Here is a 72089-nt window from a genome sequence, read left to right on the forward strand (position 1 = left end):
CTAGTCCTCCTTTCTTGCAGAATCTTAAGGTCCTAGCTCATGTCCAAGGCACCAAAGCCAGCTAAAAAGTCAATAATGAGTACCTAAAACTTGAATTGTACTACTTCTTACTGGCTATTACATCAACTTAGAAGCTTCATCTGTGTTCTACTAGGGTGCTTTTAGTATCTCCGCATACCGCAGCACGCGACATAGCTTTGCAGACTATAAGTACAACCGTTTCAGAGAGAAGAGCGGCCAAGTGACGATCTGGCTTTAAGTCGATTCGATAACAAATGACGAAAACGGACGGATTTCTCAGGTTTTTACTACATATGAAGAGTTTTCACATTCTCCCGTGCAACTCGGCTGCTAGTCCTCCTTTCATGCAGAATCTTAAGGTCCTAGCTCATGTCCAAGGCACTAAAGCCAGGTAAGAAGTCAATAATCGATACCTAAAACTTGAATTGTACTACTTCTTACTGGCTATTACATCAACTAAGAAGCTTCATCTGTGTTCTACTATGGTGCTTTTAGTGTCTCCGCATACCGCAGCACGCGACATAGCTTTGCAGACGATAAGTACAACCGTTTCAGAGAGAAGGGCGGCCAATGTGACGATCTGGCTTTAAGTCGATTCGATAACAAATGACGAAAACGGACGGATTTCTCAGGTTTTTACTACATATGAACACTTTTCACATTCTCCCATGCAACTCGGCTGCTAGTCCTCCTGTCATGCAGAATCTTAAGGTCTTAGCTCATGTCCAAGGCACAAAAGCCAGCTAGAAAGTCAATAATCGATACCTAAAACTTGAATTGTACTACTTCTTACTGGCTATCACATCATCTTAGAAGCTTCATCTGTGTTCTACTATGGTGCTTTTAGTGTCTCCGCATACCGCAGCACGCGACATAGCTTTCCAGACGATAAGTACAACCGTTTCAGAGAGAAGAGCGGCCAATGTGACGATCAGGCTTTAAGTCGATTCGATAACAAATAACGAAAACGGACGGATTTCTCAGGTTTTTACTACATATGAGCACTTTTCACATTCTCCCGTGCAACTCGGCTGCTAGTCCTCCTTTCATGCAGAATCTTAAGGTCCTAGCTCATGTCCAAGGCACCAAAGCCAGCTAAAAAGTCAATAATCGATACCTAAAACTTGAATTGTACTACTTCTTACTGGCTATTACATCAACTTAGAAGCTTCATCTGTGTTCTACTATGGTGCTTTTAGTGTCTCCGCATACCGCAGCACGCGACATAGCTTTGAAGACGATACGTACAACTGTTTCAGAGAGAAGAGCGGCCAATGTGACGATCTGGCTTTAAGTCGATTCGATAACAAATGTCGAAAACGGACGGATTTCTCAGGTTTTTACTACATATGAACACTTTTCACATTCTCCCGTGCAACTCGGCTGGTAGTCCTCCTTTCATGCAGTATCTTAAGGTCCTAGCTCATGTCCAAGGCACGAAAGCCAGCTAAAAAGTCAATAATCGATACCTAAAACTTGAATTGTACTACTTCTTACTGGCTATTGCATCAACTTAGAAGCTTCATCTGTGTTCTACTAGGGTGCTTTTAGTATCTCCGCATACCGCAGCACGCGACATAGCTTTGCAGACTATAAGTACAACCGTTTCAGAGAGAAGAGCGGCCAAGTGACGATCTGGCTTTAAGTCGATTCGATAACAAATGACGAAAACGGACGGATTTCTCAGGTTTTTACTACATATGAGCACTTTTCACATTCTCCCGTGCAACTCGGCTGCTAGTCCTCCTTTCATGCAGAATCTTAAGGTCCTAGCTCATGTCCAAGGCACCAAAGCCAGCTAAAAAGTCAATAATCGATACCTAAAACTTGAATTGTACTACTTCTTACTGGCTATTTCATCAACTTAGAAGCTTCATCTGTGTTCTACTAGGGTGCTTTTAGTATCTCCGCATACCGCAGCACGCGACATAGCTTTGCAGACTATAAGTACAACCGTTTCAGAGAGAAGAGCGGCCAAGTGACGATCTGGCTTTAAGTCGATTCGATAACAAATGACGAAAACGGACGGATTTCTCAGGTTTTTACTACATATGAGCACTTTTCACATTCTCCCGTGCAACTCGGCTGCTAGTCCTCCTTTCATGCAGAATCTTAAGGTCCTAGCTCATGTCCAAGGCACCAAAGCCAGCTAAAAAGTCAATAATCGATACCTAAAACTTGAATTGTACAACTTCTTACCGGCTATTACATCAACATAGAAGCTTCATCCTTGTTCTACTATGGTGCTTTTAGTGTCTCCGCATACCGCAGCAAAGCGACATAGCTTTGCAGACGATAAGTACAACCGTTTCAGGGAGAAGAGCGGCCAATGTGACGATCTGGCTTTAAGTCGATTCGATAACAAATGCGAAGACGGACGGATTTCTCAGGATTTTACTACATATGAACACTTTTCACATTGTCCCGTGCAACTCGGCTGCTAGTTCTCCTTTCATGCAGAATCTTAAGGTCCTAGCTCATGTCCAAGGCACCAAAGCCAGCTAAGAAGTCAAAAATCGATACCTAAAACTTGAATTGTACTACTTCTTACTGGCTATTACATCATCTTAGAAGCTTCATCTGTGTTCTACTACGGTGCTTTTAGTGTCTCCGCATACCGCAGCACGCGACAAAGCTTTCCAGACGATAAGTACAACCGTTTCAGAGAGAAGAGCAGCCAATGTGACGATCTGGCTTTAAGACGATTCGATAACAAATGACGAAAACGGACGGATTTCTCAGGTTTTTACTACATATGAACACATTTCACATTCTCCCGTACAACGCGGCTGCTAGTCCTCCTTTCATGCAGAATCTTAAGGTCCTAGCTCATGTCCAAGTCACCAAAGCCAGCTAAAAAGTCAATAATCAATACCTAAAACTTGAATTGTACTACTTCTTACTGGCCATCACATGAGCTTAGAAGCTTCATCTGTGTTCTACTATGGTGCTTTTAGTGTCTCCGCATACCGCAGCACGCGACATAGCTTTGCAGACGATAAGTACAACCGTTTCAGAGAGAAGAGCGGCCAATGTGACGATCTGGCTTTAAGTCGATTCGATAACAAATTACGAAAAGGGACGGATTTCTCTGGTTTTTACTACGTATGAACACTTTTCACATTGTCCCGTGCAACTCGGCTGCTAGTCCTCCTTTTGATGCAGAATCTTAAGGTCCTAGCTCATGTCCAAGGCACCAAGACCAGCTAAAAAATCAATAATCGATACCTAAAACTTGAATTGTACTACATCTTACTGGGTATTACATCAACTTAGAAGCTTCATCTGTGTTCTGCTATGGTGCTTTTAGAGTCTCCGCATACCGCAGCACGCGACATAGCTTTGCAGACGATAAGTACAACCGTTTCAGAGAGAAGAGCGGCCAATGTGACGATCTGGCTTTAAGTCGATTCGATAACAAATGACGAAAACGGACTAATTACTCAGGTTTTTACTACATATGAACACTTTTCACATTCTCCCGTGCAACTCGGCTGCTAGTCCTCCTTTCATGCAGATTCTTAAGGTCCTAGCTCATGTCCAAGGCATCAAAGCCAGCTAAAAAGTCAATAATCAATACCTAAAACTTGAATTGTACTACTTCTTACTGGCTATCACAACAAATTAGAAGCTTCATCTGTATTCTACTGTGGTGGTTTTAGTGTCTCCGCCTACCGCAGCATACGACATAGCTTTGCAGACGATAAGTACAACCGTTTCAGAGAGAAGAGCTGCCAATGTGACGATCTGGCTTTAAGTCGATTCGATAACAAATGACGAAAACGGACTAATTTCTCAGGTTTTTACTACATATGAACACTTTTCACATTCTCCCGTGCAACTCGGCTGCTAGTCCTCCTTTCATGCAGATTCTTAAGGTCCTAGCTCATGTCCAAGGCATCAAAGCCAGCTAAAAAGTCAATAATCAATACCTAAAACTTGAATTGTACTACTTCTTACTGGCTATTACATCAAATTAGAAGCTTCATCTGTGTTCTACTATGGTGCTTTTAGTGTCTCCGCCTACCGCAGCATACGACATAGCTTTGCAGACGATAAGTACAACCGTTTCAGAGAGAAGAGCGGCCAATGTGACGATCTGGCTTTAAGTCGATTCGATAACAAATGACGAAAACGGACGGATTTCTCAGGTTTTTACTACATATGAACACTTTTCACATTCTCCCGTGCCACTCGGCTGCTAGTCCTCCTTTCATGCAGAATCTTAAGGTTATAGCTCATGTCCAAGGCACCAAAGCCAGCTAAGAAGTCAATAATCGATACCTACAACTTGAATTGTACTACTTCTTACTGTGTATTACATCATCATAGAAGCTTCATATGTGTTCTACTATGGTGCTTTTAGTGTCTCCGCATACCGCAGCACGCGACATAGCTTTGCAGACGATAAGTACAACCGTTTCAGAGAGAAGAGCGGCCAATGTGACGATCTGGCTTTAAGTCGATTCGATAACAAACGACGAAAACGGACGGATTTCTCAGGTTTTTACTACATATGAACACTTTTCACATGCTCCCGTACAACTCGTCTGCTAGTCCTCCTTTCATGCAGAATCTTAAGGTCCTAGCTCATGTCCAAGGCACCAAATCGATCTAAGAAGTCAATAATCGATACCTTAAACTTGAATTGTACTACTTCTTACTGGCTATTACATCAACTTAGAAGCTTCATCTGTGTTCTACTATGGTGCTTTTAGTGTCTCCGCACACCGCTGCACGCGACATAGCTTTGCAGACGATAAGTACAACCGTTTCAGAGAAAAGAGGGGCCAATGTGACGATCTGGCTTTAAGTCGATTCGATAACAAATGACGAAAACGGACGGATTTCTCACGTTTTTACTACATACGAACATTTTTCACATTCTCCCGTGCAACTCGGCTGCGAGTCCTCCTTTCATGCAGAATCTTAAGGTCCTAGCTCATGTCCAAGGCACCAAAGCCAGCTAAAATGTCAATAATGAGTACCTAAAACTTGAATTGTACTACTTCTTACTGGCTATTACATCAACTTAGAAGCTTCATCTGTGTTCTACTATGCTGCTTTTAGTATCTCCGCATACCGCAGTACGCGACATAGCTTTGCAGACGATAAGTACAACCGTTTCAGAGAGAAGAGCGGCCAAGTGACGATCTGGCTTTAAGTCGATTCGATAACAAATGACGAAAACGGACGGATTTCTCAGGTTTTTACTACATATGAAGAGTTTTCACATTCTCCCGTGCAACTCGGCTGCTAGTCCTCCTTTCATGCAGAATCTTAAGGTCCGAGCTCATGTCCAAGGCACCAAAGCCAGCTAAGAAGTCAATAATCGATACCTAAAACTTGAATTGTACTACTTCTTACTGGCTGTTACATCAACTTAGAAGCTTCATCTGTGTTCTACTATGGTATTTTTACTGTCTCCGCATACCGCAGCACGCGACATAGCTTTGCAGACGATAAGTACAACCGTTTCAGAGAGAAGAGCGGCCAAGTGACGATCTGGCTTTAAGTCGATTCGATAACAAATGACGAAAACGGACGGATTTCTCATGTTTTTACTACACATGAACACTTTTCACATTCTCCCGTGCAACTCGGCCCTATTCCTCCTTTCATGCAGATTCTTAAGGTCCTAGCTCATGTCCAAGGCATCAAAGCCAGCTAAAAATCAATAATCAATACCTAAAACTTGAATTGTACTACTTCTTACTGGCTATTACATCAAATTAGAAGCTTCATCTGTGTTCTACTGTGGTGCTTTTAGTGTCTCCGCATACCGCAGCACGCGACATAGCTTTGCAGACGATAAGTACAACCGTTTCAGAGAAAAGAGGGGCCAATGTGACGACCTGGCTTTAAGTCGATTCGATAACAAATGACGAAAACGGACGGATTTCTCAGGTTTTTACTACATATGAACATTTTTCACATTCTCCCGTGCAACTCGGCTGCTAGTCCTCCTTTCATGCAGAATCTTAAGGTCCTAGCTCATGGCCAAGGCACCAAAGCCAGCTAAAGAGTAAATAATGAGTACCTAAAACTTGAATTGTACTACTTCTTACTGGCTATTACATCAACTTAGAAGCTTCATCTGTGTTCTACTATGGTGCTTTTAGTGTCTCCGCATACCGCAGCACGCGACATAGCTTTGCAGACGATAAGTAGAACCGTTTCAGAGAGAAGAGCGGCCAAGTGACGATCTGGCTTTAAGTCGATTCGATAACAAATGACGAAAACGGACGGATTTCTCAGGTTTTTACTACATATGAACACTTTTCACATTCTCCCGTGCAACTCGGCTGCTAGTCCTCCTTTCACGCAGAATCTTAAGGTCCTAGCTCATGTCCAAGGCACCAAAGCCAGCTAAAAAGTCAATAATCGATACCTAAAACTTGAATTGTACTACTTCTTACTGGCTATTACATCATCTTAGAAGCTTCATCTGTGTTCTACTATGGTGCTTTTAGTGTCTCCGCATACCGCAGCACGCGACAAAGCTTTCCAGACGATAAGTACAACCGTTTCAGAGAGAAAAGCAGCCAATGTGACGATCTGACTTTAAGTCGATTCGATAACAAATGACGAAAACGGACGGATTTCTCAGGTTTTTACTACATATGAACACATTTCACATTCTCCCGTACAACGCGGCTGCTAGTCCTCCTTTCATGCAGAATCTTAAGGTCCTAGCTCATGTCCAAGGCACCAGAGCCAGCTAAAAAGTCAATAATAGATACCTAAAACTTGAATTGTACTACTTCTTACTGGCCATAACATCAACTTAGAAGCTTCATCTGTGTTCTACTATGGTGCTTTTAGTGTCTCCGCATACCGCAGCACGCGACATAGCTTTGCAGACGATAAGTGCAAACCGTTTCAGAGAGAAGAGCGGCCAATGTGACGATCTGGCTTTAAGTCGATTCGATAACAAATTACGAAAAGGGACGGATTTCTCTGGTTTTTACTACGTATGAACACTTTTCACATTCTCCCGTGCAACTCGGCTGCTAGTCCTCCTTTCATGCAGATTCTTAAGGTCCTAGCTCATGTCCAAGGCATCAAAGCCAGCTAAAAAGTCAATAATCAATACCTAAAACTTGAATTGTACTACTTCTTACTGGCTATCACATCAAATTAGAAGCTTCATCTGTGTTCTACTGTGGTGGTTTTAGTGTCTCCGCCTACCGCAGCATACGACATAGCTTTGCAGACGATAAGTACAACCGTTTCAGAGAGAAGAGCGGCCAATGTGACGATCTGGCTTTAAGTCGATTCGATAACAAACGACGAAAACGGACGGATTTCTCAGGTTTTTACTACATATGAACACTTTTCACATGCTCCCGTACAACTCGGCTGCTAGTCCTCCTTTCATGCAGATTCTTAAGGTCCTAGCTCATGTCCAAGGCATCAAAGCCAGCTAAAAAGTCAATAACCAATACCTAAAACTTGAATTGTACTACTTCTTACTGGCTATCACATCAAATTAGAAGCTTCATCAGTGTTCTACTATGGTGCTTTTAGTGTCTCCGCCTACCGCAGCATACGACATAGCTTTGCAGACGATAAGTACAACCGTTTCAGAGAGTAGAGGGGCCAATGTGACGATCTGGCTTTAAGTCGATTCGATAACAAATGACGAAAACGGACGGATTTCTCAGGTTTTTACTACATATGAACACTTTTCACATTCTCCCGTGCAACTCGGCTGCTAGTCCTCCTTTCATGCAGATTCTTAAGGTCCTAGCTCATGTCCAAGGCATCAAAGCCAGCTAAAAAGTCAATAATCAATACCTAAAACTTGAATTGTACTACTTCTTACTGGCTATCACATCAAATTAGAAGCTTCATCTGTGTTCTACTGTGGTGGTTTTAGTGTCTCCGCCTACCGCAGCATACGACATAGCTTTGCAGACGATAAGTACAACCGTTTCAGAGAGAAGAGCTGCCAATGTGACGATCTGGCCTTAAGTCGATTCGATAACAAATGACGAAAACGGACTAATTTCTCAGGTTTTTACTACATATGAACACTTTTCACATTCTCCCGTGCAACTCGGCTGCTAGTCCTCCTTTCATGCAGATTCTTAAGGTCCTAGCTCATGTCCAAGGCATCAAAGCCAGCTAAAAAGTCAATAATCAATACCTAAAACTTGAATTGTACTACTTCTTACTGGCTATCACATCAAATTAGAAGCTTCATCTGTGTTCTACTATGGTGCTTTTAGTGTCTCCGCCTACCGCAGCATACGACATAGCTTTGCAGACGATAAGTACAACCGTTTCAGAGAGAAGAGCGGCCAATGTGACGATCTGGCTTTAAGTCGATTCGATAACAAATGACGAAAACGGACGGATTTCTCAGGTTTTTACAACATATGAACACTTTTCACATTCTCCCGTGCCACTCGGCTGCTAGTCATCCTTTCATGCAGAATCTTAAGGTAATAGCTCATGTCCAAGGCACCAAAGCCAGACTAATTTCTCAGGTTTTTACTACATATGAACACTTTTCACATTCTCCCGTGCAACTCGGCTGCTAGTCCTCCTTTCATGCAGATTCTTAAGGTCCTAGCTCATGTCCAAGGCATCAAAGAAGTCAATAATCGATACCTAAAACTTGAATTGTACTACTTGTTACTGGGTATTACATCATCATAGGAGCTTCATATGTGTTCTACTATGGTGCTTTTAGTGTCTCCGCATACCGCAGCACGCGACATAGCTTTGCAGACGATAAGTACAACCGTTTCAGAGAGAAGAGCGGCCAATGTGACGATCTGGCTTTAAGTCGATTCGATAACAAATGACGAAAACGGACGGATTTCTCAGGGTTTTACTACATATGAACACTTTTCACATTCTCCCGTACAACTCGGCTGCTAGTCCTCCTTTCATGCAGAATCTTAGGGTCCTAGCTCATGTCCAAGGCACCAAATCGATTTAAGAAGTCAATAATCGATACCTTAAACTTGAATTGTACTACTTCTTACTGGCTATTACATCAACTTAGAAGCTTCATCTGTGTTCTACTATGGTGCTTTTAGTGTCTCCGCACACCGCTGCACGCGACATAGCTTTGCAGACGATAAGTACAACCGTTTCAGAGAAAAGAGGGGCCAATGTGACGATCTGGCTTTAAGTCGATTCGATAACAAATGACGAAAACGGACGGATTTCTCACGTTTTTACTATATATGAACATTTTTCACATTCTCCCGTTCAACTCGGCTGCGAGTCCTCCTTTCATGCAGAATCTTAAGGTCCTAGCTCATGTCCAAGGCACCAAAGCCAGCTAAAATGTCAATAATGAGTACCTAAAACTTGAATTGTACTACTTCTTACTGGCTATTACATCAACTTAGAAGCTTCATCTGTGTTCTACTATGGTGCTTTTAGTATCTCCGCATACCGCAGTACGCGACATAGCTTTGCAGACGATAAGTACAACCGTTTCAGAGAGAAGAGCGGCCAAGTGACGATCTGGCTTTAAGTCGATTCGATAACAAATGACGAAAACGGACGGATTTCACAGGTTTTTACTACATATGAAGAGTTTTCACATTCTCCCGTGCAACTCGGCTGCTAGTCCTCCTTTCATGCAGAATCTTAAGGTCCTAGCTCATGTCCAAGGCACCAAAGCCAGCTAAGAAGTCAATAATCGATACCTAAAACTTGAATTGTACTACTTCTTACTGGCTGTTACATCAACTTAGAAGCTTCATCTGTGTTCTACTATGGTATTTTTAGTGTCTCCGCATACCGCAGCACGCGACATAGCTTTGCAGACGATAAGTACAACCGTTTCAGAGAAAAGAGCGGCCAATGTGACGATCTGGCTTTAAGTCGATTCGATAACAAATGACGAAAACGGACGGATTTCTCATGTTTTTACTACACATGAACACTTTTCACATTCTCCCGTGCAACTCGGCCCTATTCCTCCTTTCATGCAGATTCTTAAGGTCTTAGCTCATGTCCAAGGCATCAAAGCCAGCTAAAAAGTCAATAATCAATACCTAAAACTTGAATTGTACTACTTCTTACTGGCTATTACATCAAATTAGAAGCTTCATCTGTGTTCTACTGTGGTGCTTTTAGTGTCTCCGCATACCGCAGCACGCGACATAGCTTTGCAGACGATAAGTACAACCGTTTCAGAGAAAAGAGGGGCCAATGTGACGATCTGGCTTTAAGTCGATTCGATAACAAATGACGAAAACGGACGGATTTCTCAGGTTTTTACTATATATGAACATTTTTCACATTCTCCCGTGCAACTCGGCTGCTAGTCCTCCTTTCATGCAGAATCTTAAGGTCCTAGCCCATGGCCAAGGCACCAAAGCCAGCTAAAAAGTAAATAATGAGTACCTAAAACTTGAATTGTACTACTTCTTACTGGCTATTACATCAACTTAGAAGCTTCATCTCTGTTCTACTATGGTGCTTTTAGTGTCTCCGCATACCGCAGCACGCGACATAGCTTTGCAGACGATAAGTAGAACCGTTTCAGAGAGAAGAGCGGCCAAGTGACGATCTGGCTTTAAGTCGATTCGATAACAAATGACGAAAACGGACGGATTTCTCAGGTTTTTACTACATATGAACACTTTTCACATTCTCTCGTGCAACTCGGCTGCTAGTCCTCCTTTCACGCAGAATCTTAAGGTCCTAGCTCATGTCCAAGGCACCAAAGCCAGCTAAAATGTCAATAATGAGTACCTAAAACTTGAATTGTACTACTTCTTACTGGCTATTACATCATCTTAGAAGCTTCATCTGTGTTCTACTATGGTGCTTTTAGTGTCTCCGCATACCGCAGCACGCGACAAAGCTTTCCAGACGATAAGTACAACCGTTTTAGAGAGAATTGCAGCCAATGTGACGATCTGGCTTTAATTCGATTCGATAACAAATGACGAAAACGGACGGATTTCTCAGGTTTTTACTACATATGAACACATTTCACATTCTCCCGTACAACGCGGCTACTAGTCCTCCTTTCATGCAGAATCTTAAGGTCCTAGCTCATGTCCAAGGCACCAAAGCCAGCTAAAAAGTCAATAATCAATATCTAAAACTTGAATTGTACTACTTCTAACTGGCTATCACATCAACTTAGAAGCTTCATCTGTATTCTACTATGGTGCTTTTAGTGTCTCCGCATACCGCAGCACGCGACATAGCTTTGCAGACGATAAGTACAACCGTTTCAGAGAGAAGAGCGGCCAATGTGACGATCTGGCTTTAAGTCTATTCGATAACAAATTACGAAAAGGGACGGATTTCTCAGGTTTTTAATACGTATGAACACTTTTCACATTGTCCCGTGCAACTCGGCTGCTAGTCCTCCTTTCATGCAGATTCTTAAGGTCCTAGCTCATGTCCAAGGCATCAAAGCCAGCTAAAAAGTCAATAATCAATACCTAAAACTTGAATTGTACTACTTCTTACTGGCTATCACATCAAATTAGAAGCTTCATCTGTGTTCTACTGTGGTGGTTTTAGTGTCTCCGCCTACCGCAGCATACGACATAGCTTTGCAGACGATAAGTACAACCGTTTCAGAGAGAAGAGCTGCCAATGTGACGATCTGGCTTTAAGTCGATTCGATAACAAATGACGAAAACGGACGGATTTCTCAGGTTTTTACTACATATGAACACTTTTCACATTCTCCCGTGCAACTCGGCTGCTAGTCATCCTTTCATGCAGAATCTTAAGGTAATAGCTCATGTCCAAGGCACCAAAGCCAGACTAATTTCTCAGGTTTTTACTACATATGAACACTTTTCACATTCTCCCGTGCAACTCGGCTGCTAGTCCTCCTTTCATGCAGATTCTTAAGGTCCTAGCTCATGTCCAAGGCATCAAAGAAGTCAATAATCGATACCTAAAACTTGAATTGTACTACTTGTTACTGGGTATTACATCATCATAGGAGCTTCATATGTGTTCTACTATGGTGCTTTTAGTGTCTCCGCATACCGCAGCACGCGACATAGCTTTGCAGACGATAAGTACAACCGTTTCAGAGAGAAGAGCGGCCAATGTGACGATCTGGCTTTAAGTCGATTCGATAACAAATGACGAAAACGGACGGATTTCTCAGGGTTTTACTACATATGAACACTTTTCACATTCTCCCGTACAACTCGGCTGCTAGTCCTCCTTTCATGCAGAATCTTAGGGTCCTAGCTCATGTCCAAGGCACCAAATCGATTTAAGAAGTCAATAATCGATACCTTAAACTTGAATTGTACTACTTCTTACTGGCTATTACATCAACTTAGAAGCTTCATCTGTGTTCTACTATGGTGCTTTTAGTGTCTCCGCACACCGCTGCACGCGACATAGCTTTGCAGACGATAAGTACAACCGTTTCAGAGAAAAGAGGGGCCAATGTGACGATCTGGCTTTAAGTCGATTCGATAACAAATGACGAAAACGGACGGATTTCTCACGTTTTTACTATATATGAACATTTTTCACATTCTCCCGTTCAACTCGGCTGCGAGTCCTCCTTTCATGCAGAATCTTAAGGTCCTAGCTCATGTCCAAGGCACCAAAGCCAGCTAAAATGTCAATAATGAGTACCTAAAACTTGAATTGTACTACTTCTTACTGGCTATTACATCAACTTAGAAGCTTCATCTGTGTTCTACTATGGTGCTTTTAGTATCTCCGCATACCGCAGTACGCGACATAGCTTTGCAGACGATAAGTACAACCGTTTCAGAGAGAAGAGCGGCCAAGTGACGATCTGGCTTTAAGTCGATTCGATAACAAATGACGAAAACGGACGGATTTCACAGGTTTTTACTACATATGAAGAGTTTTCACATTCTCCCGTGCAACTCGGCTGCTAGTCCTCCTTTCATGCAGAATCTTAAGGTCCTAGCTCATGTCCAAGGCACCAAAGCCAGCTAAGAAGTCAATAATCGATACCTAAAACTTGAATTGTACTACTTCTTACTGGCTGTTACATCAACTTAGAAGCTTCATCTGTGTTCTACTATGGTATTTTTAGTGTCTCCGCATACCGCAGCACGCGACATAGCTTTGCAGACGATAAGTACAACCGTTTCAGAGAAAAGAGCGGCCAATGTGACGATCTGGCTTTAAGTCGATTCGATAACAAATGACGAAAACGGACGGATTTCTCATGTTTTTACTACACATGAACACTTTTCACATTCTCCCGTGCAACTCGGCCCTATTCCTCCTTTCATGCAGATTCTTAAGGTCTTAGCTCATGTCCAAGGCATCAAAGCCAGCTAAAAAGTCAATAATCAATACCTAAAACTTGAATTGTACTACTTCTTACTGGCTATTACATCAAATTAGAAGCTTCATCTGTGTTCTACTGTGGTGGTTTTAGTGTCTCCGCATACCGCAGCACGCGACATAGCTTTGCAGACGATAAGTACAACCGTTTCAGAGAAAAGAGGGGCCAATGTGACGATCTGGCTTTAAGTCGATTCGATAACAAATGACGAAAACGGACGGATTTCTCAGGTTTTTACTATATATGAACATTTTTCACATTCTCCCGTACAACGCGGCTACTAGTCCTCCTTTCATGCAGAATCTTAAGGTCCTAGCTCATGTCCAAGGCATCAAAGCCAGCTAAAAAGTCAATAATCAATACCTAAAACTTGAATTGTACTACTTCTTACTGGCTATCACATCAAATTAGAAGCTTCATCTGTATTCTACTATGGTGCTTTTAGTGTCTCCGCATACCGCAGCACGCGACATAGCTTTGCAGACGATAAGTACAACCGTTTCAGAGAGAAGAGCGGCCAATGTGACGATCTGGCTTTAAGTCTATTCGATAACAAATTACGAAAAGGGACGGATTTCTCAGGTTTTTAATACGTATGAACACTTTTCACATTGTCCCGTGCAACTCGGCTGCTAGTCCTCCTTTCATGCAGATTCTTAAGGTCCTAGCTCATGTCCAAGGCATCAAAGCCAGCTAAAAAGTCAATAATCAATACCTAAAACTTGAATTGTACTACTTCTTACTGGCTATCACATCAAATTAGAAGCTTCATCTGTGTTCTACTGTGGTGGTTTTAGTGTCTCCGCCTACCGCATCATACGACATAGCTTTGCAGACGATAAGTACAACCGTTTCAGAGAGAAGAGCGGCCAATGTGACGATCTGGCTTTAAGTCGATTCGATAACAAATGACGAAAACGGACGGATTTCTCAGGTTTTTACTACATATGAACACTTTTCACATTCTCCCGTGCCACTCGGCTGCTAGTCCTCCTTTCATGCAGAATCTTAAGGTAATAGCTCATGTCCAAGGCACCAAAGCCAGCTAAAAAGTCAATAATCGATACCTAAAACTTGAATTGTACTACTTCTTACTGGGTATTACATCATCATAGAAGCTTCATATGTGTTCTACTATGGTGCTTTTAGTGTCTCCGCATACCGCAGCACGCGACATAGCTTTGCAGACGATAAGTACAACCGTTTCAGAGAGAAGAGCGGCCAATGTGACGATCTGGCTTTAAGTCGATTCGATAACAAATGACGAAAACGGACGGATTTCTCAGGTTTTTACTACATATGAACACTTTTCACATTCTCCCGTGCAACTCGGCTGCTAGTCCTCCTTTCATGCAGAATCTTAAGGTCCTAGATCATGTCCAAGGCACCAAAGCCAGCTAAAGAGTCAATAATCGATACCTAAAACTTGAATTGTACTACTTCTTACTGGCTATCACATAAACTTAGAAGCTTCATCTGTGTTCTACTATGGTGCTTTTAGTGTCTCCGCATACCGCAGCACGCGACATAGCTTTGCAGACGATAAGTACAACCGTTTCAGAGGGAAGAGCGGCCAATGTGACGATCTGGCTTTAAGGCGATTCGATAACAAATGACGAAAAGGGACGGATTTCTCAGATTTTTACTACGTATGAACACTTTTCATATTGTCCCGTGCAACTCAGCTGCTAGTCCTCCTTTCATGCAGAATCTTAAGGTCCTAGCTCATGTCCAAGGCACCAAATCGATCTAAGAAGTCAATAATCGATACCTTAAACATGAATTGTACTACTTCTTACTGGCTATTACATCAACTTAGAAGCTTCATCTGTGTTCTACTATGGTGCTTTTTGTGTCTCCGCACACCGCAGCACGCGACATAGCTTTGCAGACGATAAGTACATCCGTTTCAGAGAGAAGAGCGGCCAATGTGACGATCTGGCTTTAAGTCGATTCGATAACAAATGACGAAAACGGACGGATTTCTCAGATTTTTACTACATATGAACACTTTTCACATTCTCCCGTGCAACTCGGCTGCTAGTCCTCCTTTCATGCAGATTCTTAACGTCCTAGCTCATGTCCAAGGCATCAAAGCCAGCTAAAAAGTCAATAATCAATACCTAAAACTTGAATTGTACTACTTCTTACTGGCTATTACATCAAATTAGAAGCTTCATCTGTGTTCTACTGTGGTGGTTTTAGTGTCTCCGCCTACCGCAGCATACGACATAGCTTTGCAGACGATAAGTACAACCGTTTCAGAGAGAAGAGCGGCCAATGTGACGATCTGGCATTAAGTCGATTCGATAACAAATGACGAAAACAGACGGATTTCTCAGGTTTTTACTACATATGAACACTTTTCACATTCTCCCATGCAACTCGGCTGCTAGTCCTCCTTTCATGCAGAATCTTAAGGTCCTAGCTCATGTCCAAGGCACCAAAGCCAGCTAAAAAGTCAATAATCGATACCTAAAACTTGAATTGTACTACTTCTTATTGGCTATTACATCAACTTAGAAGCTTCATCTGTGTTCTACTATGGTGCTTTTAGTGTCTCCGCATACCGCATCACGCGACATAGCTTTGCAGACGATAAGTACAACCGTTTCAGAGAGAAGAGCGGCCAATGTGACGATCTGGCTTTAAGTCGATTCGATAACAAATGACGAAAACGGACGGATTTCTCAGGTTTTTACTACATATGAACACTTTTCACATTCTCCCGTGCCACTCGGCTGCTAGTCCTCCTTTCATGCAGAATCTTAAGGTATAGCTCATGTCCAAGGCACCAATGCCAGCTAAAAAGTCAATAATCGATACCTAAAACTCGAATACTTCTTCTTACTGGGTATTACATCATCATAGAAGCTTCATCTGTGTTCTACTATGGTGCTTTTAGTGTCTCCGCATACCGCAGCACGCGACATAGCTTTGCAGACGATAAGTACAACCGTTTCAGAGAGAAGAGCGGCCAATGTGACGATCTGGCTTTAAGTCGATTCGATATCAAATGACGAAAACGGACGGATTACTCAGGTTTTTACTACATATGAACACTTTTCACATTCTCCCGTGCAACTCGGCTGCTAGTCCTCCTTTCATGCAGAATCTTAAGGTCCTAGCTCATGTCCAAGGTACCAAAGCCAGCTAAAAAGTCAATAATCGATACCTAAAACGTGAATTGTACTACTTCTTACTGGCTATTACATCACCTTAGAAGCTTCATCTGTGTTCTACTATGGTGCTTTTAGTGTCTCCGCATACCGCAGCAGGCGACATAGCTTTGCAGACGATAAGTACAACCGTTTCAGAGAGAAGAGCGGCCAATGTGACGATCTGGCTTTAAGTCGATTCGATAACAAATGACGAAAAGGGACGGATTTCTCAGGTTTTTACTACATATGAACACTTTTCACATTCTCCCGTGCAACTCGGCTGCTAGTCCTCCTTTCATGTAGAATCTTAAGGTCCTAGCTCATGTCCAAGGCACCAAAGCCAGCTAGAAAGTCAATAATCGATACCTAAAACTTGAATTGTACTACTTCTTACTGGCTATTACATCAACTTAGAAGCTTCATCTGTGTTCTACTATGGTGCTTTTAGTGTCTCCTCATACCGCATCACGCGACATAGCTTTGCAGACGATAAGTACAACCGTTTCAGAGAGAAGAGCGGCCAATGTGACGATCTGGCTTTAAGTCGATTCGATAACAAATGACGAAAACGGACGGATTTCTCAGGTTTTTACTACATATGAACACTTTTCACATTCTCCCGTGCAACTCGGCTGCTAGTCCTCCTTTCATGCAGAATCTTAAGGTCCTAGCCCATGTCCAAGGCACCAAAGCCAGCTAAAAAGTCAATAATCAGTACCTAAAACTTGAATTGTACTACTTCTTACTGGCTATTACATCAACTTAGAAGCTTAATCTGTGTTCTACTATGGTGCTTTTAGTGTCTCCGCATACCGCAGCACGCGACATAGCTTTGCAGACGATAAGTACAACCGTTTCAGAGAGAAGAGCGGCCAAGTGACGATCTGGCTTTAAGGCGATTCGATAAAAATGTCGAAAACGGACGGATTTCTCACGTTTTTACTACATATGAACACCTTTCATATTGTCCTGTGCAACTCGGATGCTAGTTCTCCTTTCATGCAGAATGGTAAGGTCCTAGCTCATGTCCAAGGCACCAAATCGATCTAAGAAGTCAATAATCGATACCTTAAACTTGAATTGTACTACTTCTTACAGGCTATTAGATCAACTTAGAAGCTTCATCTGTGTTCTACTATGGTGCTTTTAGTGTCTCCGCATACCGCAGCACGCGACATAGCTTTTCAGACGATAAGTACAACCGTTTCAGAGAGAAGAGCGGCCAAGTGACGATCAGGGTTTAAGGCGATTCGATAACAAATGACGAAAACGGACCTATTTCTCAGGTTTTTACTACATATGAACACTTTTCATATTGTCCCGTGCAACTCGGCTGCTAGTCCTCCTTTCATGCAGAATCTTAAGGTCCTAGCCTATGTCCAAGGCACCAAATTTATCTAAGAAGTCAATAATCGATACCTTAAACTTGAATTGTACTACTTCTTACTGGCTATTACATCAACTTAGAAGCTTCATCTGTGTTCTACTATGGTGCTTTTAGTGTCTCCGCACACCGCAGCACGAGACATAGCTTTGCAGACGATAAGTACAACCGTTTCAGAGAGAAGAGCGGCCAATGTGACGATCTGGCTTTAAGTAGATTGGATAACAAATGACGAAAACGGACGGATTTCTCAGGTTTTTACTACATATGAACACTTTTCACATTCTCCTGTGCAACTCGGCTGCTAGTCCTCCTTTTGATGCAGAATCTTTAGGTCCTAGCTCATGTCCAAGGCACCAAAGCCAGCTAAAAAATCAATAATCGATACCTAAAACTTGAATTGTACTACTTCTTACTGGCTATTACATCAACTTAGAAGCTTCATCTGTGTTCTACTATGGTGCTTTTAGTGTCTCCGCATACCGCAGCACGCGACATAGCTTTGAAGACGATACGTACAACCGTTTCAGAGAGAAGAGCGGCCAATGTGACGATCTGGCTTTAAGTCGATTCGATAACAAATGACGAAAACGGACTAATTACTCAGGGTTTTACTACATATGAACACTTTTCACATTCTCCCGTGCAACTCGGCTGCTAGTCCTCCTTTCATGCAGATTCTTAAGGTCCTAGCTCATGTCCAAGGCATCAAAGCCAGCTAAAAAGTCAATAATCAATACCTAAAACTTGAATTGTACTACTTCTTACTGGCTGTCACATCAAATTAGAAGCTTCATCTGTGTTCTACTATGGTGCTTTTAGTGTCTCCGCCTACCGCAGCATACGACATAGCTTTGCAGACGATAAGTACAACCGTTTCAGAGAGAAGAGCGGCCAATGTGACGATCTGGCTTTAAGTCGATTCGATAACAAATGACGAAAACGGACTAATTTCTCAGGTTTTTACTACATATGAACACTTTTCACATTCTCCCGTGCAACTCGGCCCTATTCCTCCTTTCATGCAGATTCTTAAGGTCCTAGCTCATGTCCAAGGCATCAAAGCCAGGTAAAAAGTCAATAATCAATACCTAAAACTTGAATTGTACTACTTCTTACTGGCTATCACATCAAATTAGAAGCTTCATCTGTGTTCAACTATGGTGCTTTTAGTGTCTCCGCACACCGCAACACGCGACATAGCTTTGCAGACGATAAGTACAACCGTTTCAGAGAGAAGAGCGGCCAATGTGACGATCTGGCTTTAAGTCGATTCGATAACAAATGACGAAAACGGACGGATTTCTCAGGTTTTTACTACATATGAACACTTTTCACATTCTCCCGTGCAACTCGGCTGCTAGTCCTCCTTTCATGCAGATTCTTAACGTCCTAGCTCATGTCCAAGGCATCAAAGCCAGCTAAAAAGTCAATAATCGATACCTAAAACTTGAACTGTACTACTTCTTACTGGCTATTACATCAAATTAGAAGCTTCATCTGTGTTCTACTGTGGTGGTTTTAGTGTCTCCGCCTACCGCAGCATACGACATAGCTTTGCAGACGATAAGTAGAACCGTTTCAGAGAGAAGAGCGGCCAAGTGACGATCTGGCATTAAGTCGATTCGATAACAAATGACGAAAACGGACGGATTTCTCAGGTTTTTACTACATATGAACATTTTTCACATTCTCCCATGCAACTCGGCTGCTAGTCCTCCTTTCATGCAGAATCTTAAGGTCCTAGCTCATGTCCAAGGCACCAAAGCCAGCTAAAAAGTCAATAATCGATACCTAAAACTTGAATTGTACTACTTCTTACTGGCTATCACATCAACTTAGAAGCTTCATCTGTGTTCTACTATGGTGCTTTTAGTGTCTCCGCATACCGCAGCACGCGACATAGCTTTGCAGACGATAAGTACAACCGTTTCAGAGAGAAGAGCGGCCAATGTGACGATCTGGCTTTAAGGCGATTCGATAACAAATGACGAAAAGGGACGGATTTCTCAGATTTTTACTACGTATGAACACTTTTCATATTATCCCGTGCAACTCGGCTGCTAGTCCTCCTTTCATGCAGAATCTTAAGGTCCTAGCTCATGTCCAAGGCACCAAAGCCAGCTAAAAAGTCAATAATCGATACCTAAAAATTGAATGGTACTACTTCTTACTGGCTATTACATCAACTTAGAAGCTTCATCTGTGTTCTACTATGGTGCTTTTAGTATCTCCGCATACCGCATCACGCGACATAGCTTTGCAGACGATAAGTACAACCGTTTCAGAGAGAAGAGCGGCCAATGTGACGATCTGGCTTTAAGTCGATTCGATAACAAATGACGAAAACGGACGGATTTCTCAGGTTTTTACTACATATGAACACTTTTCACATTCTCCCGTGCCACTCGGCTGCTAGTCCTCCTTTCATGCAGAATCTTAAGGTAATAGCTCATGTCCAAGGCACCAAAGCCAGCTAAAAAGTCAATAATCGATACGTAAAACTCGAATACTTCTTCTTACTGGGTATTACATCATCATAGAAGCTTCATCTGTGTTCTACTATGGTGCTTTTAGTGTCTCCGCATACCGCAGCACGCGACATAGCTTTGCAGACGATAAGTACAACCGTTTCAGAGAGAATAGCGGCCAATGTGACGATCTGGCTTTAAGTCGATTCGATAAAAAATGACGAAAACGGACGGATTTCTCAGGTTTTTACTACATATGAACACTTTTCACATTCTCCCGTGCAACTCGGCTGCTAGTCCTCCTTTCATGCAGAATCTTAAGGTCCTAGCTCATGTCCAAGGCACCTAAGCCAGCTAAAAAGTCAATAATCGATACCTAAAACTTGAATTGTACTACTTCTTACTGGCTATTACATCAACTTAGAAGCATCATCTGTGTTCTACTATGGTGCTTTTAGTGTCTCCGCATACCGCAGCACGCGACATGTCTTTGCAGACGATAAGTACAACCGTTTCAGAGGGAAGAGCGGCCAATGTGACGATCTGGCTTTAAGTCTATTCGATAACAAATGACGAAAACGGACGGATTTCTCAGGTTTTTACTACATATGAACACTTTTCACATTGTCCCGTGCAACTGGGCTGCTAGTCCTCCTTTCATGCAGAATCTTAAGGTCCTAGCTCATGTCCAAGGCACCAAAGCCAGCTAAAAAGTCAATAAACGATACCTAAAACTTGAATTGCACTACTTCTTACTGGCTATCACATCAGCTTAGAAGCTTCATCTGTGTTCTACTATGGTGCTTTCAGTGTCTCCGCATACCGCAGCACGCGACATAGCTTAGCAGACGATAAGTACAACCGTTTCAGAGAGAAGAGCGGCCAATGTGACGATCTGGCTTTAAGTCGATTCGATAACAAATGACGAAAACGGACGGATTTCTCAGGTTTTTACCTCATATGAACACTTTTCACATTGTCCCGTGCAACTCGACTGCTAGTCCTCCTTTCATGCAGAATCTTAAGGTCCTAGCTCATGTCCTAGGCACCAAAGCCAGCTAGAAAGTGAATAATCGATACCTAAAACTTGAATTGTACTACTTCTTACTGGCTATTACATCAACTTAGAAGCTTCATCTGTGTTCTACTATGGTGCTTTTAGTGTCTCCGCATACCGCATCACGCGACATAGCTTTGCAGACGATAAGTACAACCGTTTCAGAGAGAAGAGCGGCCAATGTGACGATCTGGCTTTAAGTCGATTCGATAACAAATGACGAAAACGGACGGATTTCTCATGTTTTTACTACATATGAACACTTTTCATATTGTCCTGTGCAACTCGGATTCTAGTCCTCCTTTCATGCAGAATCGTAAGGTCCTAGCTCATGTCCAAGGCACCAAATCGATCGAAGAAGTTAATAATCGATACCTTAAACTTGAATTGTACTACTTCTTACTGGCTATTACATCAACTTAGAAGCTTCATCTGTGTTCTACTATGGTGCTTTTAGTGTCTCCGCACACCGCAGCACGCGACATTGCTTTGCAGACGATAAGTACAACCGTTTCAGAGAGAAGAGCGGCCAATGTGACGATCTGGCTTTAAGTCGATTCGATAACAAATGACGAAAATGGACGGATTTCTCAGGTTTTTATTACGTATGAACTCTTTTCACATTCTCCCGTGCAACTCCGCTGCTAGTCCTCCTTTCATGCAGTATCTTAAGGTCCTAGCTCATGTCAAGGCACGAAGGCCAGCTAAAAAGTCAATAATCGATACCTAAAACTTGTATTGTACTACTTCTTACCGGCTATTACATCAACTTAGAAGCTTCACCCGTGTTCTACTATGGTGCTTTTAGTGTCTCCGCATACCGCAGCAAGCGACATAGCTTTGCAGACGATAGGTACAACCGTTTCAGAGAGAAGAGCGGCCAAAGTGACGATCTGGCTCTAAGTCGATTCGATAACAAATGACGAAAACGGACGGATTTCTCATGTTTTTACTACATATGAACACTTTTCACATTGTCCCGTGCAACTCAGCTTCTAGTCCTCCTTTCATGCAGAATCTTAAGGTCCTAGCTCATGTCCAAGGCACCAAAGCCAGCTAAAATGTCAATAATCAGTACCTAAAACTTGAATTGTACTACTTCTTACTGGCTATTACATCAACTTAGAAGCTTAATCTGTGTTCTACTATGGTGCTTTTAGTGTCTCCGCATACCGCAGCACGCGACATAGCTTTGCAGACGATAAGTACAACCGTTTCAGAGAGAAGAGCGGCCAAGTGACGATCTGGGTTTAAGGCGATTCGATAACAAATGACGAAAACGGACCTATTTCTCAGGTTTTTACTACATATGAACACTTTTCATATTGTCCCGTGCAATTCGGCTGCTAGTCCTCCTTTCATGCAGAATCTTAAGGTCCTAGCTCATGTCCAAGGCACCAAATTTATCTAAGAAGTCAATAATCGATACCTTAAACTTGAATTGTACTACTTCTTACTGGCTATTACATCAACTTAGAAGCTTCATCTGTGTTCTACTATGGTGCTTTTAGTGTCTCCGCCCACCGCAGCACGCGACATAGCTTTGAAGACGATACGTACAACCGTTTCAGAGAGAAGAGCGGCAAGTGTGACGATCTGGCTTCAAGTCGATTCGATAACAAATGACGAAAACGGACGGATTTCTCAGGTTTTTACTACATATGAACACTTTTCACATTCTCCCGTGCAACTCGGCTGCTAGTCCTCCTTTCATGCAGTATCTTAAGGTCCTAGCTCACGTCCAAGGCACGAAAGCCAGCTAAAAAGTCAATAAGCGGTACCTAAAACTTGTATTGTACTACTTCTTACCGGCTATTACATCAACTTAGAAGCTTCATCTGTGTTCTACTATGGTGCTTTTAGTGTCTCCGCATACCGCAGCAAGCGACATAGCTTTGCAGACGATAAGAACAACCGTTTCAGAGAGAAGAGCGGCCAATGTGACGATCTGGCTTTAAGTCGATTCGATAACAAATGACGAAAACGGACGGATTTCTCAGGTTTCTACTACATATGAACACATTTCACATTCTCCCGTGCAACGCGGCTGCTAGTCCTCCTTTCATGCAGAATCTTATGGTCCTAGCTCATGTCCAAGGCACCAAAGCCAGCTAAAAAGTCAATAATCGATACCTAAAACTTGAATTGTACTACTTCTTACTGGCTATTACATCAACTTAGAACCTTCATCTGTGTTCTACTATGGTGTTTTTAGTGTCTCCGCACACCGCAACACGCGACATAGCTTTTCAGACGATAAGTACAACCGCTTCAGAGAGAAGAGCGGCCAATGTGGCGATCTGGCTTTAAGTTGATTCGATAACAAATGACGAAAACGGACGGATTTCTCAGGTTTTTACTACATATGAACACTTTTCACATTCTCCCGTGCAACTCGGCTGCTAGTCCTCCTTTCATGCAGAATCTTAAGGTCCTAGCTCATGTCCAAGGCATCAAAGCCAGCTAAAAAGTCAATAATCAATACCTAAAACTTAAATTGTACTACTTCTTAGTGGCAATTACATCAAATTAGAAGCTTCATCTGTGTTCTACTGTGGTGGTTCTAGTGTCTCCGCCTACCGCAGCATACGACATAGCTTTGCAGACGATAAGTACAACCGTTTCAGAGAGAAGAGCGGCCAATGTGACGATCTGGCTTTAAGTCGATTCGATAACAAATGTCGAAAACGGACGGATTTCTCAGGTTTTTACTACATATGAACACTTTTCACATTGTCCCGTGCAACTCGGCTGCTAGTCCTCCTTTCATGCAGAATCTTAAGGTCCTAGCTCATGTCCAAGGCACCAAAGCCAGCTAAAAAGTCAATAATCGATACCTAAAACTTGAATTGTACTACTTCTTACTGGCTATTACATCAACTGGGAAGCTTCATCTGTGTTCTACTATGGTGCTTTTAGTGTCTCCGCATACCGCATCACGCGACATAGCTTTGCAGACAATAAGTACAACCGTTTCAGAGAGAAGAGCGGCCACTGTGACGATCTGGCTTTAAGTCGATTCGATAACAAATGACGAAAACGAACGGATTTCTCAGGTTTTTACTACATATGAACACTTTTCACATTCTCCCGTGCAACTCGGCTGCTAGTCCTCCTTTCATGCAGAATCTTAAGGTAATAGCTCATGTCCAAGGCACCAAAGCCAGCTAAAAAGTCAATAATCGATACCTAAAACTTGAATTCTACTACTTCTTACTGGCTATTACATCATCATAGAAGCTTCATCTGTGTTATACTATGGTGCTTTTAGTGTCTCCGCATACCGCAGCACGCGACATAGCTTTGCAGACGATAAGTACAACCGTTTCAGAGAGAAGAGCGACCAATGTGACGATCTGGCTTTAAGTCGATTCGATAACAAATGACGAAAACGGACGGATTTCTCAGGTTTTTACTACATATGAACACTTTTCACATTGTCCCGTGCAACTCGGCTGCTAGTCCTCCTTCCATGCAGAATCTTAAGGTCCTAGCTCATGTCCAAGGCACCAAAGCCAGCTAAAAAGTCAATAATCAGTACCTAAAACTTGAATTGTACTACTTCTTACTGGCTATTACATCAACTTAGAAGCTTAATCTGTGTTCCACTATGGTGCTTTTAGTGTCTCCGCAAACCGCAGGCCGCGACATAGCTTTGCAGACGATAAGTACAACCGTTTCAGAGAGAAGATCGGCCAAGTGTCGATCTGGCTTTAAGTCGATTCGATAACAAATGACGAAAACGGACGGATTTCTCAGGTTTTTACTACATATGAACACTTTTCACATTCTCCCGTACAACTCGGCTGCTAGTCCTCCTTTCATGCAGAATCTTAAGGTCCAAGCTCATGTCCAAGGCACCAAAGCCAGCCAAAAAGTCAATAATCGATACCTAAAATTTGAATTGTACTACTTCTTACTGGCTATTACATCATCTTAGAAGCTTCATATGTGTTCTACTATGGTGCTTTTAGTGTCTCCGCATACCGCAGCACGCGACATAGCTTTGCAGACGATAAGTACAACCGTTTCAGAGAGAAAAGCGGCCAATGTGACGATCTGGCTTTAAGTCGATTCGATAACAAATGACGAAAACGTACGGATTTCTCAGGTTTTTACTACATATCAACACTTTTCACATTGTCCCGTGCAACTCGGCTGCTAGTCCTCCTTTCATGCAGAATCTTAAGGTCCTAGCTCATGTCCAAGGCACCAAAGCCAGCTAAAAAGTCAATAATCGATACCTAAAACTAGAATTGTACTACTTCTTACTGGCTATTACATCAACTCGGAAGCTTCATCTGTGTTCTACTATGGTGCTTTTAGTGTCTCCGCATACCGCATCACGCGACATAGCTTTGCAGACAATAAGTACAACCGTTTTAGAGAGAAGAGCGACCAATGTGACGATCTGGCTTTAAGTCGATTCGATAACAAATGACGAAAACGGACTAATTACTCAGTTTTTTACTACATATGAACATTTTTCACATTCTCCCGTGCAACTCGGCTGCTAGTCCTCCTTTCATGCAGATTCTTAAGGTCCTAGCTCATCTCCAAGGCATCAAAGCCAGTTAAAAAGTCAATAATCAATACCTAATACTTGAATTGTACTACTTCTTACTGGCTATCACATCAAATTAGAAGCTTCATCTGTGTTCTACTGTGGTGGTTTTAGTGTCTCCGCCTACCGCAGCATACGACATAGCTTTGCAGACGATAAGTACAACCGTTTCAGAGAGAAGAGCGGCCAATGTGACGATCTGGCTTTAAGTCGATTCGATAACAAATGACGAAAAATGACGGATTTCTCATGTTTTTACTACATACGAAATTTTTTCACATTCTCCCGTGCAACTCGGCTTCTAGTCATCCTTTCATGCAGAATCTTAAAGTCCTAGCTCATGTCCAAGGCACCAAAGCCAGCTAAAAAGTCAAAAATCAGTACCTAAAACTTGAATTGTACTACTTCTTACTGGCTATTACATCAACTTAGAAGCTTAATCTGTGTTCTGCTATGGTGCTTTTAGTGTCTCCGCATACCGCAGCACGCGACATAGCTTTGCAGACGATAAGTACAACCGTTTCAGAGAGAAGAGCGGCCAAGTGGCGATCTGGCTTAAAGGCGATTCGATAACAAATGACGAAAACGGACCTATTTCTCAGGTTTTTACTACATATGAACACTTTTCATATTGTCCCGTGCAACTCGGCTGCTAGTCCTCCTTTCATGCAGAATCTTAAGGTCCTAGCTCATGACCAAGGCACCAAATCCATCTAAGAAGTCAATAATCGATACCTTAAATTTGAATTGTACTACTTCTTACTGGCTATTACATCAAATTAGAAGCTTCATCTGTGTTCTACTGTGGTGGTTTTAGTGTCTCCGCCTACCGCATTGTACGACATAGCTTTGCAGACGATAAGTACAACCGTTTAAGAGAGAAGAGCGGCCAATGTGACGATCTGGCTTTAAGTCGATTCGATAACAAATGACGAAAACGGACGGATTTCTCAGGTTTTTACTACATATGAACACTTTTCACATTGTCCCGTGCAACTCGGCTGCTAGTCCTCCTTTCATGCAGAATCTTAAGGTCCTAGCTCATGTATAAGGCACCAAAGCCAGCTAAAAATTCAATAATCGATACCTAAAACTAGAATTGTACTACTTCTTACTGGCTATTACATCAACTCGGAAGCTTCATCTGTGTTCTACTATGGTGCTTTTAGTGTCTCCGCATACCGCATCACGCGACATAGCTTTGCAGACAATAAGTACAACCGTTTAAGAGAGAAGAGCGGCCAATGTGACGATCTGGCTTTAAGTCGATTCGATAACAAATGACGAAAACGGACGGATTTCTCAGGTTTTTACTACATATGAACACTTTTCACATTGTCCCGTGCAACTCGGCTGCTAGTCCTCCTTTCATGCAGATTCTTAAGGTCCTAGCTCATGTCCAAGGCATCAAAGCCAGCTAAAAAGTCAATAATCAATACCTAAAACTTGAATTGTACTACTTCTTACTGGCTATCACATCAAATTAGAAGCTTCATCTGTGTTCTACTGTGGTGGTTTTAGTGTCTCCGCCTACCGCAGCATACGACATAGCTTTGCAGACGATAAGTACAACCGTTTCAGAGAGAAGAGCGGCCAATGTGACGATCTGGCTTTAAGTCGATTCGATAACAAATGACGAAAACGGTCGGTTTTCTCATGTTTTTACTACATATGAACTTTTTTCACATTCTCCCGTGCAACTCGGCTTCTAGTCATCCTTTCATGCAGAATCTTAAAGTCCTAGCTCATGTCCAAGGCACCAAAGCCAGCTAAAAAGTCAAAAATCAGTACCTAAAACTTGAATTATACTACTTCTTACTGGCTATTACATCAACTTAGAAGCTTAATCTGTGTTCTGCTATGGTGCTTTTAGTGTCTCCGCATTCCGCAGCACGCGACATAGCTTTGCAGACGATAAGTACAACCGTTTCAGAGAGAAGAGCGGCCAAGTGGCGATCTGGCTTAAAGGCGATTCGATAACAAATGACGAAAACGGACCTATTTCTCAGGTTTTTACTACATATGAACACTTTTCATATTGTCCCGTGCAACTCGGCTGCTAGTCCTCCTTTCATGCAGAATCTTAAGGTCCTAGCTCATGTCCAAGGCACCAAATCCATCTAAGAAGTCAATAATCGATACCTTAAACTTGAATTGTACTACTTCTTACTGGCTATTACATCAAATTAGAAGCTTTATCTGTGTTCTACTGTGGTGGTTTTAGTGTCTCCGCCTACCGCATTATACGACATAGCTTTGCAGACGATAAGTACAACCGTTTCAGAGAGAAGAGCGGCCAATGTGACGATCTGGCTTTAAGTCGATTCGATAACAAATGACGAAAACGGACGGATTTCTCAGGTTTTTACTACATATGAACACTTTTCACATTGTCCCGTGCTACTCGGCTGCTAGTCCTCCTTTCATGCAGAATCTTAAGGTCCTAGCTCATGTATAAGGCACCAAAGCCAGCTAAAAAGTCAATAATCGATACCTAAAACTAGAATTGTACTACTTCTTACTGGCTATTACATCAACTCGGAAGCTTCATCTGTGTTCTACTATGGTGCTTTTAGTGTCTCCGCATACCGCATCACGCGACATAGCTTTGCAGACAATAAGTACAACCGTTTCAGAGAGAAGAGCGACCAATGTGACGATCTGGCTTTAAGTCGATTCGATAACAAATGACGAAAACGGACTAATTACTCAGGTTTTTACTACATATGAACATTTTTCACATTCTCCCGTGCAACTCGGCTGCTAGTCCTCCTTTCATGCAGATTCTTAAGGTCCTAGCTCATGTCCAAGGTATCAAAGCCAGCTAAAAAGTCAATAATCAATACCTAAAACTTGAATTGTACTACTTCTTACTGGCTATCACATCAAATTAGAAGCTTCATCTGTGTTCTACTGTGGTGGTTGTAGTGTCTCCGCCTACCGCAGCATACGACATAGCTTTGCAGACGATAAGTACAACCGTTTCAGAGAGAAGAGCGGCCAATGTGACGATCTGGCTTTAAGTCGATTCGATAACAAATGACGAAAACGGACTAATTTCTCAGGTTTTTACTACATATGAACACTTTTCACATTCTCCCGTGCAACTCGGCTGCTAGTCCTCCTTTCATGCAGATTCTTAAGGTCCTAGCTCATGTCCAAGGCATCAAAGCCAGCTAAAAAGTCAATAATCGATACCTAAAACTAGAATTGTACTACTTCTTACTGGCTATTACATCAACTCGGAAGCTTCATCTGTGTTCTACTATGGTGCTTTTAGTGTCTCCGCATACCGCAGCACGCAACATAGCTTTGCAGACGATAAGTACAACCGTTTCAGAGAGAAAAGCGGCCAATGTGACGATCTGGCTTTAAGTCGATTCGATAACAAATGACGAAAACGTACGGCTTTCTCAGGTTTTTACTACATATGAACACTTTACACATTGTCCCGTGCAACTCGGCTGCTAGTCCTCCTTTCATGCAGAATCTTAAGGTCCTAGCTCATGTCCAAGGCACCAAAGCCAGCTAAAAAGTCAATAATCGGTACCTAAAACTAGAATTGTACTACTTCTTACTGGCTATTACATCAACTCGGAAGCTTCATCTGTGTTCTACTATGGTGCTTTTAGTGTCTCCGCATACCGCATCACGCGACATAGCTTTGCAGACAATAAGTACAACCGTTTCAGAGAGAAGAGCGACCAATGTGACGATCTGGCTTTAAGTCGATTCGATAACAAATGACGAAAACGGACTAATTACTCAGGTTTTTACTACATATGAACATTTTTCACATTCTCCCGTGCAACTCGGCTGCTAGTCCTCCTTTCATGCAGATTCTTAAGGTCCTAGCTCATGTCCAAGGCACCAAATCCAGCTAAGAAGTCAATAATCGATACCTAAAACTTGAATTGTACTACTTCTTACTGGCTATTACATCAACTTAGAAGCTTCATCTGTGTTCTACTATGGTGCTTTTAATATCTCCGCATAACGCAGCACGCGACATAGCTTTGAAGACGATAAGTACAACCGTATCAGAGAGAAGAGCGGCCAATGTGACGATCTGGCTTTAAGTCGTTTCGATAACAAATGACGAAAACGGACGGATTTCTCAGGTTTTTACTACATATGAACACTTTTCACATTCTCCCGTGCAACTCGGCCCTAGTCCTACTTTCATGCAGAATCTTAAGGTCCTAGCTCATGTCCAAGGCACCAAAGCCAGCTAAAAAGTCAATAATCAGTAACTAAAACTTGAATTGTACTACTTCTTACTGGCTATTACATCAACTTAGAAGCTTAATCTGTGTTCTACTATGGTACTTTTAGTGTCTCCGCATACCGCAGCAGCGACATAGCTTTGCAGACGATAAGTACAACCGTTTCAAAGAGAAGAGCGGCCAAGTGACGATCTGGCTTTATGGCGATTCGATAACAAATGACGAAAACGGACGGATTTCTCAGGTTTTTACTACATATGAACACTTTTCATATTGTCCCGTGCAACTCGGCTGCTAGTCCTCCTTTCATGCAGAATCTTAAGGTCCTAGCTCATGTCCAAGGCACCAAATCCATCTAAGAAGTCAATAATCGATACCTTAAACTTGAATTGTACTACTTCTTACTGGCTATTACATCAAATTAGAAGCTTTATCTGTGTTCTACTGTGGTGGTTTTAGTGTCTCCGCCTACCGCATTATACGACATAGCTTTGCAGACGATAAGTACAACCGTTTCAGAGAGAAGAGCGGCCAATGTGACGATCTGGCTTTAAGTCGATTCGATAACAAATGACGAAAACGGACGGATTTCTCAGGTTTTTACTACATATGAACACTTTTCACATTGTCCCGTGCAACTCGGCTGCTAGTCCTCCTTTCATGCAGAATCTTAAGGTCCTAGCTCATGTCCAAGGCATCAAAGCCAGCTAAAAAGTCAATAATCGATACCTAAAACTAGAATTGTACTAATTCTTACTGGCTATTACATCAACTCGGAAGCTTCATCTGTGTTCTACTATGGTGCTTTTAGTGTCTCCGCATACCGCATCACGCGACATAGCTTTGCAGACAATAAGTACAACCGTTTCAGAGAGAAGAGCGACCAATGTGACGATCTGGCTTTAAGTCGATTCGATAACAAATGACGAAAACGGACTAATTACTCAGGTTTTTACTACATATGAACATTTTTCACATTCTCCCGTGCAACTCGGCTGCTAGTCCTCCTTTTATGCAGATTCTTAAGGTCCTAGCTCATGTCCAAGGCATCAAAGCCAGCTAAAAAGTCAATAATCAATACCTAAAACTTGAATTGTACTACTTCTTACTGGCTATCACATCAAATTAGAAGCTTCATCTGTGTTCTACTGTGGTGGTTTTAGTGTCTCCGCCTACCGCAGCATACGACATAGCTTTGCAGACGATAAGTACAACCGTTTCAGAGAGAAGAGCGGCCAATGTGACGATCTGGCTTTAAGTCGATTCGATAACAAATGACGAAAACGGTCGGTTTTCTCATGTTTTTACTACATATGAACTTTTTTCACATTCTCCCGTGCAACTCGGCTTCTAGTCATCCTTTCATGCAGAATCTTAAAGTCCTAGCTCATGTCCAAGGCACCAAAGCCAGCTAAAAAGTCAAAAATCAGTACCTAAAACTTGAATTATACTACTTCTTACTGGCTATTACATCAACTTAGAAGCTTAATCTGTGTTCTGCTATGGTGCTTTTAGTGTCTCCACATTCCGCAGCACGCGACATAGCTTTGCAGACGATAAGTACAACCGTTTCAGAGAGAAGAGCGGCCAAGTGGCGATCTGGCTTAAAGGCGAATCGATAACAAATGACGAAAACGGACCTATTTCTCAGGTTTTTACTACATATGAACACTTTTCATATTGTCCCGTGCAACTCGGCTGCTAGTCCTCCTTTCATGCTGAATCTTAAGGTCCTAGCTCATGTCCAAGGCACCAAATCCATCTAAGAAGTCAATAATCGATACCTTAAACTTGAATTGTACTACTTCTTACTGGCTATTACATCAAATTAGAAGCTTTATCTGTGTTCTACTGTGGTGGTTTTAGTGTCTCCGCCAACCGCATTATACGACATAGCTTTGGAGACGATAAGTACAACCGTTTCAGAGAGAAGAGCGGCCAATGTGACGATCTGGCTTTAAGTCGATTCGATAACAAATGACGAAAACGGACGGATTTCTCAGGTTTTTACTACATATGAACACTTTTCACATTGTCCCGTGCTACTCGGCTGCTAGTCCTCCTTTCATGCAGAATCTTAAGGTCCTAGCTCATGTATAAGGCACCAAAGCCAGCTAAAAAGTCAATAATCGATACCTAAAACTAGAATTGTACTACTTCTTACTGGCTATTACATCAACTCGGAAGCTTCATCTGTGTTCTACTATGGTGCTTTTAGTGTCTCCGCATACCGCATCACGCGACATAGCTTTGCAGACAATAAGTACAACCGTTTCAGAGAGAAGAGCGACCAATGTGACGATCTGGCTTTAAGTCGATTCGATAACAAATGACGAAAACGGACTAATTACTCAGGTTTTTACTGCATATGAACATTTTTCACATTCTCCCGTGCAACTCGGCTGCTAGTCCTCCTTTCATGCAGATTCTTAAGGTCCTAGCTCATGTCCAAGGTATCAAAGCCAGCTAAAAAGTCAATAATCAATACCTAAAACTTGAATTGTACTACTTCTTACTGGCTATCACATCAAATTAGAAGCTTCATCTGTGTTCTACTGTGGTGGTTGTAGTGTCTCCGCCTACCGCAGCATACGACATAGCTTTGCAGACGATAAGTACAACCGTTTCAGAGAGAAGAGCGGCCAATGTGACGATCTGGCTTTAAGTCGATTCGATAACAAATGACGAAAACGGACTAATTTCTCAGGTTTTTACTACATATGAACACTTTTCACATTCTCCCGTGCAACTCGGCTGCTAGTCCTCCTTTCATGCAGATTCTTAAGGTCCTAGCTCATGTCCAAGGCATCAAAGCCAGCTAAAAAGTCAATAATCGATACCTAAAACTAGAATTGTACTACTTCTTACTGGCTATTACATCAACTCGGAAGCTTCATCTGTGTTCTACTGTGGTGCTTTTAGTGTCTCCGCATACCGCAGCACGCGACATAGCTTTGCAGACGATAAGTACAACCGTTTCAGAGAGAAAAGCGGCCAATGTGACGATCTGGCTTTAAGTCGATTCGATAACAAATGACGAAAACGTACGGCTTTCTCAGGTTTTTACTACATATGAACACTTTACACATTGTCCCGTGCAACTCGGCTGCTAGTCCTCCTTTCATGCAGAATCTTAAGGTCCTAGCTCATGTCCAAGGCACCAAAGCCAGCTAAAAAGTCAATAATCGATACCTAAAACTAGAATTGTACTACTTCTTACTGGCTATTACATCAACTCGGAAGCTTCATCTGTGTTCTACTATGGTGCTTTTAGTGTCTCCGCATACCGCATCACGCGACATAGCTTTGCAGACAATAAGTACAACCGTTTCAGAGAGAAGAGCGACCAATGTGACGATCTGGCTTTAAGTCGATTCGATAACAAATGACGAAAACGGACTAATTACTCAGGTTTTTACTACATATGAACATTTTTCACATTCTCCCGTGCAACTCGGCTGCTAGTCCTCCTTTCATGCAGATTCTTAAGGTCCTAGCTCATGTCCAAGGCACCAAATCCAGCTAAGAAGTCAATAATCGATACCTAAAACTTGAATTGTACTACTTCTTACTGGCTATTACATCAACTTAGAAGCTTCATCTGTGTTCTACTATGGTGCTTTTAATATCTCCGCATAACGCAGCACGCGACATAGCTTTGAAGACGATAAGTACAACCGTATCAGAGAGAAGAGCGGCCAATGTGACGATCTGGCTTTAAGTCGTTTCGAAAACAAATGACGAAAACGGACGGATTTCTCAGGTTTTTACTACATATGAACACTTTTCACATTCTCCCGTGCAACTCGGCCCTAGTCCTACTTTCATGCAGAATCTTAAGGTCCTAGCTCATGTCCAAGGCACCAAAGCCAGCTAAAAAGTCAATAATCAGTAACTAAAACTTGAATTGTACTACTTCTTACTGGCTATTACATCAACTTAGAAGCTTAATCTGTGTTCTACTATGGTACTTTTAGTGTCTCCGCATACCGCAGCAGCGACATAGCTTTGCAGACGATAAGTACAACCGTTTTAAAGAGAAGAGCGGCCAAGTGACGATCTGGCTTTAAGGCGATTCGATAACAAATGACGAAAACGGACGGATTTCTCAGGTTTTTACTACATATGAACACTTTTCATATTGTCCCGTGCAACTCGGCTGCTAGTCCTCCTTTCATGCAGAATCTTAAGGTCCTAGCTCATGTCCAAGGCACCAAATCCATCTAAGAAGTCAATAATCGATACCTTAAACTTGAATTGTACTACTTCTTACTGGCTATTACATCAAATTAGAAGCTTTATCTGTGTTCTACTGTGGTGGTTTTAGTGTCTCCGCCTACCGCATTATACGACATAGCTTTGCAGACGATAAGTACAACCGTTTCAGAGAGAAGAGCGGCCAATGTGACGATCTGGCTTTAAGTCGATTCGATAACAAATGACGAAAACGGACGGATTTCTCAGGTTTTTACTACATATGAACACTTTTCACATTGTCCCGTGCAACTCGGCTGCTAGTCCTCCTTTCATGCAGAATCTTAAGGTCCTAGCTCATGTCCAAGGCATCAAAGCCAGCTAAAAAGTCAATAATCGATACCTAAAACTAGAATTGTACTACTTCTTACTGGCTATTACATCAACTCGGAAGCTTCATCTGTGTTCTACTATGGTGCTTTTAGTGTCTCCGCATACCGCAGCACGCGACATAGCTTTGCAGACGATAAGTACAACCGTTTCAGAGAGAAAAGCGGCCAATGTGACGATCTGGCTTTAAGTCGATTCGATAACAAATGACGAAAACGTACGGCTTTCTCAGGTTTTTACTACATATGAACACTTTACACATTGTCCCGTGCAACTCGGCTGCTAGTCCTCCTTTCATGCAGAATCTTAAGGTCCTAGCTCATGTCCAAGGCACCAAAGCCAGCTAAAAAGTCAATAATCGATACCTAAAACTAGAATTGTACTACTTCTTACTGGCTATTACATCAACTCGGAAGCTTCATCTGTGTTCTACTATGGTGCTTTTAGTGTCTCCGCATACCGCATCACGCGACATAGCTTTGCAGACAATAAGTACAACCGTTTCAGAGAGAAGAGCGACCAATGTGACGATCTGGCTTTAAGTCGATTCGATAACAAATGACGAAAACGGACTAATTACTCAGGTTTTTACTACATATGAACATTTTTCACATTCTCCCGTGCAACTCGGCTGCTAGTCCTCCTTTCATGCAGATTCTTAAGGTCCTAGCTCATGTCCAAGGCACCAAATCCAGCTAAGAAGTCAATAATCGATACCTAAAACTTGAATTGTACTACTTCTTACTGGCTATTACATCAACTTAGAAGCTTCATCTGTGTTCTACTATGGTGCTTTTAATATCTCCGCATAACGCAGCACGCGACATAGCTTTGAAGACGATAAGTACAACCGTATCAGAGAGAAGAGCGGCCAATGTGACGATCTGGCTTTAAGTCGTTTCGATAACAAATGACGAAAACGGACGGATTTCTCAGGTTTTTACTACATATGAACACTTTTCACATTCTCCCGTGCAACTCGGCCCTAGTCCTACTTTCATGCAGAATCTTAAGGTCCTAGCTCATGTCCAAGGCACCAAAGCCAGCTAAAAAGTCAATAATCAGTAACTAAAACTTGAATTGTACTACTTCTTACTGGCTATTACATCAACTTAGAAGCTTAATCTGTGTTCTACTATGGTACTTTTAGTGTCTCCGCATACCGCAGCACGCGACATAGCTTTGCAGACGATAAGTACAACCGTTTCAAAGAGAAGAGCGGCCAAGTGACGATCTGGCTTTAAGGCGATTCGATAACAAATGACGAAAACGGACGGATTTCTCAGGTTTTTACTACATATGAACGCTTTTCATATTGTCCCGTGCAACTCGGCTGCTAGTCCTCCTTTCATGCAGAATCTTAAGGTCCTAGCTCATGTCCAAGGCACCAAATCCATCTAAGAAGTCAATAATCGATACCTTAAACTTGAATTGTACTACTTCTTACTGGCTATTACATCAAATTAGAAGCTTTATCTGTGTTCTACTGTGGTGGTTTTAGTGTCTCCGCCTACCGCATTATACGACATAGCTTTGCAGACGATAAGTACAACCGTTTCAGAGAGAAGAGCGGCCAATGTGACGATCTGGCTTTAAGTCGATTCGATAACAAATGACGAAAACGGACGGATTTCTCAGGTTTTTACTACATATGAACACTTTTCACATTGTCCCGTGCAACTCGGCTGCTAGTCCTCCTTTCATGCAGATTCTTAAGGTCCTAGCTCATGTCCAAGGCATCAAAGCCAGCTAAAAAGTGAATAATCGATACCTAAAACTAGAATTGTACTACTTCTTACTGGCTATTTCATCAACTCGGAAGCTTCATCTGTGTTCTACTATGGTGCTTTTAGTGTCTCCGCATACCGCAGCACGCGACATAGCTTTGCAGACGATAAGTACAACCGTTTCAGAGAGAAAAGCGGCCAATGTGACGATCTGGCTTTAAGTCGATTCGATAACAAATGACGAAAACGTACGGCTTTCTCAGGTTTTTACTACATATGAACACTTTTCACATTGTCCCGTGCAACTCGGCTGCTAGTCCTCCTTTCATGCAGAATCTTAAGGTCCTAGCTCATGTCCAAGGCACCAAAGCCAGCTAAAAAGTCAATAATCGATACCTAAAACTAGAATTGTACTACTTCTTACTGGCTATTACATCAACTCGGAAGCTTCATCTGTGTTCTACTATGGTGCTTTTAGTGTCTCCGCATACCGCATCACGCGACATAGCTTTGCAGACAATAAGTACAACCGTTTCAGAGAGAAGAGCGACCAATGTGACGATCTGGCTTTAAGTCGATTCGATAACAAATGACGAAAACGGACTAATTACTCAGGTTTTTACTACATATGAACATTTTTCACATTCTCCCGTGCAACTTGGCTGCTAGTCCTCCTTTAATGCAGATTCCTAAGGTCCTAGCTCATGTCCAAGGCATCAAAGCCAGCTAAAAAGTCAATAATCAATACCTAAAACTTGAATTGTACTACTTCTTACTGGCTATCACATCAAATTAGAAGCTTCATCTGTGTTCTACTGTGGTGGTTTTAGTGTCTCCGCCTACCGCAGCATAAGACATAGCTTTGCAGACGATAAGTACAACCGTTTCAGAGAGAAGAGCGGCCAATGTGACGATCTGGCTTTAAGTCGATTCGATAACAAATGACGAAAACGGACTAATTTCTCAGGTTTTTACTACATATGAACACTTTTCACATTCTCCCGTGCAACTCGGCTGCTAGTCCTCCTTTCATGCAGATTCTTAAGGTCCTAGCTCATGTCCAAGGCATCAAAGCGAGCTAAAAAGTCAATAATCAATACCTAAAACTTGAATTGTACTACTTCTTACTGGCTATCACATCAAATTAGAAGCTTCATCTGTGTTCTACTGTGGTGGTTTTAGTGTCTCCGCCTACCGCATCACGCGACATAGCTTTGCAGACGATAAGTACAACCGTTTCAAAGAGAAGAGCGGCCAAGTGACGATCTGGCTTTAAGGCGATTCGATAACAAATGACGAAAACGGACGGATTTCTCAGGTTTTTACTACATATGAACACTTTTCATATTGTCCCGTGCAACTCGTCTGCTAGTCCTCCTTTCATGCGGAACCTTAAGGTCCTAGATCATGTCCAAGGCACCAAATCCATCTAAGAAGTCAATAATCGATACTTTAAACTTGAAATGTACTACTTCTTACTGGCTATTACATCAACTTAGAAGCTTCATCTGTGTTCTACTATGGTGCTTTTACTGTCTCCGCATACCGCAGCACGCGACATAGCTTAGAAGACTATAAGTACAACCGTTTCAGAGAGAAGAGCGGCCAATGTGACGATCTGGCTTTAAGTCGATTGGATAACAAATGACGAAAACGGACGGATTTCTCAGGTTTTTCCTACATATGAACTTTTTTCACATTCTCCCGTGCAACTCGGCTTCTAGTCCTCCTTTCATGCAGATTCTTAAGGTTCTAGCTCATGTCCAAGGCATCAAAGCCAGCTAAAAAGTCAATAATCAATACCTAAAACTTGAATTGTACTACTTCTTACTGGCTATCACATCAAATTAGAAGCTTCATCTGTGTTCTACTGTGGTGGTTTTAGTGTCTCCGCCTACCGCAGCATACGACATAGGTTTGCAGACGATAAGTACAACCGTTTCAGAGAGAAGAGCGGCCAATGTGACGATCTGGCTTTAAGTCGATTCCATAACAAATGACGAAAACGGACTAATTTCTCAGGTTTTTACTACATATAAACACTTTTCACATTCTCCCGTGCAACTCGGCTGCTAGTCCTCCTTTCATGCAGAATCTTAAGATCCTAGCTCATGTCCAAGGCACCAAAGCCAGCTAAAAAGTCAATAATCAGTACCTAAAACTTGAATTGTACTACTTCTTACTGGCTATTACATCAACTTAGAAGCTTAATCTGTGTTCTACTATGGTACTTTTAGTGTCCCCGCATACCGCAGCACGCGACATAGCTTTGCAGACGATAAGTACAACCGTTTCAGAGAGAAGAGCGGCCAAGTGACGATGTGGCTTTAAGGCGATTCGATAACAAATGACGAAAACGGACGGAATTCTCAGGTTTTTACTACATATGAATACTTTTCACATTCTCCCGTGCAACCCGGCTGCTAGTCCTCCTTTAATGCAGAATCTTATGGTCCTAGCTCATGTCCAAGGCACCAAAGCCAGCTAAAAAGTCAAAAATCGATACCTAAAACTTGAATTGTACTACTTCTTACTGGCTATTACATCAACTTAGAAGCTTCATCTGTGTTTTACTATGGTGCTTTTAGAGTCTCCGCATACCGCAGCACCCGACATAGCTTTCCAGACGATAAGTACAACCGTTTCAGAAAGAAGAGCGGCCAATGTGACGATCTGGTTTTAAGTTGATTCGATAACAAATGACGAAAACGGACGGATTTATCAGGTTTTTACTACATTTGAACACTTTTCACATTCCCCCGTGCAACTCGGCTGCTAGTCCTCCTTTCATGCAGATTCCTAAGGTCCTTGCTCATGTCCAAGGCATCAAAGCCAGCTAAAAAGTCAATAATCAATACCTAAAACTTGAATTGTACTACTTCTTAGTGTCTATTACATCAAATCAGAAGCTTCATCTGTGTTCTACTGTGGTGGTTTTAGTGTCTCCGCCTACCGCATTATACGACATAGCTTTGCAGACGATAAGTACAACCGTTTCAGAGAGAAGAGCGGCCAATGTGACGATCTGGCTTTAAGTCGATTCGATAACAAATGACGAAAACGGACGGATTTCTCAGGTTCTTACTACATATGAACACTTTTCACATTGTCCCGTGCAACTCGGCTGCTAGTCCTCCTTTCATGCAGAATCTTAAGGTCCTAGTTCACGTCCAAGGCACCAAAGCCAGCTAAAAAGTCAATAATCAATACCTAAAACTTGAATTGTACTACTTCTTACTGGCTATCACATCAAATTAGAAGCTTCATCTGTGTTCTACTGTGGTGGTTTTAGTGTCTCCGCCTACCGCAGCATACGACATAGCTTTGCAGACGATAAGTACAACCGTTTCAGAGAGAAGAGCGGCCAATGTGACGATCTGGCTTTAAGTCGATTCGATAACAAATGACGAAAACGGACTAATTTCTCAGGTTTTTACTACATATGAACACTTTTCACATTCTCCCGTGCAACTCGGCCCTAGTCCTCCTTTCATGCAGATTCTTAAGGTCCTAGCTCATGTCCAAGGCATCAAAGCCAGCTAAAAAGTCAATATTCAATACCTAAAACTTGAATTGTACTACTTCTTACTGGCTATCACATCAAATTAGAAGCTTCATCTGTGTTCTACTGTGGTGGTTTTATTGTCTTCGCCTACCGCAGCATACGACATAGCTTTGCAGACGATAAGTACAACCGTTTCAGAGAGAAGAGCGGCCAATTTGACGATCTGGCTTTAAGTCGATTCGATAACAAATGACGAAAACGGACGGATTTCTCAGGTTCTTACTACATATGAACACTTTTCACATTGTCCCGTGCAACTCGGCTGCTAGTCCTCCTTTCATGCAGAATCTTAAGGTCCTAGTTCATGTCCAAGGCATCAAAGCCAGCTAAAAAGTCAATAATCGATACCTAAAACTAGAATTGTACTACTTCTTACTGGCTATTACATCAACTCGGAAGCTTCATCTGTGTTCTACTATTGTGCTTTTAGTGTCTCCGCATACCGCATCACGCGACATAGCTTTGCAGACAATAAGTACAACCGTTTCAGAGAGAAGAGCGACCAATGTGACGATCTGGCTTTAAGTCGATTCGATAACAAATGACGAAAACGGACTAATTACTCAGGTTTTTACTACATATGAACACTTTTCACATTCTCCCGTGCAACTCGGCTGCTAGTCCTCCTTTCATGCAGATTCTTAAGGTCCTAGCTCATGTCCAAGGCATCAAAGCCAGCTAAAAAGTCAATAATCAATACCTAAAACTTGAATTGTACTACTTCTTACTGGCTATCACATCAAATTAGAAGCTTCATCTGTGTTCTACTGTGGTGGTTTTAGTGTCTCCACCTACCGCAGCATACGACATAGCTTTGCAGACGATAAGTACAACCGTTTCAGAGAGAAGAGCGGCCAATGTGACGATCTGGCTTTAAGTCGATTCGATAACAAATGACGAAAACGGACTAATTTCTCAGGTTTTTACTACATATGAACACTTTTCACATTCTCCCGTGCAACTCGGCCCTAGTCCTCCTTTCATGCAGATTCTTAAGGTCCTAGCTCATGTCCAAGGCATCAAAGCCAGCTAAAAAGTCAATATTCAATACCTAAAACTTGAATTGTACTACTTCTTACTGGCTATCACATCAAATTAGAAGCTTCATCTGTGTTCTACTGTGGTGGTTTTATTGTCTTCGCCTACCGCAGCATACGACATAGCTTTGCAGACGATAAGTACAACCGTTTCAGAGAGAAGAGCGGCCAATGTGACGATCTGGCTTTAAGTCGATTCGATAACAAATGACGAAAACGGACGGATTTCTCAGGTTTTTACTACATATGAACACTTTTCACATTGTCCCGTGCAACTGGGCTGCTAGTCCTCCTTTCATGCAGAATCTTAAGGTCCTAGCTCATGTCCAAGGCACCAAATCCAGCTAAGAAGTCAATAATCGATACCTAAAACTTGAATTGTACTACTTCTTACTGGCTATTACATCAACTTAGAAGCTTCATCTGTGTTCTACTATGGTGCTTTTAATGTCTCCGCATACCGCAGCACGCGACATAGCTTTGCAGACGATAAGTACAACCGTTTCAGAGAGAAGAGCGGCCAATGTGACGATCTGGCTTTAAGTCGTTTCGATAACAAATTACAAAAACGGACGGAATTCTCAGGTTTTTACTACATATGAACTCTGTTCACATTCTCCCGTGCAACTCGGCCCTAGCCCTCCTTTCATGCAGAATCTTAAGGTCCTAGCTCATGTCCAAGGCACCAAAGCCAGCTAAAAAGTCAATAATCAGTACCTAAAACTAGAATTGTACTTCTTCTTACTGGCTATTACATCAACTTAGAAGCTTAATCTGTGTTCTACTATGGTACTTTTAGTGTCCCCGCATACCGCAGCACGCGACATAGCTTTGCAGACGATAAGTACAACCGTTTCAGAGAGAAGAGCGGCCAAGTGACGATCTGGCTTTAAGGCGATTCGATAACAAATGACGAAAACGGACGGATTTCTCTGGTTTTTACTACATATGAACACTTTTCATATTGTCCCGTGCAACTCGTCTGCTAGTCCTCCTTTCATGCGGAATCTTAAGGTCCTAGCTCATGTCCAAGGCACCAAATCCATCTAAGAAGTAAATAATCGACACCTTAAACTTGAATTGTACTACTTCTTACTGGCTATTACATCAAATTAGAAGCTTCATCTGTGTTCTACTGTGGTGGTTTTATTGTCTTCGCCTACCGCAGCATACGACATAGCTTTGCAGACGATAAGTACAACCGTTTCAGAGAGAAGAGCGGCCAATTTGACGATCTGGCTTTAAGTCGATTCGATAACAAATGACGAAAACGGACGGATTTCTCAGGTTCTTACTACATATGAACACTTTTCACATTGTCCCGTGCAACTCGGCTGCTAGTCCTCCTTTCATGCAGAATCTTAAGGTCCTAGTTCATGTCCAAGGCATCAAAGCCAGCTAAAAAGTCAATAATCGATACCTAAAACTAGAATTGTACTACTTCTTACTGGCTATTACATCAACTCGGAAGCTTCATCTGTGTTCTACTATTGTGCTTTTAGTGTCTCCGCATACCGCATCACGCGACATAGCTTTGCAGACAATAAGTACAACCGTTTCAGAGAGAAGAGCGACCAATGTGACGATCTGGCTTTAAGTCGATTCGATAACAAATGACGAAAACGGACTAATTACTTAGGTTTTTACTACATATGAACACTTTTCACAATCTCCCGTGCAACTCGGCTGCTAGTCCTCCTTTCATGCAGATTCTTAAGGTCCTAGCTCATGTCCAAGGCATCAAAGCCAGCTAAAAAGTCAATAATCAATACCTAAAACTTGAATTGTACTACTTCTTACTGGCTATCACATCAAATTAGAAGCTTCATCTGTGTTCTACTGTGGTGGTTTTAGTGTCTCCGCCTACCGCAGCATACGACATAGCTTTGCAGACGATAAGTACAACCGTTTCAGAGAGAAGAGCGGCCAATGTGACGATCTGGCTTTAAGTCGATTCGATAACAAATGACGAAAACGGACTATTTTCTCAGGTTTTTACTACATATGAACACTTTTCACATTCTCCCGTGCAACTCGGCCCTAGTCCTCCTTTCATGCAGATTCTTAAGGTCCTAGCTCATGTCCAAGGCATCAAAGCCAGCTAAAAAGTCAATATTCAATACCTAAAACTTGAATTGTACTACTTCTTACTGGCTATCACATCAAATTAGAAGCTTCATCTGTGTTCTACTGTGGTGGTTTTATTGTCTTCGCCTACCGCAGCATACGACATAGCTTTGCAGACGATAAGTACAACCGTTTCAGAGAGAAGAGCGGCCAATGTGACGATCTGGCTTTAAGTCGATTCGATAACAAATGACGAAAACGGACGAATTTCTCAGGTTTTTACTACATATGAACACTTTTCACATTGTCCCGTGCAACTGGGCTGCTAGTCCTCCTTTCATGCAGAATCTTAAGGTCCTAGCTCATGTCCAAGGCACCAAATCCAGCTAAGAAGTCAATAATCGATACCTAAAACTTGAATTGTACTACTTCTTACTGGCTATTACATCAACTTAGAAGCTTCATCTGTGTTCTACTATGGTGCTTTTAATGTCTCCGCATACCGCAGCACGCGACATAGCTTTGCAGACGATAAGTACAACCGTTTCAGAGAGAAGAGCGGCCAATGTGACGATCTGGCTTTAAGTCGTTTCGATAACAAATTACAAAAACGGACGGATTTCTCAGGTTTTTACTACATATGAACTCTGTTCACATTCTCCCGTGCAACTCGGCCCTAGCCCTCCTTTCATGCAGAATCTTAAGGTCCTAGCTCATGTCCAAGGCACCAAAGCCAGCTAAAAAGTCAATAATCAGTACCTAAAACTAGAATTGTACTTCTTCTTACTGGCTATTACATCAACTTAGAAGCTTAATCTGTGTTCTACTATGGTACTTTTAGTGTCCCCGCATACCGCAGCACGCGACATAGCTTTGCAGACGATAAGTACAACCGTTTCAGAGAGAAGAGCGGCCAAGTGACGATCTGGCTTTAAGGCGATTCGATAACAAATGACGAAAACGGACGGATTTCTCTGGTTTTTACTACATATGAACACTTTTCATATTGTCCCGTGCAACTCGTCTGCTAGTCCTCCTTTCATGCGGAATCTTAAGGTCCTAGCTCATGTCCAAGGCACCAAATCCATCTAAGAAGTAAATAATCGACACCTTAAACTTGAATTGTACTACTTCTTACTGGCTATTACATCAACTTAGAAGCTTCATCTGTGTTCTACTATGGTGCTTTTAGTGTCTCCGCATACCGCAGCACGCGACATAGCTTAGAAGACGATAAGTACAACGGTTTCAGAGAGAAGAGCGGCCAATGTGACGATCTGGCTTTAAGTCGATTCGATAACAAATGACGAAAACGGACGGATTTCTCAGGTTTTTACTACATATGAACACTTTTCACATTCTCCCGTGCAACTCGGCTACTACTCCTCCTTTCATGCAGAATCTTAAGGTCCTAGCTCATGTCCAAGGCACCAAATCCATCTAAGAAGTCAATAATCGATACCTTAAACTTGAATTGTACTACTTCTTACTGGCTATTACATCAACTTAGAAGCTTCATCTGTGTTCTAGTATGGTGCTTTTAGTGTCTCCGCACACCGCAGCACGCGACATAGCTTTGCAGACGTTAAGTACAACCGTTTCAGAGAGAAGAGCGGCCAATGTGACGATCTGGCTTTAAGTCGATTCGATAACAAATGACGAAAACGGACGGATTTTTTCAGGTTTTTACTACATATGAACACTTTTCACATTATCCCGTGCAACTCGGCTGCTAGTCTTCCTTTCATGCAGAATCTTAAGGTAATAGCTCATGTCCAAGGCACCAAAGCCAGCTAAAAAGTCAATAATCGACCCCTAAAACTTGAATACTTCTTCTTACTGGCTATTACATCATCATAGAAGCTTCATCTGTGTTCTACTATGGTGCTTTTAGTGTCTCCGCATACCGCAGCACGCGACATAGCTTTTCTGGCGATAAGTACAACCGTTTCAGAGAGAAGAGCGGCCAATGTGACGATCTGGCTTTTAGTCGATTCGATAACAAATGACGAAAACGGACGGATTTCTCAGGTTGGTTTTTACTACATATGAACACTTTTCACATTCTCCCGTGCAACGCGGCTGCTAGTCCTCCTTTCATGCAGAATCTTAAGGTCCTAGCTCATGTCCAAGGCACCAAAGCCAGCTAAAAAGTCAATAAACGATACTTAAAACTTGAATTGTACTACTTCTTACTGGCTATTACATCAACTTAGAAGCTTCATCTGTGTTCTACTATGGTGCTTTTAGTTTCTCCGCATACCGCAGCACGCGACACATCTTTGCAGACGATAAGTACAACCGTTTCAGAGAGACGAGCGGCCAATGTGACAATCTGGCTTTAAGTCGATTCGATAACAAATGACGAAAACGGACGGAATTCTCAGGTTTTTACTAAATATGAACACTTTTCAAATTCTCCCGTGCAACTCGGCTGCTAGTCCTCCTTTCATGCAGAATCTTAAGGTCCTAGCTCATGTCCAAGGCATCAAAGCCAGCAAAAAAGTCAATAATCGATACCTAAAACTTGAATTGTACAACTTCTTACTGGCTATTACATCAACTTAGAAGCTTCATCTGTGTTCTACTATGGTGCTTTTAGTGTCTCCGCATACCGCAGCACGCGACATAGCTTTTCTGGCGATAAGTACAACCGTTTCAGAGAGAAGAGCGGCCAATGTGACGATCTGGCTTTAAGTCGATTCGATAACAAATGACGAAAACGGACGGATTTCTCAGGTTTTTACTACATATGAACACTTTTCATATTGTCCCGTGCAACTCGGCTGCTAGTCCTCCTTTCATGCAGAATCTTAAGGTCCTAGCTCATGTCCAAGGCACCAAAGCCAGCTAAAAATTCAATAATCAGTACCTAAAACTTGAATTGTACTACTTCCTACTGGCTATTACATCAACTTAGAAGCTTAATCTGTGTTCCACTATGGTGCTTTTAGTGTCTCCGCATACCGCAGGCCGCGACATAGCTTTGAAGACGATAAGTACAACCGTATAAGAGAGAAGATCGGCCAAGTGTCGATCTGGCTTTAAGTCGATTCGATAACAAATGACGAAAACGGACGGATTTCTCAGGTTTTTACTACATATGAACACTTTTCACATTGTCCCGTGCAACTCGGCTGCTAGTCCACCTTTCATGCAGAATAATAAGGTCCTAGCTCATGTCCAAGGCACCAAATCCAGCTAAGAAGTCAATAATCGATACCTAAAACTTGAATTGTACTACTTCTTACTGGCTATTACATCAACTTAGAAGCTTCATCTGTGTTCTACTATGGTGCTTTTAATGTCTCCGCATACCGCAGCACGCGACATAGCTTTGATGACGATAAGTACAACCGTTTCAGAGAGAAGAGCGGCCAATGTGACGATCTGGGTTTAAGGCGATTCGATAACAAATGACGAAAACGGACGGATTTCTTAGGTTTTTACTCCATATGAACACTTTTCATATTGTCCCGTGCAACTCGGCTGCTAGTCCTCCTTTCATGCAGAATCTTAAGGTCCTAGCTCATGTCCAAGGCATCAAATCCTTCTAAGAAGTCAATAATCGATACCTTAAACTTGAATTGTACTACTTCTTACTGGCTATTACATCAACTTAGAAGCTTCATCTGTGTTCTACTATGGTGCTTTTAGTGTCTCCGCATACCGCAGCACGCGACATAGCTTTGCAGACGATAAGTACAACCGTTTCAGAGAGAAGAGCGGCCAATGTGACGATCTGGCTTTAAGTTGATTCGATAACAAATGACGAAAACGGACGGATTTCTCAGGTTTTTACTACATATGAACTTTTTTCACATTCTCCCCGTGCAACTCGGCTTCTAGTCCTCCTTTCATGCAGAATCTTAAAGTCCTAGCTCATGTCCAAGGCACCAAAGCCAGCTAAAAAGTCAAAAATCAGTACCTAAAACTTGAATTGTACTACTTCTTACTGGCTATTACATCAACTTAGAAGCTTAATCTGTGTTCTGCTATGGTGCTTTTAATGTCTCCGCATACCGCAGCACGCGACATAGCTTTGATGACGATAAGTACAACCGTTTCAGAGAGAAGAGCGGCCAAGTGGCGATCTGGCTTTAAGGCGATTCGATAACAAATGACGAAAACGGACTAATTACTCAGGTTTTTACTACATATGAACACTTTTCACATTCTCCCGTGCAACTCGGCTGCTAGTCCTCCTTTCATGCAGATTCTTAAGGTTCTAGCTCATGTCCAAGGCATCAAAGCCAGCTAAAAAGTCAATAATCAATACCTAAAACTTGAATTGTACTACTTCTTACTGGCTATCACATCAAATTAGAAGCTTCATCTGTGTTCTACTGTGGTGGTTTTAGTGTCTCCGCCTACCGCAGCATACGACATAGGTTTGCAGACGATAAGTACAACCGTTTCAGAGAGAAGAGCGGCCAATGTGACGATCTGGCTTTAAGTCGATTCCATAACAAATGACGAAAACGGACTAATTTCTCAGGTTTTTACTACATATGAACACTTTTCACATTCTCCCGTGCAACTCGGCTGCTAGTCCTCCTTTCATGCAGATTCTTAAGGTCCTAGCTCATGTCCAAGGCATCAAAGCCAGCTAAAAAGTCAATATTCAATACCTAAAACTTGAATTGTACTACTTCTTACTGGCTATCACATCAAATTAGAAGCTTCATCTGTGTTCTACTGTGGTGGTTTTAGTGTCTTCGCCTACCGCAGCATACGACATAGCTTTGCAGACGATAAGTACAACCGTTTCAGAGAGAAGAGCGGCCAATGTGACGATCTGGCTTTAAGTCGATTCGATAACAAATGACGAAAACGGACGGATTTCTCAGGTTTTTACTACATATGAACACTTTTCACATTGTCCCGTGCAACTGGGCTGCTAGTCCTCCTTTCATGCAGAATCTTAAGGTCCTAGCTCATGTCCAAGGCACCAAATCCAGCTAAGAAGTCAATAATCGATACCTAAAACTTGAATTGTACTACTTCTTACTGGCTATTACATCAACTTAGAAGCTTCATCTGTGTTCTACTATGGTGCTTTTAATGTCTCCGCATACCGCAGCACGCGACATAGCTTTGAAGACGATAAGTACAACCGTTTCAGAGAGAAGAGCGGCCAATGTGACGATCTGGCTTTAAGTCGTTTCAATAACAAATGACAAAAACGGACGGATTTCTCAGGTTTTTACTACATATGAACACTTTTCACATTCTCCCGTGCAACTCGGCCCTAGTCCTCCTTTCATGCAGAATCTTAAGGTCCTAGCTCATGTCCAAGGCACCAAAGCCAGCTAAAAAGTCAATAATCAGTACCTAAAACTTGAATTGTACTACTTCTTACTGGCTATTACATCAACTTAGAAGCTTAATCTGTATTCTACTATGGTACTTTTAGTGTCCCCGCATACCGCAGCACGCGACATATCTTTGCAGACGATAAGTACAACCGTTTCAGAGAGAAGAGCGGCCAAGTGACGATGTGGCTTTAAGGCGATTCGATAACAAATGACGAAAACGGACGGATTTCTCAGGTTTTTACTACATATGAACACTTTTCATATTGTCCCGTGCAACTCTTCTGCTAGTCCTCCTTTCATGCGGAATCTTAAGGTCCTAGCTCATGTCCAAGGCACCAAATCCATCTAAGAAGTAAATAATCGACACCTTAAACTTGAATTGTACTACTTCTTACTGGCTATTACATCAACTTAGAAGCTTCATCTGTGTTCTACTATGGTGCTTTTAGTGTCTCCGCATACCGCATCACGCGACATAGCTTTGCAGACAATAAGTACAACCGTTTCAGAGAGAAGAGCGACCAATGTGACGATCTGGCTTTAAGTCGATTCAATAACAAATGACGAAAACGGACTAATTACTCAGGTTTTTACTACATATGAACATTTTTCACATTCTCCCGTGCAACTCGGCTGCTAGTCCTCCTTTCATGCAGATTCTTAAGGTCCTAGCTCATGTCCAAGTCATCAAAGCCAGCTAAAAAGTCAATAATCAATACCTAAAACTTGAATTGTATTACTTCTTACTGGCTATCACATCAAATTAGAAGCTTCATCTGTGTTCTACTGTGGTGGTTTTAGTGTCTCCGCCTACCGCAGCATACGACATAGCTTTGCAGACGATAAGTACAACCGTTTCAGAGAGAAGAGCGGCCAATGTGACGATCTGGCTTTAAGTCGATTCGATAACAAATGACGAAAACGGACGGTTTTCTCATGTTTTTACTACATATGAACTTTTTTCACATTCTCCCGTGCAACTCGGCTTCTAGTCATCCTTTCATGCAAAATCTTAAAGTCCTAGCTCATGTCCAAGGCACCAAAGCCAGCTAAAAAGTCAAAAATCAGTACCTAAAACTTGAATTGTACTACTTCTTACTGGCTATTACATCACCTTAGAAGCTTAATCTGTGTTCTGCTATGGTGCTTTTAGTGTCTCCGCATACCGCAGCACGCGACATAGCTTTGCAGACGATAAGTACAACCGTTTCAGGGAGAAGAGCGGCCAAGTGGCGATCTGGCTTAAAGGCGATTCGATAACAAATGACGAAAACGGACCTATTTCTCAGGTTTTTACTACATATGAACACTTTTCATATTGTCCCGTGCAACTCGGCTGCTAGTCCTCCTTTCATGCAGAATCTTAAGGTCCTAGCTCATGTCCAAGGCACCAAATCCATCTAAGAAGTCAATAATCGATACCTTAAACTTGAATTGTACTACTTCTTACTGGCTATTACATCAAATTAGAAGCTTTATCTGTGTTCTACTGTGGTGGTTTTAGTGTCTCCGCCTACCGCATTATACGACATAGCTTTGCAGACGATAAGTACAACCGTTTCAGAGAGAAGAGCGGCCAATGTGACGATCTGGCTTTAAGTCGATTCGATAACAAATGACGAAAACGGACGGATTTCTCAGGTTTTTACTACATATGAACACTTTTCACATTGTCCCGTGCAACTCGGCTGCTAGTCCTCCTTTCATGCAGAATCTTAAGGTCCTAGCTCATGTATAAGGCACCAAAGCCAGCTAAAAAGTCAATAATCGATACCTAAAACTAGAATTGTACTACTTCTTACTGGCTATTACATCAACTCGGAAGCTTCATCTGTGTTCTACTATGGTGCTTTTAGTGTCCTTGCATACCGCATCACGCGACATAGCTTTGCAGACAATAAGTACAACCGTTTCAGAGAGAAGAGCGACCAATGTGACGATCTGGCTTTAAGTCGATTCGATAACAAATGACGAAAACGGACTAATTACTCAGGTTTTTACTACATATGACCATATTTCACATTCTCCCGTGCAACTCGGCTGCTAGTCCTCCTTTCATGCAGATTCTTAAGGTCCTAGCTCATGTCCAAGGTATCAAAGCCAGCTAAAAAGTCAATAATCAATACCTAAAACTTGAATTGTACTACATCTTACTGGCTATCACATCAAATTAGAAGCTTCATCTGTGTTCTACAGTGGTGGTTTTAGTGTCTCCGCCTACCGCAGCATACGACATAGCTTTGCAGACGATAAGTACAACCGTTTCAGAGAGAAGAGCGGTCAATGTGACGATCTGGCTTTAAGTCGATTCGATAACAAATGACGAAAACGGACTAATTACTCAGGTTTTTACTACATATGAACATATTTCAAATTCTCCCGTGCAACTCGGCTGCTAGTCCTCCTTTCATGCAGATTCTTAAGGTCCTAGCTCATGTCCAAGGTATCAAAGCCAGCTAAAAAGTCAATAATCAATACCTAAAACTTGAATTGTACTACTTCTTACTGGCTATCACATCAAATTAGAAGCTTCATCTGTGTTCTACTGTGGTGGTTTTAGTGTCTCCGCCTACCGCAGCATACGACATAGCTTTGCAGACGATAAGTACAACCGTTTCAGAGAGAAGAGCGGCCAATGTGACGATCTGGCTTTAAGTCGATTCGATAACAAATGACGAAAACGGACTAATTTCTCAGGTTTTTACTACATATGAACACTTTTCACATTCTCCCGTGCAACTCGGCTGGTAGTCCTCCTTTCATGCAGATTCTTAAGGTCCTAGCTCATGTCCAAGGCATCAAAGCCAGCTAAAAAGTCAATAATCGATACCTAAAACTAGAATTGTACTACTTCTTACTGGCTATTACATCAACTCGGAAGCTTCATCTGTGTTCTACTATGGTGCTTTTAGTGTCTCCGCATACCGCAGCACGCGACATAGCTTTGCAGACGATAAGTACAACCGTTTCAGAGAGAAAAGCGGCCAATGTGACGATCTGGCTTTAAGTCGATTCGATAACAAATGACGAAAACGTACGGCTTTCTCAGGTTTTTACTACATATGAACACTTTTCACATTGTCCCGTGCAACTCGGCTGCTAGTCCTCCTTTCATGCAGATTCTTAAGGTCCTAGCTCATGTCCAAGGCATCAAAGCCAGCTAAAAAGTCAATAATGAATACCTAAAATACTTGAATTGTACTACTTCTTACTGGCTATCACATCAAATTAGAAGCTTCATCTGTGTTCTACTGTGGTGGTTTTAGTGTCTCCGCCTATCGCAGCATACGACATAGCTTTGCAGACGATAAGTACAACCGTTTCAGAGAGAAGAGCGGCCAATGTGACGATCTGGCTTAAAGGCGATTCGATAACAAATGACGAAAACGGACCTATTTCTCAGGTTTTTACTACATATGAACACTTTTCATATTGTCCCGTGCAACGCGGCTGCTAGTCCTCCTTTCATGCAGAATCTTAAGGTCCTAGCTCATGTCCAAGGCACCAAATCCATCTAAGAAGTCAATAATCGATACCTTAAACTTGAATTGTACTACTTCTTACTGGCTATTACATCAAATTAGAAGCTTCATCTGTGTTCTACTGTGGTGGTTTTAGTGTCTCCGCCTACCGCATTATACGACATAGCTTTGCAGACGATAAGTACAACCGTTTCAGAGAGAAGAGCGACCAATGTGACGATCTGGCTTTAAAGCGATTCGATAACAAATGACGAAAACGGACTAATTACTCAGGTTTTTACTACATATGAACATTTTTCACATTCTCCCGTGCAACTCGGCTGCTAGTCCTCCTTTCATGCAGATTCTTAAGGTCCTAGCTCATGTCCAAGGCATCAAAGCCAGCTAAAAAGTCAATAATCAATACCTAAAACTTGAATTGTACTACATCTTACTGGCTATCACATCAAATTAGAAGCTTCATCTGTGTTCTACTGTGGTGGTTTTAGTGTCTCCGCCTACCGCAGCATACGACATAGCTTTGCAGACGATAAGTACAACCGTTTCAGAGAGAAGAGCGGCCAATGTGACGATCTGGCTTTAAGTCGATTCGATAACAAATGACGAAAACGGACTAATTTCTCAGGTTTTTACTACATATGAACACTTTTCACATTCTCCCGTGCAACTCGGCTGCTAGTCCTCCTTTCATGCAGATTCTTAAGGTCCTAGCTCATGTCCAATGCATCAAAGCGAGCTAAAAAGTCAATAATCAATACCTAAAACTTGAATTGTACTACTTCTTACTGGCTATCACATCAAATTAGAAGCTTCATCTGTGTTCTACTGTGGTGGTTTTAGTGTCTCCGCTAACCGCAGCATACGACATAGCTTTGCAGACGATAAGTACAACCGTTTCAGAGAGAAGAGCGGCCAATGTGACGATCTGGCTTTAAGTCGATTCGATAACAAATGACGAAAACGGACGGATTTCTCAGGTTTTTACTACATATGAACACTTTTCACATTCTCCCGTGCAACTCGGCTGCTTGTCCTCCTTTCATGCAGAATCTTAAGGTCCTAGCTCATGTCCAAGGCACCAAATCCAGCTAAGAAGTCAATAATCGATACCTAAAACTTGAATTGTACTACTTCTTACTGGCTATTACATCAACTTAGAAGCTTCATCTGTGTTCTACTATGGTGCTTTTAATATCTCCGCATAACGCAGCACGCGACATAGCTTTGAAGACGATAAGTACAACCGTATCAGAGAGAAGAGCGGCCAATGTGACGATCTGGCTTTAAGTCGTTTCGATAACAAATGACGAAAACGGACGGATTTCTCAGGTTTTTACTACATATGAACACTTTTCACATTCTCCCGTGCAACTCGGCCCTAGTCCTCCTTTCATGCAGAATCTTAAGGTCCTAGCTCATGTCCAAGGCACCAAAGCCAGCTAAAAAGTCAATAATCAGTACCTAAAACTTGAATTGTACTACTTCTTACTGGCTATTACATCAACTTAGAAGCTTAATCTGTGTTCTACTATGGTACTTTTAGTGTCTCCGCATACCGCAGCACGCGACATAGCTTTGCAGACGATAAGTACAACCGTTTCAAAGAGAAGAGCGGCCAAGTGACGATCTGGCTTTAAGGCGATTCGATAACAAATGACGAAAACGGACGGATTTCTGAGGTTTTTACTACATATGAACACTTTTCATATTGTCCCGTGCAACTCGTCTGCTAGTCCTCCTTTCATGCGGAATCTTAAGGTCCTAGCTCATGTCCAAGGCACCAAATCCATCTAAGAAGTCAATAATCGATACCTTAAACTTGAAATGTACTACTCCTTACTGGCTATTACATCAACTTAGAAGCTTCATCTGTGTTCTACTATGGTGCTTTTAGTGTCTCCGCATACCGCAGCACGCGACATAGCTTAGAAGACTATAAGTACAACCGTTTCAGAGAGAAGAGCGGCCAATGTGACGATCTGGCTTTAAGTCGATTGGATAACAAATGACGAAAACGGACTAATTACTCAGGTTTTTACTACATATGAACACTTTTCACATTCTCCCGTGCAACTCGGCTACTACTCCTCTTTTCATGCAGAATCTTAAGGTCCTAGCTCATGTCCAAGGCACCAAAGCCAGCTAAAAATTCAATAATCGGTACCTAAAACTTGAATTGTACTAATTCCTACTGGCTATTACATCAACTTAGAAGCTTAATCTGTGTTCCACTATGGTGCTTTTAGTGTCTCCGCATACCGCAGGCCGCGACATAGCTTTGCAGACGATAAGTACAACCGTATCAGAGAGAAGATCGGCCAAGTGTCGATCTGGCTTTAAATCGATTCGATAACAAATGACGAAAACGGACGGATTTCTCAGGTTTTTACTACATATGAACACTTTTCACATTGTCCCGTGCAACTCGGCTGCTAGTCCACCTTTCATGCAGAATAATAAGGTCCTAGCTCATGTCCAAGGCACCAAATCCCGCTAAGAAGTCAATAATCGATTCCTAAAACTTGAATTGTACTACTTCTTACTGGCTATTACATCAACTTAGAAGCTTCATCTGTGTTCTACTATGGTGCTTTTAATGTCTCCGCATACCGCAGCACGCGACATAGCTTTGATGACGATAAGTACAACCGTTTCAGAGAGAAGAGCGGCCAATGTGACGATCTGGCTTTAAGGCGATTCGATAACAAATGACGAAAACGGACGGATTTCTTAGGTTTTTACTCCATATGAACACTTTTCATATTGTCCCGTGCAACTCGGCTGCTAGTCCTCTTTTCATGCAGAATCTTAAGGTCCTAGCTCATGTCCAAGGCACCAAATCCTTCTAAGAAGTCAATAATCGATACCTTAAACTTGAATTGTACTACTTCTTACTGGCTATTACATCAACTTAGAAGCTTCATCTGTGTTCTACTATGGTGCTTTTAGTGTCTCCGCATTCCGCAGCACGCGACATAGCTTTGCAGACGATAAGTACAACCGTTTCAGAGAGAAGAGCGGCCAATGTGACGATCTGGCTTTAAGTCGATTCGATAACAAATGACGAAAACGGACGGATTTCTCAGGTTTTTACTACATATGAACTTTTTTCACATTCTCCCGTGCAACTCGGCTTCTAGTCCTCCTTTCATTCAGAATCTTAAAGTCCTAGCTCATGTCCAAGGCACCAAAGCCAGCTAAAAAGTCAAAAATCAGTTCCCAAAACTTGAATTGTACTACTTCTTACTGGCTATTACATCAACTTAGAAGCTTAATCTGTGTTCTGCTATGGTGCTTTTAGTGTCTCCGCATACCGCAGCACGCGACATAGCTTTGCAGACGATAAGTACAACCGTTTATGAGAGAAGAGCGGCCAAGTGGCGATCTGGCTTTAAGGCGATTCGATAACAAATGACGAAAACGGACTAATTACTCAGGTTTTTACTACATATGAACACTTTTCACATTCTCCCGTGCAACTCGGCTGCTAGTCCTCCTTTCATGCAGATTCTTAAGGTTCTAGCTCATGTCCAAGGCATCAAAGCCAGCTAAAAAGTCAATAATCAATACCTAAAACTTGAATTGTACTACTTCTTACTGGCTATCACATCAAATTAGAAGCTTCATCTGTGTTCTACTGTGGTGGTTTTAGTGTCTCCGCCTACCGCAGCATACGACATAGGTTTGCAGACGATAAGTACAACCGTTTCAGAGAGAAGAGCGGCCAATGTGACGATCTGGCTTTAAGTCGATTCCATAACAAATGACGAAAACGGACTAATTTCTCAGGTTTTTACTACATATAAACACTTTTCACATTCTCCCGTGCAACTCGGCTGCTAGTCCTCCTTTCATGCAGATTCTTAAGGTCCTAGCTCATGTCCAAGGCATCAAAGCCAGCTAAAAAGTCAATATTCAATACCTAAAACTTGAATTGTACTACTTCTTACTGGCTATCACATCAAATTAGAAGCTTCATCTGTGTTCTACTGTGGTGGTTTTACTGTCTTCGCCTACCGCATTATACGACATAGCTTTGGAGACGATAAGTACAACCGTTTCAGAGAGAAGAGCGGCCAATGTGACGATCTGGCTTTAAGTCGATTCGATAACAAATGACGAAAACGGACGGATTTCTCAGGTTTTTACTACATATGAACACTTTTCACATTGTCCCGTGCAACTGGGCTGCTAGTCCTCCTTTCATGCAGAATCTTAAGGTCCTAGCTCATGTCCAAGGCACCAAATCCAGCTAAGAAGTCAATAATCGATACCTAAAACTTGAATTGTACTACTTCTTACTGGCTATTACATCAACTTAGAAGCTTCATCTGTGTTCTACTATGGTGCTTTTAATGTCTCCGCATACCGCAGCACGCGACATAGCTTTGAAGACGATAAGTACAACCGTTTCAGAGAGAAGAGCGGCCAATGTGACGATCTGACTTTAAGTCGTTTCGATAACAAATGACAAAAACGGACGGATTTCTCAGGTTTTTACTACATATGAACACTTTTCACATTCTCCCGTGCAACTCGGCCCTAGTCCTCCTTTCATGCAGAATCTTAAGGTCCTAGCTCATGTCCAAGGCACCAAAGCCAGCTAAAAAGTCAATAATCAGTACCTAAAACTTGAATTGTACTACTTCTTACTGGCTATTACATCAACTTAGAAGCTTAATCTGTGTTCTACTATGGTACTTTTAGTGTCCCCGCATACCGCAGCACGCGACATAGCTTTGCAGACGATAAGTACAACCGTTTCAGAGAGAAGAGCGGCCAAGTGACGATGTGGCTTTAAGGCGATTCGATAACAAATGACGAAAACGGACGGATTTCTCAGGTTTTTACTACATATGAACACTTTTCATATTGTCCCGTGCAACTCGTCTGCTAGTCCTCCTTTCATGCGGAATCTTAAGGTCCTAGCTCATGTCCAAGGCACCAAATCCATCTAAGAAGTAAATAATCGACACCTTAAACTTGAATTGTACTACTTCTTACTGGCTATTACATCAACTTAGAAGCTTCATCTGTGTTCTACTATGGTGCTTTTAGTGTCTCCGCATACCGCAGCACGCGACATAGCTTTCATGACGATAAGTACAACCGTTTCAGAGAGAAGAGCGGCCAATGTGACGATCTGGCTTTAAGTCGATTGGATAACAAATGACGAAAACGGACTAATTACTCAGGTTTTTACTACATATGAACACTTTTCACATTCTCCCGTGCAACTCGGCTACTACTCCTCCTTTCATGCAGAATCTTAAGGTCCTAGCTCATGTCCAAGGCACCAAAGCCAGCTAAAAATTCAATAATCAGTACCTAAAACTTGAATTGTACTAATTCCTACTGGCTATTACATCAACTTAGAAGCTTAATCTGTGTTCCACTATGGTGCTTTTAGTGTCTCCGCATACCGCAGGCCGCGACATAGCTTTGCAGACGATAAGTACAACCGTATCAGAGAGAAGATCGGCCAAGTGTCGATCTGGCTTTAAATCGATTCGATAACAAATGACGAAAACGGACGGATTTCTCAGGTTTTTACTACATATGAACACTTTTCACATTGTCCCGTGCAACTCGGCTGCTAGTCCACCTTTCATGCAGAATAATAAGGTCCTAGCTCATGTCCAAGGCACCAAATCCAGCTAAAAAGTCAATAATCGATACCTAAAACTTGAATTGTACTACTTCTTACTGGCTATTACATCAACTTAGAAGCTTCATCTGTGTTCTACTATGGTGCTTTTAATGTCTCCGCATACCGCAGCACGCGACATAGCTTTCATGACGATAAGTACAACCGTTTCAGAGAGAAGAGCGGCCAATGTGACGATCTGGCTTTAAGGCGATTCGATAACAAATGACGAAAACGGACGGATTTCTTAGGTTTTTACTCCATATGAACACTTTTCATATTGTCCCGTGCAACTCGGCTGCTAGTCCTCCTTTCATGCAGAATCTTAAGGTCCTAGCTCATGTCCAAGGCACCAAATCCTTCTAAGAAGTCAATAATCGATACCTTAAACTTGAATTGTACTACTTCTTACTGGCTATTACATCAACTTAGAAGCTTCATCTGTGTTCTACTATGGTGCTTTTAGTGTCTCCGCATTCCGCAGCACGCGACATAGCTTTGCAGACGATAAGTACAACCGTTTCAGAGAGAAGAGCGGCCAATGTGACGATCTGGCTTTAAGTCGATTCGATAACAAATGACGAAAACGGACGGATTTCTCAGGTTTTTACTACATATGAACTTTTTTCACATTCTCCCGTGCAACTCGGCTTCTAGTCCTCCTTTCATGCAGAATCTTAAAGTCCTAGCTCATGTCCAAGGCACCAAAGCCAGCTAAAAAGTCAAAAAATCAGTACCTAAAACTTGAATTGTACTACTTCTTACTGGCTATTACATCAACTTAGAAGCTTAATCTGTGTTCTGCTATGGTGCTTTTAGTGTCTCCGCATACCGCAGCACGCGACATAGCTTTGCAGACGATAAGTACAACCGTTTCAGAGAGAAGAGCGGCCAAGTGGCGATCTGGCTTTAAGGCGATTCGATAACAAATGACGAAAACGGACTAATTACTCAGGTTTTTACTACATATGAACACTTTTCACATTCTCCCGTGCAACTCGGCTGCTAGTCCTCCTTTCATGCAGATTCTTAAGGTTCTAGCTCATGTCCAAGGCATCAAAGCCAGCTAAAAAGTCAATAATCAATACCTAAAACTTGAATTGTACTACTTCTTACTGGCTATCACATCAAATTAGAAGCTTCATCTGTGTTCTACTGTGGTGGTTTTAGTGTCTCCGCCTACCGCAGCATACGACATAGGTTTGCAGACGATAAGTACAACCGTTTCAGAGAGAAGAGCGGCCAATGTGACGATCTGGCTTTAAGTCGATTCCATAACAAATGACGAAAACGGACTAATTTCTCAGGTTTTTACTACATATAAACACTTTTCACATTCTCCCGTGCAACTCGGCTGCTAGTCCTCCTTTCATGCAGATTCTTAAGGTCCTAGCTCATGTCCAAGGCATCAAAGCCAGCTAAAAAGTCAATATTCAATACCTAAAACTTGAATTGTACTACTTCTTACTGGCTATCACATCAAATTAGAAGCTTCATCTGTGTTCTACTGTGGTGGTTTTAGTGTCTTCGCCTACCGCAGCATACGACATAGCTTTGGAGACGATAAGTACAACCGTTTCAGAGAGAAGAGCGGCCAATGTGACGATCTGGCTTTAAGTCGATTCGATAACAAATGACGAAAACGGACGGATTTATCAGGTTTTTACTACATTTGAACACTTTTCACATTCCCCCGTGCAACTCGGCTGCTAGTCCTCCTTTCATGCAGATTCTTAAGGTCCTTGCTCATGTCCAAGGCATCAAAGCCAGCTAAAAAGTCAATAATCAATACCTAAAACTTGAATTGTACTACTTCTTATTGTCTATTACATCAAATCAGAAGCTTCATCTGTGTTCTACTGTGGTGGTTTTAGTGTCTCCTCCTACCGCATTATACGACATAGCTTTGCAGACGATAAGTACAACCGTTTCAGAGAGAAGAGCGGCCAATGTGACGATCTGGCTTTAAGTCGATTCGATAACAAATGACGAAAACGGACTAATTTCTCAGGTTTTTACTACATATGAACACTTTTCACATTCTCCCGTGCAACTCGGCTGCTAGTCCTCCTTTCATGCAGATTCTTAAGGTCCTAGCTCATGTCCAAGGCATCAAAGCCAGCTAAAAAGTCAATATTCAATACCTAAAACTTGAATTGTACTACTTCTTACTGGCTATCACATCAAATTAGAAGCTTCATCTGTGTTCTACTGTGGTGGTTTTATTGTCTTCGCCTACCGCAGCATACGACATAGCTTTGCAGACGATAAGTACAACCGTTTCAGAGAGAAGAGCGGCCAATGTGACGATCTGGCTTTAAGTCGATTCGATAACAAATGACGAAAACGGACGGATTTCTCAGGTTTTTACTACATATGAACACTTTTCACATTGTCCCGTGCAACTGGGCTGCTGGTCCTCCTTTCATGCAGAATCTTAAGGTCCTAGCTCATGTCCAAGGCACCAAATCCAGCTAAGAAGTCAATAATCGATACCTAAAACTTGAATTGTACTACTTCTTACTGGCTATTACATCAACTTAGAAGCTTCATCTGTGTTCTACTATGGTGCTTTTAATGTCTCCGCATACCGCAGCACGCGACATAGCTTTGAAGACGGTAAGTACAACCGTTTCAGAGAGAAGAGCGGCCAATGTGACGATCTGGCTTTAAGGCGATTCGATAACAAATGACGAAAACGGACGGATTTCTCTGGTTTTTACTTCATATGAACACTTTTCATATTGTCCCGTGCAACTCGTCTGCTAGTCCTCCTTTCATGCGGAATCTTAAGGTCCTAGCTCATGTCCAAGGCACCAAATCGATCTAAGAAGTAAATAATCGACACCTTAAACTTGAATTGTACTACTTCTTACTGGCTATTACATCAACTTAGAAGCTTCATCTGTGTTCTAGTATGGTGCTTTTAGTGTCTCCGCACACCGCAGCACGCGACATAGCTTTGCAGACGATAAGTACAACCGTTTCAGAGAGAAGAGCGGCCAATGTGACGATCTGGCTTTAAGTCGATTCGATAACAAATGACGAAAACGGACGGATTTTTTCAGGTTTTTACTACATATGAACACTTTTCACATTATCCCGTGCAACTCGGCTGCTAGTCGTCCTTTCATGCAGAATCTTAAGGTAATAGCTCATGTCCAAGGCACCAAAGCCAGCTAAAAAGTCAATAATCGATCCCTAAAACTTGAATACTTCTTCTTACTGGCTATTACATCATCATAGAAGCTTCATCTGTGTTCTACTATGGTGCTTTTAGTTTCTCCGCATACCGCAGCACGCGACATAGCTTTTCTGGCGATAAGTACAACCGTTTCAGAGAGAAGAGCGGCCAATGTGACGATCTGGCTTTAAGTCGATTCGATAACAAATGACGAAAACGGACGGATTTCTCAGGTTGGTTTTTACTACATATGAACACTTTTCACATTCTCCCGTGCAACGCGGCTGCTAGTCCTCCTTTCATGCAGAATCTTAAGGTCCTAGCTCATGTCCAAGGCACCAAAGCCAGCTAAAAATCAATAAACGATACCTAAAACTTGAATTGTACTACTTCTTACTGGCTATTACATCAACTTAGAAGCTTCATCTGTGTTCTACTATGGTGCTTTTAGTTTCTCCGCATACCGCAGCACGCGACACATCTTTGCAGACGATAAGTACAACCGTTTCAGAGAGAAGAGCGGCCAATGTGACAATCTGGCTTTAAGTCGATTCGATAACAAATGACGAAAACGGACGGAATTCTCAGGTTTTTACTAAATATGAACACTTTTCAAATTCTCCCGTGCAACTCGGCTGCTAGTCCTCCTTCCATGCAGAATCTTAAGGTCCTAGCTCATGTCCAAGGCATCAAAGCCAGCAAAAAAGTCAATAATCGATACCTAAAACTTGAATTGTACAACTTCTTACTGGCTATTACATCAACTTAGAAGCTTCATCTGTGTTCTACTATGGTGCTTTTAGTGTCTCCGCATACCGCAGCACGCGACATAGCTTTGAAGACGATAAGTACAACCGTTTCAGAGAGAAGAGCGGCCATTGTGACGATCTGGTTTAAGGCGATTCGATAACAAATGACGAAAACGGACGGATTTCTCAGGTTTTTACTACATATGAACACTTTTCATATTGTCCCGTGCAACTCGGCTGCTAGTCGTCCTTTCATGCAGAATCTTAAGGTCCTAGCTCATGTCTAAGGCACCAAAGCCAGCTAAAAATTCAATAATCAGTACCTAAAACTTGAATTGTACTACTTCCTACTGGCTATTACATCAACTTAGAAGCTTAATCTGTGTTCCACTATGGTGCTTTTAGTGTCTCCGCATACCGCAGGCCGCGACATAGCTTTGCAGACGATAAGTACAACCGTATCAGAGAGAAGATCGGCCAAGTGTCGATCTGGCTTTAAGTCGATTCGATAACAAATGACGAAAACGGACGGATTTCTCAGGTTTTTACTACATATGAACACTTTTCACATTGTCCCGTGCAACTCGGCTGCTAGTCCACCTTTCATGCAGAATCTTAAGGTCCTAGCTCATGTCCAAGGCACCAAATCCTTCTAAGAAGTCAATAATCGATACCTTAAACTTGAATTGTACTACTTCTTACTGGCTATTACATCAACTTAGAAGCTTCTTCTGTGTTCTACTATGGTGCTTTTAGTGTCTCCGCATACCGCAGCACGCGACATAGCTTTGCAGACGATAAGTACAACCGTTTCAGAGAGAAGAGCGGCCAATGAGACAATCTGGCTTTAAGTCGATTCGATAACAAATGACGAAAACGGACTAATTACTCAGGTTTTTACTACATATGAACACTTTTCACATTCTCCCGTGCAACTCGGCTGCTAGTCCTCCTTTCATGCAGATTCTTAAGGTCCTAGCTCATGTCCAAGGCATCAAAGCCAGCTAAAAAGTCAATATTCAATACCTAAAACTTGAATTGTACTACTTCTTACTGGCTATCACATCAAATTAGAAGCTTCATCTGTGTTCTACTGTGGTGGCTTTAGTGTCTTCGCCTACCGCAGCATACGACATAGCTTTGCAGACGATAAGTACAACCGTTTCAGAGAGAAGAGCGGCCAATGTGACGATCTGGCTTTAAGTCGTTTCGATAACAAATGACAAAAACGGACGGATTTCTCAGGTTTTTACTACATATGAACACTTTTCACATTGTCCCGTGCAACTGGGCTGCTAGTCCTCCTTTCATGCAGAATCTTAAGGTCCTAGCTCATGTCCAAGGCACCAAATCCAGCTAAGAAGTCAATAATCGATACCTAAAACTTGAATTGTACTACTTCTTACTGGCTATTACATCAACTTAGAAGCTTCATCTGTGTTCTACTATGGTGCTTTTAATGTCTCCGCATACCGCAGCACGCGACATAGCTTTGAAGACGATAAGTACAACCGTTTCAGAGAGAAGAGCGGCCAATGTGACGATCTGGCTTTAAGTCGTTTCGATAACAAATGACAAAAACGGACGGATTTCTCAGGTTTTTACTACATATGAACCCTTTTCACATTCTCCCGTGCAACTCGGCCCTAGTCCTCCTTTCATGCAGAATCTTAAGGTCCTAGCTCATGTCCAAGGCACCAAAGCCAGCTAAAAAGTCAATAATCAGTACCTAAAACTTGAATTGTACTACTTCTTACTGGCTATTACATCAACTTAGAAGCTTAATCTGTGTTCTACTATGGTACTTTTAGTGTCCCCGCATACCGCAGCACGCGACATAGCTTTGCAGACGGTAAGTACAACCGTTTCAGAGAGAAGAGCGGCCAAGTGACGATGTGGCTTTAAGGCGATTCGATAACAAATGACGAAAACGGACGGATTTCTCAGGTTTTTACTACATATGAACACTTTTCATATTGTCCCGTGCAACTCGTCTGCTAGTCCTCCTTTCATGCGGAATCTTAAGGTCCTAGCTCATGTCCAAGGCACCAAAGCCAGCTAAAAAGTCAAAAATCGATACCTAAAACTTGAATTGTACTACTTCTTACTGGCTATTACATCAACTTAGAAGCTTCATCTGTGTTTTACTATGGTGCTTTTAGAGTCTCCGCATACCGCATTATACGACATAGCTTTGCAGACGATAAGTACAACCGTTTCAGAGAGAAGAGCGGCCAATGTGACGATCTGGGTTTAAGTCGATTCGATAACAAATAACGAAAACGGACGGATTTCTCAGGTTCTTACTACATATGAACACTTTTCACATTGTCCCGTGCAACTCGGCTGCTAGTCCTCCTTTCATGCAGAATCTTAAGGTCCTAGCTCATGTCCAAGGCACCAAAGCCAGCTAAAAAGTCAATAATCGATACCTAAAACTAGAATTGTACCACTTCTTACTGGCTATTACATCAACTCGGAAGCTTCATCTGTGTTCTACTATGGTGCTTTTAGTGTCTCCGCATACCGCATCACGCGACATAGCTTTGCAGACAATAAGTACAACCGTTTCAGAGAGATGAGCGACCAATGTGACGATCTGGCTTTAAGTCGATTCGATAACAAATGACGAAAACGGACTAATTACTCAGGTTTTTACTACATATGAACACTTTTCACATTCTCCCGTGCAACTCGGCTGCTAGTCCTCCTTTCATGCAGATTCTTAAGGTCCTAGCTCATGTCCAAGGCATCAAAGCCAGCTAAAAAGTCAATAATCAATACCTAAAACTTGAATTGTACTACTTCTTACTGGCTATCACATCAAATTAGAAGCTTCATCTGTGTTCTACTGTGGTGGTTTTAGTGTCTCCGCCTACCGCAGCATACGACATAGCTTTGCAGACGAAAAGTACAACCGTTTCAGAGAGAAGAGCGGCCAATGTGACGATCTGGCTTTAAGTCGATTCGATAACAAATGACGAAAACGGACGGATTTCTCAGGTTTTTACTACATATGAACACTTTTCACATTGTCCCGTGCAACTGGGCTGCTAGTCCTCCTTTCATGCAGAATCTTAAGGTCCTAGCTCATGTCCAAGGCACCAAATCCAGCTAAGAAGTCAATAATCGATACCTAAAACTTGAATTGTACTACTTCTTACTGGCTATTACATCAACTTAGAAGCTTCATCTGTGTTCTACTATGGTGCTTTTAATGTCTCCGCATACCGCAGCACGCGACATAGCTTTGAAGACGATAAGTACAACCGTTTCAGAGAGAAGAGCGGCCAATGTGACGATCTGGCTTTAAGTCGTTTCGATAACAAATGACAAAAACGGACGGATTTCTCAGGTTTTTACTACATATGAACTCTTTTCACATTCTCCCGTGCAACTCGGCCCTAGTGCTCCTTTCATGCACAATCTTAAGGTCCTAGCTCATGTCCAGGGCACCAAAGCCAGCTAAAAAGTCAATAATCGATACCTAAAACTTGAATTGTACTACTTCTTACTGGCTATTACATCAACTTGGTAGTGTCATCTGTGTTCTACTATGGTGCTTTTAGTGCCTCTGCATACCGCAGCACGCGACACAGCTCTGCAGACGATAAGTATAACCGTTTCAGAGAGAAGAGCGGCCAATGTGACCATCTGGCTTTAAATCGATTGAATAACAAATGACGAAAACGGACGGATTTCTCAGGTTTTTACTACATATGAACACTTTTCACATTTTCCCGTGCAACTCGGCTACTACTCCTCCTTTCATGCAGAATCTTAAGGTCCTAGCTCATGTCCAAGCACCAAATCGATCTAAGAAGTCAATAATCGATACCTTAAACTTGAATTGTACTACTTCTTACTGGCTATTACATCAACTTAGAAGCTTCATCTGTGTTCTAGTATGGTGCTTTTAGTGTCTCCGCACACCGCAGCACGCGACATAGCTTTGCAGACGATAAGTACAACCGTTTCAGAGAGAAGAGCGGCCAATGTGACGATCTGGCTTTAAGTCGATTCGATAACAAATGACGAAAACGGACGGATTTTTTCAGGTTTTTACTACATATGAACACTTTTCACATTATCCCGTGCAACTCGGCTGCTAGTCCTCCTTTCATGCAGAATCTTAAGGTAATAGCTCATGTCCAAGGCACCAAAGCCAGCTAAAAAGTCAATAATCGATCCCTAAAACTTGAATACTTCTTCTTACTGGCTATTACATCATCATAGAAGCTTCATCTGTGTTCTACTATGGTGCTTTTAGTGTCTCCGCATACCGCAGCACGCGACATAGCTTTTCTGGCGATAAGTACAACCGTTTCAGGGAGAAGAGCGGCCAATGTGACGATCTGGCTTTAAGTCGATTCGATAACAAATGACGAAAACGGACGGATTTCTCAGGTTGGTTTTTACTACATATGAACACTTTTCACATTCTCCCGTGCAACGCGGCTGCTAGTCCTCCTTTCATGCAGAATCTTAAGGTCCTAGCTCATGTCCAAGGCACCAAAGCCAGCTAAAAAGTCAATAAACGATACCTAAAACTTGAATTGTACTACTTCTTACTGGCTATTACATCAACTCAGAAGCTTAATCTGTGTTCTACTATGGTGCTTTTAGTTTCTCCGCATACCGCAGCACGCGACACATCTTTGCAGACGATAAGTACAACCGTTTCAGAGAGAAGAGCGGCCAATGTGACAATCTGGCTTTAAGTCGATTCGATAACAAATGACGAAAACGGACGGAATTCTCAGGTTTTTACTAAATATGAACACTTTTCAAATTCTCCCGTGCAACTCGGCTGCTAGTCCTCCTTTCATGCAGAATCTTAAGGTCCTAGCTCATGTCGAAGGCATCAAAGCCAGCAAAAAAGTCAATAATCGATACCTAAAACTTGAATTGTACAACTTCTTACTGGCTATTACATCAACTTAGAAGCTTCATCTGTGTTCTACTATGGTGCTTTTAGTGTCTCCGCATACCGCAGCACGCGACATAGCTTTGAAGACGATAAGTACAACCGTTTCAGAGAGAAGAGCGGCCATTGTGACGATCTGGTTTAAGGCGATTCGATAACAAATGACGAAAACGGACGGATTTCTCAGGTTTTTACTACATATGAACACTTTTCATATTGTCCCGTGCAACTCGGCTGCTAGTCCTCCTTTCATGCAGAATCTTAAGGTCCTAGCTCATGTCCAAGGCAGCAAATCCATCTAAGAAGTCAATAATCGATACCTTAAACTTGAATTGTACTACTTCTTACTGGCTATTACATCATCTTAGAAGCTTCATGTGTGTTCTACTATGGTGCTTTTAGTGTCTCCGCATACCGCAGCACCCGACATAGCTTTGCAGACGATAAGTACAACCGTTTCAGAGAGAAGAGCGGCCAATGTGGCGATCTGACTTTAAGTCGATTCGATAACAAATGACGAAAACGGACGGATTTCTCAGGTTGGTTTTTACTACATATGAACACTTTTCACATTCTCCCGTGCAACTCGGCTGCTAGTCCTCCTTTCATGCACAATCTTAAGGTCCTAGCTCATGTCCAGGGCACCAAAGCCAGCTAAAAAGTCAATAATCGATACCTAAAACTTGAATTGTACTACTTCTTACTGGCTATTACATCAACTTGGTAGTGTCATCTGTGTTCTACTATGGTGCTTTTAGTGCCTCTGCATACCGCAGCACGCGACACAGCTCTGCAGACGATAAGTATAACCGTTTCAGAGAGAAGAGCGGCCAATGTGACCATCTGGCTTTAAATCGATTGAATAACAAATGACGAAAACGAACGGATTTCCCAGGTTTTTACTACATATGAACACATTACACATTCTCCCGTGCAACTCGGTTGCTGGACCTCCTAGCTCATGTCCAAGGCACCAAACAAGGGTAAAAAGTCAATAACCGATTCCTAAAACTTGAATTGTACTATTTCTTACTGGCTTTTACATCATCTTAGAAGCTTCATCTGTGTTCCACTATGGTGCTCTTAGTGTCTCCGAATACCGCAGTACGCGACATAGCTTTGCAGACGATAAGTACAACCGTTTCAGAGAGAAGAGCGGCCAATGTGACGATCTGGCTTTAAGTCGATTCGATAACAAATGACGAAAACGGACGGATTTCTCAGGTTTTTACTACATATGAACACTTTTCACATTCTCCCGTGCAACTCAGCTGCTAGTCCTCCTTTCATGCAGAATCTTAAGGTAATAGCTCATGTCCAAGGCACCAAAGCCAGCTAAAAAGTCAATAATCAGTACCTAAAACTTGAATTGTACTACTTCTTACTGGCTATTACATCAACTTAGAAGCTTAATCTGTGTTCTACTATGGTACTTTTAGTGTCTCCGCATACCGCAGCACGCGACATAGCTTTGCAGACGATAAGTACAACCGTTTCAGGGAGAAGAGCGGCCAAGTGACGATCTGGCTTTAAGGCGATTCGATAACAAATGACGAAAACGGACGGATTTGTCAGGTTTTTACTACATATGAACACTTTTCATATTGTCCCGTGCAACTCGTCTGCTAGTCCGCCTTTCATGCGGAATCTTAAGGTCCTAGCTCATGTCCAAGGCACCAAATCCATCTAAGAAGTCAATAATCGATACCTTAAACTTGAATTGTACTACTTCTTACTGGCTATTACATCAACTTAGAAGCTTCATCTGTGTTCTACTATGGTGCTTTTAGTGTCTCCGCATACCGCAGCACGCGACATAGCTTAGAAGACGATAAGTACAACCGTTTCAGAGAGAAGAGCGGCCAATGTGACGATCTGGCTTTAAGTCGATTGGATAACAAATGACGAAAACGGACGGATTTCTCAGGTTTTTACTACATATGAACACTTTTCACATTCTCCCGTGCAACTCGGCTACTACTCCTCCTTTCATGCAGAATCTTAAGGTCCTAGCTCATGTCCAAGGCAGCAAATCCATCTAAGAAGTCAATAATCGATACCTTAAACTTGAATTGTACTACTTCTTACTGGCTATTACATCATCTTAGAAGCTTCATATGTGTTCTACTATGGTGCTTTTAGTGTCTCCGCACACCGCAGCACGCGACATAGCTTTGCAGACGATAAGTACAACCGTTTCAGAGAGAAGAGCGGCCAATGTGACGATCTGGCTTTAAGTCGATTCGATAACAAATGACGAAAACGGACGGATTTCTCAGGTTGGTTTTTACTACATATGAACACTTTTCACATTCTCCCGTGCAACGCGGCTGCTAGTCCTCCTTTCATGCAGAATCTTAAGGTCCTAGCTCATGTCCAAGGCACCAAAGCCAGCTAAAAAGTCAATAAACGATACCTAAAACTTGAATTGTACTACTTCTTACTGGCTATTACATCAACTTAGAAGCTTCATCTGTGTTCTACCATGGTGCTTTTAGTTTCTCCGCATACCGCAGCACGCGACACATCTTTGCAGACGATAAGTACAACCGTTTCAGAGAGAAGAGCGGCCAATGTGACGATCTGGCTTTAAGTCGATTCGATAACAAATGACGAAAACGGACGGATTTCTCAGGTTTTTACTACATATGAACACTTTTCACATTCTCCCGTGCAACTCGGCTGCTAGTCCTCCTTTCATTCAGAATCTTAAGGTCCTAGCTCATGTCCAAGTCACCAAAGCCAGCTATAAAGTCAATAATCAGTACCTAAAACTTGAATTGTACAACTTCTTACTGGCTATTACATCAACTTAGAAGCTTAATCTGTGTTCTACTATGGTGCTTTTAGTGTCTCCGCATACCGCAGCACGCGACATAGCTTTGCAGACGATAAGAACAACCGTTTCAGAGAGAAGAGCGGCCAAGTGACGATCTGGTTTAAGGCGATTCGATAACAAATGACGAAAACGGACGGATTTCTCAGGTTTTTACTACATATGAACACTTTTCATATTGTCCCGTGCAACTCGGCTGCTAGTCCTCCTTTCATGCAGAATCTTAAGGTCCTAGCTCATGTCCAAGGCAGCAAATCCATCTAAGAAGTCAATAATCGATACCTTAAACTTGAATTGTACTACTTCTTACTGGCTATTACATCATCTTAGAAGCTTCATATGTGTTCTACTATGGTGCTTTTAGTGTCTCCGCATACCGCAGCACCCGACATAGCTTTGCAGACGATAAGTACAACCGTTTCAGAGGGAAGAGCGGCCAATGTGACGATCTGGCTTTAAGTCGATTCGATAACAAATGACGAAAACGGACGGATTTCTCAGGTTGGTTTTTACTACACATGAACACTTTTCACATTCTCCCGTGCAACTCGGCTGCTAGTCCTCCTTTCATGCACAATCTTAAGGTCCAAGCTCATGTCCAGGGCACCAAAGCCAGCTAAAAAGTCAATAATCGATACCTAAAACTTGAATTGTACTACTTCATACTGGCTACTACATCAACTTGGAAGTGTCATCTGTGTTCTACTATGGTGCTTTTAGTGTCTCTGCATACCGCAGCACGCGACATAGCTCTGCAGACGATAAGTATAACCGTTTCAGAGAGAAGAGCCTCCAATGTGACCATCTGGCTTTAAATCGATTGAATAACAAATGACGAAAACGAACGGATTTCTCAGGTTTTTACTACATATGAACACTTTACACATTCTCCCGTGCAACTCGGCTGCTAGACCTCCTAGCTCATGTCCAAGGCACCAAACAAGGATAAAAAGTCAATAACCGATTCCTAAAACTTGAATTGTACTATTTCTTACTGGCTATTACATCATCTTAGAAGCTTCATCTGTGTTCCACTATGGTGCTCTTAGTGTCTCCGAATACCGCAGTACGCGACATAGCTTTGCAGACGATAAGTACAACCGTTTCAGAGAGAAGAGCGGCCAATGTGACGATCTGGCTTTAAGTCGATTCGATAACAAATGACGAAAACGGACGGATTTCTCAGGTTTTTACTACATATGAACACTTTTCACATTCTCCCGTGCAACTCAGCTGCTAGTCCTCCTTTCATGCAGAATCTTAAGGTAATAGCTCATGTCCAAGGCACCAAAGCCAGCTAAAAAGTCAAAAATCAGTACCTAAAACTTGAATTGTACTACTTCTTACTGGCTATTACATCAACTTAGAAGCTTAATCTGTGTTCTACTATGGTACTTTTAGTGTCTCCGCATACCGCAGCACGCGACATAGCTTTGCAGACGATAAGTACAACCGTTTCAGAGAGAAGAGCGGCGAAGTGACAATCTGGCTATAAGGCGATTCGATAACAAATGACGAAAACGGACGGATTTCTCAGGTTTTTACTACATATGAACACTTTTCATATTGTCCCGTGCAACTCGTCTGCTAGTCCGCCTTTCATGCGGAATCTTAAGGTCCAAGCTCATGTCCAAGGCACCAAATCCATCTAAGAAGTCAATAATCGATACCTTAAACTTGAATTGTACTACTTCTTACTGGCTATTACATCAACTTAGAAGCTTCATCTGTGTTCTACTATGGTGCTTTTAGTGTCTCCGCATACCGCAGCACGAGCCATAGCTTAGAAGACGATAAGTACGACCGTTTCAGAGAGAAGAGCGGCCAATGTGGCGATCTGGCTTTAAGACGATTGGATAACAAATGACGAAAACGGACGGATTTCTCAGGTTTTTACTACATATGAACACTTTTCACATTCTCCCGTGCAACTCGGCTACTACTCCTCCTTTCATGCAGAATCTTAAGGTCCTAGCTCATGTCCAAGGCAGCAAATCCATCTAAGAAGTCAATAATCGATACCTTAAACTTGAATTGTACTACTTCTTACTGGCTATTACATCAACTTAGAAGCTTCATCTGTGTTCTACTATGGTGCTTTTAGTGTCTCCGCACACCGCAGAACGCGACATAGCTTTGCAGACGATAAGTACAACCGTTTCAGAGAGAAGAGCGGCCAATGTGACGATCTGGCTTTAAGTCGATTCGATAACAAATGACGAAAACGGACGGATTTCTCAGGTTGGTTTTTACTACATATGAACACTTTTCACATTCTCCCGTGCAACGCGGCTGCTAGTCCTCCTTTCATGCAGAATCTTAAGGTCCTAGCTCATGTCCAAGGCACCAAAGCCAGCTAAAAAGTCAATAAACGATACCTAAAACTTGAATTGTACTACTTCTTACTGGCTATTACATCAACTTAGAAGCTTCATCCGTGTTCTACTATGGTGCTTTTAGTTTCTCCGCATACCGCAGCACGCTACACATCTTTGCAGACGATAAATACAACCGTTTCATAGAGAAGAGCGGCCAATGTGACAAATGACGAAAACGGACGGAATTCTCAGGTTTTTACTAAATATGAACACTTTTCAAATTCTCCCGTGCAACTCGGCTGCTAGTCCTCCTTTCATGCAGAATCTTAAGGTCCTAGCTCATGTCCAAGGCATCAAAGCCAGCAAAAAAGTCAATAATCGATACCTAAAACTTGAATTGTACAACTTCTTACTGGCTATTACATCAACTTAGAAGCTTCATCTGTGTTCTACTATGGTGCTTTTAATGT

This window comes from Schistocerca gregaria, unplaced genomic scaffold (genome assembly GCF_023897955.1).
Source record: "Schistocerca gregaria isolate iqSchGreg1 unplaced genomic scaffold, iqSchGreg1.2 ptg000387l, whole genome shotgun sequence".
Lineage (NCBI taxonomy): Eukaryota > Metazoa > Arthropoda > Insecta > Orthoptera > Acrididae > Schistocerca > Schistocerca gregaria.